The sequence below is a fragment of the Chiloscyllium plagiosum genome, unplaced genomic scaffold, assembly GCF_037043375.1.
Source record: "Chiloscyllium plagiosum isolate Xiang-an unplaced genomic scaffold, Cpla_swu_hap1 HiC_scaffold_2, whole genome shotgun sequence".
In the NCBI taxonomy this organism is placed as follows: Eukaryota; Metazoa; Chordata; class Chondrichthyes; order Orectolobiformes; family Hemiscylliidae; genus Chiloscyllium; species Chiloscyllium plagiosum.
The window spans coordinates 130859969-130932057 of NW_028270140.1; the positions used below are offsets into that span (position 1 = coordinate 130859969).

Sequence of the window (72089 nt, forward strand, 5' to 3'; positions counted from 1 at the left end):
GTCTATTCTTCATGTCAAAAAGCATAACCTCACATTATTGTCCATCTTTCAAGCTCTTTTGCCCTTGCAACCATTTGACTTTCCACCTATTTTTATGTCATTCACAAATTTGGCTACAATAGGAATAATGTGATCAAGGATAGTCAGCATGGTTTTGTGAAGGGCAAGTCGTGCCTCACAAACCTTATTGAATTCTTTGAAAAGGTGACGAAGGAGGTTGATGAGGGGAAAGCGGTAGATGTGGTATATATGGATTTTAGTAAGGCGTTTGATAAGGTTCCCCATGGTAGGCTACTGCAGAAAATACGGAGATATGGCATTGAGGGTGAGTTGGAGGTTTGGATTAGGAATTGGCTGGATGGAAGAAGACAGAGGGTAGTAGTTGATGGCAAAGTTTCTTCATGGAGTGCCGTCACTAGCGGTGTTCCGCAAGGATCTGTTTTGGGACCATTGTTGTTTGTCATTTTTATAAATGACCTGGAAGAGGGGTTAGAAGGTTGGGTGAGCAAGTTTGCGGATGATACGAAAGTCGGAGGAGTTGTTGACAGTGAGGAAGCATGTAGCAGGTTACAGCAGGATATAGAGAAGCTGCAGAGCTGGGCAGAAAGGTGGCAGATGGAATTCAATGTAGCTAAGTGCGAGGTGATTCACTTTGGGAAGAATAACAAAAAGATGGGGTACTGGGCTAATGGTCGGATACTTGGTAGTGTGGATGAGCAGAGGGATCTTGGTGTCCATGTACACAGATCTCTGAAAGTTGCCACCCAGGTAAATAGTGCGGTGAGGAAGGCATATGGCGTACTGGCTTTTATTGGTAGAGGAATTGAGTTCCGGAGTCCTGAGGTCATGATGCAGTTGTATAAGACTCTGGTGCGGCCGCATCTGGAATATTGTGTGCAGTTTTGGTCGCCATACTATAGGAAGGATGTGGAGGCATTGGAACGGGTGCAGAGGAGGTTTACCAGGATGTTGCCTGGTATGGAAGGAAAATCGTATGAGGAAAGACTGAGGCACTTGGGGCTGTTTTCACTAGAGAAAAGAAGGTTTAGGGGTGACTTGATTGAGGTGTACAAGATGATTAGGGGGTTAGATAGGGTCGACAGTATGAACCTTTTCCCGCGTATTGAGTCGGGTATTACAAGGGGGCATAGCTTTAAATTAAGGGGGGGTAGATATAGGACTGATGTTAGGGGTAGGTTCTTCACTCAGCGAGTCGTTAGTTCATGGAATGCCCTGCCAGTAACAGTGGTGGACTCTCCCTCTTTATGGGCATTTAAGAGGGCATTGGATAGGTATATGGAGGATAGTGGGTTAGTGTAGTTTAGGTGGGCTTGGATCGGCGCAACATCGAGGGCCCAAGGGCCTGTACTGCGCTGTATTCTTCTATGTTCTAATATGTTCACTTTTCACTTCAAAATCATTAATATATATTGTGAATAATTGTGGCCCCAGCACTGATCCCTGTGGCACACCATTAGTTAAACATTACTATCCTAAATATGTCCCCTTTATCCCAACTCAGTTAGCTAATCCCCTACCCATACTGGCATGAGTCCCAAAACCACATGCTCTTATCTCATTGAGTAGTCTTATTTGATTTTTATTGTCATGTGTGTTTTACAGTAAGAATACAATAAAATACAGAGAAATGCTTTCATTTGTCTCCACAAAACAGTGCCATTTTGAATAATTTATTAATAAGGAAGGAAAAGATGTGGCTTAAAGAGAGTCCATCAGTCAGTCCTAAGCCTGCTCATCACCATCAACAACAACTGTGCCGCCATCTTTACCAAACCCAACCGATATCGAAGTTGCCAATCCTCAGGCGCCATCTTTGCCACTGGGCCGATATTCCTCGCCACCACTTGCACTGGACCAAACAAGGTCAGAGTCACAACTTTTGTGGCTGGGCCCATGTCATCAAAGTTGCCAATGACCCAACCAATAACGAGTTGCTGATCCTCAGCCACCATCTTTTGCCGCTGGGCCTATCTCACCGGCTTCGCCTCAACCGATGTAACAGCTGCTGATTCCAGGCCTTTTGCTTACTCTGGAAAAGTGATTAGGGCCTCACTCTTCCCTGCACTGGGACCACTCGAGGTCTACGCCCTGGGCTCTCACTGCCACTGGTCAGAGCAAGGTCAGGGGAAAAAAAAACAGAAAAAGAAAAGCAATCAGCGTGAACAGTCCTCAGCACTGGAGCATGACTGGGGGATCAGGAGGGTTAGCTTTTCACACAAGTCTGTCAGTCTCCTGGTCACTGGGAATCTGAAGCCCTGCCCACTTGTATAACTTCACCAAAATGATCACGCTCGTGCTCTGCTCACCCTGAACGTGCTTCCCTGAAAATGTAGCATCTTACTGAATGTCTTTAAGAAATCCAAATTTATTACATCTGCTGGTTCCCTTTATCTATCTTGCTTGTTACCTCCTTGAAGACTTGTCATAAATTTGTGACGCGAGGTTTTCCTTTCATGAAGCCAAACTGACTGTCTTACTTGACTACGCATTTCTAAACAGTCTGTTGTCATGTCCTGTATAATGAACTGTAATATCTTCCCAATGAGGGCTGTTAAGCTAACTGGCTGATTTGAGCTGACTGACTTGTTTTATGTCTCCCTCACTTTTTGAATAAAATTCTTACATTGGCAGTTTTCCAAACATCTGGGACTTTGAGATTCTCAGGAACCTTGGAAGATTACTGCAACGCATCCACTATCTCTGTAACTACCTCCATTAAAAGTCTGAGATGCATCCAGGTCCAGGTGGAGTAAAAGTACACACTGAGTAAAGATGGTGGAAGGGTTCTGAATACTAATACAGTAACAAAATACTGCAGACAAAAACCTGAAACAAAAACCAGAGAAAATGCTAGAATAACTCAGCTAATGTGGCAGCATCTCTGGAGAGAGATACAGGGGTATTTCAAGTTGATTACCATTCATCATAACTCACTTATACTAAAATTCCTCAATCTTTTGCATTGATTCAGCCATCCGCACTGATGGAAACCAGTCTCAGTTATATGCAGGCAAAAGTGGGTACTGCAGATGCTGGAGATTAGAGTGAAAATTAGAGTAGTGCTGGAAAAACACAGCAGGGTCAGGCAGCATCCAAGGAGCAGGAAAATTGATGTTTCGGGCAAAAGCCCTGCATCAGGAATGAGCCCTTCAAATGTTGATTTTCATGCTCCCCTGGATGCTTGACTCAGTTATATGCAACATAGCAACGAATTGGGATTGATATACACAAAACGTGTTACATGCTGACATCTAGTGGTCAGCGTCTGCAACTACGTATTGACAAAAATTAAACTGAAATTGTATTATGAAATGTGGTACAAATGCAGGTTTTGTTAAACAGTTGTGTTTTTACAAATATCTAATTTGAGGTGAAACAAAGCTCCCTTGACTGAGATGGGCAGAGGAGGGAGAGAAATATCCACCAGAGTTTAGAAACATTTTTTGGAGTTTAGAAGAATGAGAGGAGATCTCATTGAGGTATTGAAAGTGCTAAAAGCGATTAACAAAGTAGACGTAGAGCAGATGTTTCTCCTTGAGGAGCACTCTAGAACGAGAGTTCATAGTTTTTAGGCTCTGGGGAATCAGTGGAATTTACTACCCCAGAGTGTGAAGAACATGGGATACTGAATAAATTTAAGAAGGAAACAGATGGACTTTTAATTAGTCATGGGTGAAAGGGGTATGGGAGGCAGAAGAGAAAGCGATGATGAGGTCAGCCATGACACAATCATAGTAAATGGTGGAACAGGGGCTAAATTGCATAATCCTGCTCCTAGTCCTTATGTTTTTACGTCAGATCACTCATACATTCTGTGGTGCCCCATTCTCGGTGCAAGAATCCAAATCCTGGTGGATAATTCCATGAGTGGAGGTTCTTCCACTTGTAGTCTCAGTCGTCACACCAATCTTACTTGTCGCCACACCCTCCTGTCCCTAACCTAAATTGGAATAGGATGTGACTGACTTTTTGTGCTAAGTATTCCAGTGTCTTCCCTCTCAGAGGTATTGCAGTGTCTGTAGTTCAGTCTCCAGCTCACCAACTGAGCCAAAGTTCTGCAGCTGTGGATGTCTTTGATCACACTGGCATCGCTCAGCTCCCAGAAAACTGTAGCCACAACACACCACCTGCCCTGTCATCTTTATTATGCATTCAGAAAACAAGTAATAAACTTTGTTAATAAGGGTTCCATTTAATAATACTGTTCATAAAACCTTACATTTAATATGTTACCAAGGTTTCAAATGATACAAGAAAAATACTCAACCAATTTCTCACCCGCTTTCGTGAGACATCACACCGATTCTGTCCAGAATATGACTTGTCCTCACTGGATAGCTGTAAAACTGTCCTGCACAAGTTTAGCAACTTCCTTCCTATATCAGGGAGACCAAAATTGAACACAGTATTCCAAAAGTGGCCTAATCAATGTCCTGTACGGCCACAATATGACATCCCAACTCCTATACTCAATGCACTGACCAATAAAGGCAAGTATTCTGAACATCATCTTCACTAACCCTTCTACCTGTTTTGCAAAATTGGGCGGCACGGTGGCACAGTGGTTAGCACTGCTGCCTCACAGCGCCAGAGACCCGGGTTCAATTCCCGACTCAGGCGACTGACTGTGTGGAGTTTGCACATTCTCCCCGTGTCTGCGTGGGTTTCCTCCGGGTGCTCCGGTTTCCTCCCACAGTCACAAAGATGTGCGGGTCAGGTGAATTGGCCATGCTAAATTGCCCGTAGTGTTAGGTTAAAAGGGGTAAATGTAGGGGTATGGGTGGGTTACGCTTCGGCGGGTCAGTGTGGACTTGTTGGGCCGAAGGGCCTGTTTCCACACTGTAAGTAATCTAATCTACCTGTAACTCCACTTTCAAGGAACTATAAACCTGCACCCCAAAGCCTCTCTGTTCAGCACCAACTCCTTTTGCCCTACCATTAAGTATTTAAGTCCTGCCCAGATTTGCCTCAACAAAATGCAGCATCTCACATTTATTGAAATTAAACTCCATCTTCCATTCCTCATCCCATCTGGATGAGTTGGAGGGCCTGTGGAAGTTAAAGATGAGGCAATTCTAAAATTTGATACCAGTCTTATAATCAAGCCAAGTTATTTAGGAAGTGTTGGTCCTGGCTTTCTCAATAAGTTCCATAAAACTGTAAACCTCATTCCAACAGCAATAAAAGCAGAATTTGAGATCTACTCTCCTGAAGACCAGTGCAAAACGCCACAAAAGATTTAGTTGTATGACTTTGGTTGCAAGTTCAAAGAAGCTAGAGTTACTGAACTCTATGATTAAAATCCTTCCATTTTATTGACATTTATTCCGAGCAAGAAATCCAAATTTTACAAAATCAAAAGTCAGATTCCACTTGGCAGTTCAAGGTTTGCTCGTTTTCAGCATTTTTATCCTTTTCTGCTTCTGTGACATCATCTTCCCTTGATGCCGTACAACTGAAAAAAAGAAAACAACACAATGAACACCTTCCCTCTTAACATCAAAAACCAGGGACTCACTCCACAATTTGGTTTATTACTGTCTCGTGTACTGAGGTATGCTGAAAACTATTGAGAATGTGCTTTACAGGCCAAGATCACTTCAGTACCAGATTTCGATACAAAACCATAGTAAACCATAGAATCCCTACAGTGGGGAACCAAGCCATTCAGCCTACTAAGATCACACCAAGGGGTAATAAGTTTGAGGAATTGTAGGCAGCGGGTGTCATTCCTTCGGCATTGACATTCCATCAAATAAAAACAGAAATTAAAGTTAATTTATTGATAAATCAGACGATGCACAAGGAGCCTTGTATTAGCAGGGGTACTTGAACTCAAGCCTCTTGGGAACGACTTGCAGGAGATGTAATGGAAAGGGGTGGTTAGGAGGTGCCTTGTCCACTGGCAGGTCAGCTGTTAAGAACCCTGTGTCACCTTCATTGAGGAGTCTAGTGGAATTAAGTAGCACTTCACTGGACAAAATCTGGTTTGTAACAGTCAAAGACCCTCATGAGACAACATCCTGCCCAAGAGATGCCAGCACAGGTGGGAGCAGAGCCTACTGTTTACCATGTACCAACCCAAGGCCATATACCAAACTAAGGTTTATGGTCACAGTGGGACCCAGGCTAAAGGTTAATTGCGGTGGGGGGGGTTGTTCTGTCAGCAAAGAGAGTCACTTCTCATTGGGATCCCTCTTCTCGATGTTAGGTCCCTCAATCATGCACTGGGCGGCACTGAAAGAGGGATCCCCACCAAAAACATCCCAAGGATGATAGGGTTTGCTTTGTCAGTGTCCCAGCTGCTGTTGGTAGAAGGATCAGTTCCTCAAGTGGTCATCAGGTGCTCATCTCTGGCCTTAGTTGGGAGCAGGCCATGAAACTAAGTCCAGCCCTAGACCTAGAGCCATCAGGAAGGCAGTGAGATCCTTATCCTCCCACCCGGTTAAATGTATCCCCCACCTCTGTAAAAGGAGGCAGAATGGGTGAAGCTCCAGTTATTGAAATGGATTTCCAGGAGCTTTTCAAAATGAAATTCCATGACAAAGACTCTGTTCTGCAGGATACAAATGTTGGTGAAATGCCAAATGATCAGAAATACCTCCTTCTTACTTAAACAGAGATAAAGCATTAACATTGGAGCACAAACTTCAGGAACATATGCAGAGATATCATAGGCAATTCACCATATAGTCATTTGAGTACTACAATTAATTCAGACCACAAGAAAGCAACACATGGCCACAGCAACAGCAATTGGAATGAGCTTAACTCCACAACCATAGTGTCCAGGGATGTGCAGGCTAAATGAATGAGCCATAGGAAATGCAGGATTAGAGGGATAGGATAGGGCGCTGGTCTGGATGGAATATTCTTCAGAGGGTTGGTGTGGACTGGATAGGCCAAATGGCCAACTCCCACACTTGAAGAGATTCTATTATCCTAGAGAGAAGGTTGTAAGTGAAAGGTACTTTAGTTGATTGGTTATGCTACTCGAGTAGTAACCACAGAGGATGTGGTTTCAAATCCCAGAGCAAGCTATGGCAATAATAAATCTGCACTGAGATTTTCCGATTTGTGTTTTTATTACAGCTACAGGGAGATGGTGGTTAAGGCCACAGTCAGATAAGCCATCACCTCATTGAATTGTAAAGTAGGTTCTAGGGGGTAAGCGACCCGGTCATGCTCCCTTGTGAAAAGGAGACAAGGAGACCAGAAAGGGATATGGATAGGCGAAATATGTAGGATCTTAATAGAATGTACAATCCCTACAGTGTGGAAACAGGTCCTTTGGCCCAACAAGTCTACACTGCTCCTCCGAAGAGTGACCCATCCAGACCCACTCCTCATTACCTACCATGGCAGATGGTGGAATTTGAATTCTATAAAGATCTGGAATTAAGTGTCTAATTGTCTCATCTGGTTCACTAATGTTCTTAAGGGAAGGACACTGCCTCCTTACCGAGTCTGGCTACATGTGACTCCAGACCCACTGCAGTGTGGTTGACTTTAACTGTCCTCTGGGAGGGATAATAAACGTTGGTCTAGCCAGTGACACCCTCATCCCATGAATGAATTTTTAAAAAAAACTAATCATTTGCATATCCTTTTAAAAGTTCACATTAAGCTTTGAAACAAAATTTTGGCTTCAGCAGCTCTACGCTAATTTTCAATTCGTAACACTTATTTTTGTGTGCCAATTAATTTTGTCCCAGATTAATGTTTCAAAGTTTCCACATCACAAACATTAAAATAACAGGCCCACAGACAGTTACTGGGATAATTGCTTTTCTCACTTTTTTGGACAGGAATATAAAAATCACAACCCTCTAGCGAAAGATTGTCCTACTTTTTCCAAGTATTCATGAGCAAACTTTACTAGGAGTCTGAATTTCAACTTTACCAGGATTCCAGAAGTCATACAAATCTTGTCCCAATCAAGTGTCTCCTGCACCCCTCCAAGGGTTAGCAGATGAGAACGAAAAGGTATTGGAAACGTTATACATGGACAGTATGGTGAAAAGGAATGAGATAAAGAAACAAAAAGAGTCACATTAGGACAGGTAAATGCCTACAGTACAGCAGACATACCAGATAACTGGTTGCACTTGATCAATAGCCTGTGGAAAAGGTTGGCCATATGTTTCAGGCAGCACCAAGCAGAACATTCCAGCCATTATCGATAAACTTCCCATTAAGATGAATGGCAAGACTTTATTATGCATCCCTGAGAAACAAAGAAATAATGTTACAACCAATGGAGGCTCCTCAGATGATTTGTTCAATGGATTAAGTTGCTAGAAATGTTAAACTAATAAAGCCAAAATGAAGAGGTAACAAACAACAAAAACCTAATCCCTCAGATGCATTCTAAATATTGAAAATACAACCACACATTGTACTGCATAAATGCATCACCCCAGTTTTGCCCAATACCTTCTGTAGGAAAAGTAGAACCTTATACCATTATACCATAATGTTATGCCATTAATAAAAGTTTTTGTTTTGGAACAAACTAAAAAAACCTTCTATTTACAACTGTAAAATCCTTATTTCCAAATTCCTGAAGAGTCTCTCGCTGTCTCTCTCCGTGTGACTGACACACACACACACAAACAAACAGTCTCTCTCTCTCTCACTTCCTCCAGCTTTACACCCTCAGAGATCTCTGTGCTTTTTCTGTTCTGGCCAACTGCACATCCCATTCTAATCCGTCCACGTTGGCAGCTGTGGTTTCTTAAGTTGTGGAATTCCCTCCCTAAACGTCTCTTTCCTCCTTTAAACCGGGTTGGAGGGTTTGAGCTATCGGGAGGCTGAATAGGCTGGGGCTGTTTTCCCTCAAGTGTCAGAGTACACAAATAGGACGGGTTTAGAGGGATGTCGTCCAAATGCTGGCAAATGGGACTAGATTGGGTTGGGTTATCTGGTCAGAATGGATGAGTTGGACTGAAGGGTCCATTTCCATGCTGCACATCTCTATGACTCTCTGACTCTAAGAACTGTCTCTCTGACTAAACTTTCAGTTACCAACTCCATATCTCCTTACATGGCTCAGAGTCAGACATTCTTTAAACAATCCTGTAGGTCATGTTACCACCTCAAGTTGGTGTATAACAAGCAACTGCAAGTTGCTGTTAAGGATCAGTGGTAGTTGTTCTGATAATGTCATTGGACTAGTAACCCGGAACCCCAGACTGGTCGGGAAGGTAAGTGATTGATATTTAAGAACTTACCTCGATGCCAATGGTCTTTCCACAGCAGAGAGCGGCGCGAGCTGGGCGGAAGTGAAGTTGGAGCGCAGAGCTGTTCGGGAAGGTAAGTGATTGATATTTCAGTGGGTGTGTTCTAGACCCCAGGCCCTACAAAGTGGCCTCCCTCCCATCCTCCTCCTCTAACCTAACTTTAAAGTCCACAGGTAAGCTACTCAGTGTTCTTGTTTCGGAGACTAAGTGTAGAGTAATGGCAGCGCAGGCAGTGGAATGTTCCTCCTGCAGAATGTTTGAGGTAGGGGTGACCACCGATGCTCCTGCTGACTTCATCTGCAGGAAATGCAGTCAGCTCCTGCTCCTCACAGAATGTGTTAGGGAACTGGAGCTGGAGTTGGATGAACTGAGGATTATTCGAGAGGCTGAGAGGGTGACAGATAGAAGCTACAAGGACATAGTTACGCCAGAGAACAGAGGTAGCTGGGTAACAGTTAGAGGTGGGAAGGGGAGGAAGCAGCCAGTGTAGGGATCCCCTGTGGTCGTTCCCCTCAACAATAAGTATACCGCTTTGGATCCTGTTGGGGGGGGAGGCCTAGCAGGGGTAAGCTGCAGTGACCGGGTCTCTGGCACGAGATCCGGCTCTGAGGCCCAGAAGGGAAAGGGGGAGAGGAGGAGAGCGCTAGTTATAGGAGACTCTATAGTTAGAGGGACGGACAGGCGGTTCTGTGGACATGGGCGAGACTCTCGGATGGTTTGTTGCCTCCCGGGTGCCAGGGTCCGAGACGTCTCGGACCGTGTCTTCAGAATCCGTAAGGGGGAGGGTGTGCAGCCAGAAGTCGTGGTGCACATTGCACCAACGACATAGGTAGGAAGAGGGGTGGGGAGGTCATTCAGGAGCTCAGGGAGTTAGGCTGGAAGCTAAAAGCTAGGACGGACAGAGTCATCAACTCTGGGTTGTTGCCGGTGCCACGTGACAGTGAGGCAAGGAATAGGGAGAGAGTGCAGTTGAACCCGTGGCTGCAAGGATGGTGTAGGAGGGAGGGCTTCAGGTATTTGGACAATTGGACTGCATTTTGGGGAAGGTGGGACCTGTACAAGCAGGACGGGTTGCACCTGAACCAGAAGGGCACCAATATCCTGGGAGGTAGGTTTGCTAGCACTCTTCGGTGAGGGTTTAAACTAATTTGGCAGGCTAGCTGTTTGTCAGGATGTCCAAGAATGTAGGGAGACTGTGGAGAAGGTAGCACTGACAGGGAATACTTGCGGACACAGAGATGGGTTCAAGTGTGTTTACTTCAACGCAAGGAGTATCAGAAATAAGGTGGGTGAACTTAAGGCGTGGATTGGTACCTGGGACTACGATGTTGTGGCCATCACGGAAACGTGGATAGAAGAGGGACAGGAATGGTTGTTGGAGGTTCCTGGTTACAGATATTTCAGTAAGATTAGGGAGGGTGGTAAAAAAGGAGGGGGGGTGGCGTTGCTAATTAGAAATGGTATAACGGCTGCAGAAAGGCAGTTCGAGGGGGATCTGCCTTTGGAGGTAGTATGGGCTGAAGTCAGAAATAGGAAAGGAGCAGTTACCTTGTTGGGTGTTTACTATAGGCCCCCCAATAGCAGCAGAGATGTGGAGAAACAGATTGGGAAACAGATTTTGGAAAGGTGCAGAAGCCACAGGGTAGTAGTCATGGGTGATTTCAACTTCCCAAATATTGATTGGAAGCTCTTTACATCAAGTAGATTGGACGGGGCGGTGTTTGTGCAGTGTGTCCAGGAAGCTTTTCTAACTCAGTATGTAGATTGTCCAACTAGGTGGGAGGCCATATTGGATTTGGTACTTGGTAACGAACCGGGACAAGTGATGGGCTTGTTAGTGGGTGAACATTTTGGTGATGGTGACCACAATTCTGTGACTTTCACCTTGGTTATGGAGAGAGGTAGGTGCGTGCAACAGGATAGGTTTTACAATTGGGGGAAAGATAAATACTGCAAGACAGGATCTGAGGAGCATAATTTGGGAGCATAGGCTATCAGGGAAGGATGTCGTGGAAATGTGGAACTTTTTCAAGGAACAGATACGACGTGTCCTTGATATGTATGTACCTGTCAGGCAGGAAAGAGATGGTCGTGTGAGGGAACCTTAGTTGATGAGGGACATTGAATGTCTTGTAAAGAGGAAGAAGGAGGCTTACATAAGGTTGAGGAAACAGGATTCAGACAGAGCGTTGGAGGGATACAGGATTGCCAGGAGGGAGCTGAAGAAAGGGATTAGGAGAGCTAAGAGAGGGCAAGAAAAATCTTTGGCAGGTAGGATCAAGGATAACCCCAAGGCATTTTATGCGTATGTGAGAAACACGAGAATGACGAGAACGAGGGTAGGTCCGATCAAGGACAGTAGTGGGAGACTGTGTATTGAGTCGGAAGAGATAGGAGAGGTCTTGAATGAGTACTTTTCTTCAGTATTTACAAACAAGAGGGACTGTATTGTTGAAGAGGAGAGTGTGAAACGGACTGGTAAGCTAGAAGAGATACTTGTTAGGAAGGAAGATATGTTGGGCATTTTGAACAACTTGAGGATAGAGAAGTCCCCCGGGCCTGACGGGATATATCCTAGGATTATGTGGGAAGCAAGAGAGGAAATTGCAGTACCGTTGGCAATGATCTTTTCGTCTTCACTGTCAACGGGGGTGGTACCAGGGACTGGAGAGTGGCGAATGTTGTACCCCTGTTCAAAAAAGGGAATAGGGATAACCCCGGGAATTACAGGCCAGTTAGTCTTACTTCGGTGGTAGGCAAAGTAATGGAAAGGGTACTGAGGGATAGGATTTATGAGTATCTGGAAAGACACTGCTTGATTAGGGACAGCCAGCAGGGATTTGTGAAGGGTTGGTTTTGCCTTACAAGTCTTATTGAATTCTTTGAGGAGGTGACCAAACATGTGGATGAGGGTAGAGCAGTGGATGTAGTGTACATGGATTTTAGTAAGGCATTTGATAAGGTTCCCCATGGTAGGCTTATGCGGAAAGTCAGGAGGCATGGGATAGAGGGAAATTTGGCCAGTTGAATAGAAAACTGGCTAATCGGTCGAAGTCAGAGAGTGGTGGTAGATGGTAAATATTCAGCCTGGAGCCCAGTTACAAGTGGAGTTCCGCAGGGATCAGTTCTGGGTCCTCTGCTGTTTGTAATTTTTATTAATGACTTGGAAGAGGAAATCGAAGGATGGGTCAGTAAATTTGCAGATGATACGAAGATTGGTGGAGTTGTGAATAGTGAGGAGGGCTGTTGTCAGCTGCAAAGAGACTTAGATATGATGCAGAGCTGGGCTGAGGAGTGGCAGATGGAGTTCAACCCTGCCAAGTGTGAGGTTGTCTACTTTGGAAGGACAAATAAGAATGCGGAATACAGGGTTAACGGTAGGGTTCTTAGTAAGGTGGAGGAACAGAGGGATCTTGGGGTCTATGTTCATAGATCTTTGAAAGTTGCCACTCAGGTGGATAGAGCTTGTAAGAAGGCCTATGGTGTATTAGCGTTCATTAGCGGAGGGATTGAACTCAAGAGTCGTGAGGTGATGTTGAAGCTGTACAGGACCTTGGTTAGGGCACATTTGGAGTACTGTGTGCAGTTCTGGTCGCCTCACTTTAGGAAAGATGTGGAGGCTTTGGAGAGGGTGCAGAGAAGATTTACCAGGATGTTGCCTGGAATGGAGAATAGGTCGTACGAGGATAGGTTGAGAGTGCTAGGCCTTTTCTCATTGGAACGGCGAAGGATGAGGGGTGACTTGATAGAGGTTTAGAAGATGATCAGAGGAATGGATAGACAGTCAGAAACCTTTCCCCCGGGTACAACAGAGTGTTACAAGGGGACATAAATTTAAGGTGAAGGGTGGAAGGTATAGGGGGGATGTCAGGGGTTGGTTCTTTACCCAGAGAGTGGTGGGGGCATGGAATGCGCTGCCTGTGGGAGTGGCAGAGTCAGAATCATTGGCAACCTTTAAGCGGCAATTGGATAGGTACGTGGATGGGTGCTTAAGCTAGGACAAATGTTCGGCACAACATTGTGGGCCGAAGGGCCTGTTCTGTGCTGTATTGTTCTATGTTCTACTAACACTCTGGGAATATGGGTTCAAATCAGAACATAACAGATATTTATTTCAGTTTTTATTGGATTCAAAGAACTTGTCTAAAGGCAACCAAATGTCACTTACAGAAGGAAATCTGCCCTCCTTACCTCGTCTGGTGTTCACGTGCATCCAAATCCACAGCAATGTGGTTAATCTTAACTACCCTCTGGGCAATTATGGATGATTGGTCTAGCCAGTGACATCCATATATCACATGAGCAATTTATTTTTTGAAAAGCAGAGGGATAAATAAAATTCTTTTCAGTTTTATTTATCAAAAAAATTAATATGGATGAAACATACAATTCCTACTGTGTGATGCAGGCCATCAGCCCATCGAGTCCACACCGATCTCTCACACCCCCCCCTACCCTATCCCTGTAACTCTGCATTTGCCATGGATAATCCATCTAACCTGCACATCACTGAACACTATGGGCAATTTAGCATGGCCAATCCATCCCAACCTGCAAATATTTGGACTAGGGGAAGAAACTGGAGCACCCAAAGGAAATCCACACAGTCACAGGGAGAATGTGCAAACTCCACACAGACAGTAGCCTGAGGGTGGAATTGAACCCAAGTTCCTAGTGTTGTGAAGTAACAATGCTGACCACTTAGGAACCATGCCCCCCTCCCAGTTAGGAAAAACTGCAAACATGCAGTGACTCTCTGTTCTGATAATAAAAGAGAGAATGCGTCAGAGTCCTGAAATGGTTCCACATATAAATAAACATCAGGCCAGTGTAAAGGTGCAGCCTTCTCCCTCTTACCCTTTACAATGGGTTGGTAATATTCTCATCTCATCGAGTTTGGAGAAGATTTGTAGCTCAGTTTGAGGTTCTGGATGTAAGTTTGCTCACTGAGCTGGAAAGTTCATTTTCAGATCCAGATTCTCATCTCAATCAGAAGGGCAGTGTTTCAAGCTCCATTCAAGAGTCATAGAAATGTTCAGCATGGAAACAGACCCTTCGGTCCAACCTGTCCATGCCGACCAGATATCCCAACCCAATCTAGTCCCACCTGCCAGCACCCAGCCCATATCCCACCAAAACCTTCCTATTCATATACCCATCCAAATGCCCTTCAAATGTTGCAATTGTACCAGCCTCCATCACTTCCTCTGGCAGCTCATTCCATACATGCACCACCCTCTGCATGAAAACGTTGCCCCTTAGGTCCCTTTAAAATCTTTCCTCTTTCACCATAAACCTATGCCCTCTAGTTTTGGACTGTGCTACCCTGGGGAAGGGACATTGTATATTTACCCTATCTAAGTCCCTCATGATCTTAGAAGCTTCTAGAAGATCACCCCTCAGCCTCTTATAGCTCAAATCCTCCAACCCTGGCAACATGCTTATAAATCTTTTCTGAACTCTTTCATGTTTCACATCTTTCCGATAGGAAGGAGACCAGAACTGCATGTAATATTCCAACAGTGGCCTAACCAATGCCCTGTACAGCCGCAACATGACCTCCCAACTCCTGTACTCAATACTCTGACCAATAAAGGAAAGCATACCAAACGCTTTCTTCACTATCCTATACCTGCAACTCCACTTTCAAGGAGCTATGAACCTGCACTCCAAGGTCTCTTTGTTCAGCAACACTCCCTAGGACCTTACCATTAAGTGTATAAGTCCTGCTAAGATTTGCTTTCCCAAAATGCAGCACCTCGCATTTATCTGAATTAAACTCCATCTGCCACTTCTCAACCCATTGGCCCGTCTGGTCAAGATCCTGTTGTAATCTGAGGTAACCGTCTTCGCTGTCCACTACACCTCCAATTTTGGTGTCATCTGCAAACTTAATAATTGTATCCCCTATGCTCGAATCTAAATCATTTGTGTAAATGACAAAAAGTAGAGGGCCCAGCACCGATCCTTGTGGCACTCCACTGGTCACAGGCCTCCAGTGTGAAAAACAACCCTCCACCACCACCCTCTGTCTTCTGCCTTTGAGCCAGTTCTGGATCCAAATGGCTAGTTCTCCCTGTATTCCGTGAGATCTAACCTTGCTAACCATGCTAACCAGTCTCCCATGGGGAACCTTGTCGTACACCTTACTGAAGTCCACATAGATGACATCTACTGCTCTGCCCTCATCAATCCTCTTTGTTACTTCTTCAAAAAAACTCAATCAAGTTTGTGAGACATGATTTCCCACACACAAAGCCATGTTGACTATCCCTAATCAGTCCTTGCCTTTCCAAATACATGTACATCCTGTCCCTCAGGATTCCCTCCAACAACTTGCCCACCACTGACGTCAGGCTCACTGGTCTATTGTTCCTTGGCTTGTCTTTATCACCCTTCTTAAAGAGTGGCACCACGTTAGCCAACCTCCAGTCTTCCGGCATTTCACCTGTGACTATCGATGATACTAATATCTCAGCAAGAGGCCCAGCAATCACTTCTCTAGCTTCCCACAGAGTTCTTGGGTATACCTGATCAGGTCAGGGGGATTTATCCACCTTTATGCCTTTCAAAACATCCAGCACTTCCTCCTCTGTAATATGGACATTTTTCAAAATGTCACCATCTATTTCCTTACAGTCTATATCTTCCATATCCTTTTCCACAGTAAATACTGATGCAAAATATTTGTTTAGTATCTCCCCCATTTTCTGCGGCTCCACACAAAGGCTGCCTTGCTGATCTTTGAGGGGTCCTATTCTCTCCCTAGTTATCCTTTTGTCCTTAATGCATTTGTAAAAACCCTTTGGATTTGCCTTAATTCTATTTGCCAAAGCTATCTCATGTCCCCTTTTTGTCCTCCTGATTTCCCTCTTAAGTATACTCCTACAGCCTTTATACTCTTCTAAGGATTCACTCGATCTATCCTGTCTGTACCTGACATATGCTTCCTTCTTTTTTTTAACCAAACCCTCAATTTTTTTAGTCATTCAGCATTCCCTATACCTATCAGCCTTTCCTTTCACCCTATCAGGAATATACTTTCTCTGGATTCTTGTTATCTCATTTCTGAAGGCTTCCCATTTTCCAACCATCTCTTTCCCTGCGAACATCTGCCCCCAATCAGCTTTCGAATGTTCTTGCCTAATACCATCAAAATTGGCCTTTCTCCAATTTAGAACTTCAACTTTTAGATCTGGTCTATCCTTTTCCATCACTATTTTAAATCTAATAGAATTTTGGTCGCTGGCCCCAAAATGCTCCCCCATTGACACCTCAGTCACCTGTCCTGCCTTATTTCCCAAGAGTAGGTCAAGTTTTGCACCTTCTCTAGTAGGTACATCCACATACTGAATCAGAAAATTTTCTTGTACACACTTAACAAATTCCTCTCCATCTAAACCCTTAACACTATGGCAGTCCCAGTCTATGTTTGGAAAGTTAAAATGCCCTACCTGTTATTCTTAAAGATAGCTGAGATCTCCTTACAGGTTTGTTTCTCAATTTCCCTCTGACTATTAGGTCTATAATACAATCCCAATAAGGTGATCATCCCTTTCTTATTTCTCAGTTCCACTCAAATAACTTCCCTGGATGTATTTCCAGGATTATCCTCCCTCAGCACAGCTGCAATCTATCCCTTACCAAAAACGCCATTCCCCCTCCTCTCTTGCCTCCCTTACAGTCCTTCCTGTAGCATTTGTATCCTGGAACATTAAGCTGCCAGTCCTGCCCATCCCTGAGCCATGTTTCTGTAATTGCTATAATATCCCAATCCCATGTTCCTAACCATGCCCTGAATTCATCTGCCTTCCCTGTTAGGCCCCTTGCATTGAAAAAATGCAGTTTTATTTATTAGTCATACCTTGTCCCTGCCTGCCCTGACTGTTTGACTCACTTCTGTTCTCAACTGTACCAGTTTCAGATTGATCTCCTTCCTCACTATCTCCTCCTCCCACCCTTCCCTTCCTCCTCCCCGCCCCCGCCTTACAAGTTTAAATCCTCCCGAGCAGTTCTAGCAAATTTCCCTGCCAGTATATTAGTCCCCTTCCAATTTAGGTGCAATCTGTCCTTCTTGTATAGGTCACTTCTACCCCAAAAGAGATTCCAATGATGCAAAAATGTGAATCCTGCTCCCATACACCAGCTCCTCAGCCTTGCATTCATCTGCTCTATCCTCCTATTCCTGCCCTCACTAGCTCGCAGCACCGGGAGTAATCCAGATATTACTACTCTCAAGGAGTCACCAATTTTAAATTATCACTAAGACAGCAGTTCTCAGAAACATGAAACATATTTCCCTACTACTTTTCCGGACTTATGTTCCTGCTGAATGCTCCCAATTAGATTTTTAATGCGGAGATGACTGCATTTGCCCCAAGGGAAATTTAAGGAAATATTTGAAGCAAGGTGTAACGGGCTAAACCCGAAACATTAACTCTGTTTCTCTTTCTGCCAGACATGCCAAGTTTCTCCAGCAACTTCTGGTTTTGTATCGGATTTCCAACATCCGCAGTTTTTTGTTTTTCTCTTAATCAACAGTTTAAGTTCTTCAAGTAGGATACCACTTTCACTAACCTCACTGGTACCAATTTTTAAAAATACTTTGAATAATTAAACATATAGTTGCCTAAAGTTTTTACTTCTTACCCAGATAAGCAAAATATGGGGATATTATGGTGGAAATCATAGCTGCCATGGAACAAGCTGCAACACCCATATTCCTCACTACAGTTGGGTACAGTTCAGTTGAGAAAACGTAGATCATAGAGAACGCTGCTGCATATCCGAATTTACCAACCATTGCCATTGTCATAATAAGCACATAGTAACCTGTGAAATCCAAGCACAGACAGGTTAGTATATACACAAAAGTTTTCAAATAGTTTAATTCAATTTATTAAATCTTTTCAACCACATGAAAATCCATGATCAACGTGAACAGTATTGAACTTCTGCCCATCACACAAGCCTATAATGCAGTGACTGTGGGCAACTCCATAAAGTCACCAGCCAATCACCTACGCAAAAGTTGATTGGGATTTGTTCGCCTGAATAGCGTTTGAGAAATGCAATTGAATAAAATCAGAATGTTAAATGTAGCCACTAACATGCTTCAACAGAACAGAGGGTTCCCAAATTAACTGGTTTGAACTCTTACTCGAAGGTACAATCTGGATCAACAGCAGCATAATTCCACTACACACCACAATGCAAGCAAGGGAGATCCGACGAGGTGACACACGCAGCAATATCCATGCTATTACATAGGATGGTATTTCAATCACTGCAGAGATAAAGCAGTTGATATACAGGTCTCCATGCATATTGGACATGTTGAAGGATAAGCCAAAGTAACCCACTGAAGAAATCATCCTGCAAAAAATGTGAAAAACAAAGTATTATTGGAAAGAAAAATACTGAAGATGCTAGAAATCTGAAACAAAGGGAAAATTGAGGAAACACTGAGTTTATTATAATTATTAGAAAATTTCCTTCCACTCTCCCAACAAGGAATTGTATTCAGAATCTTGTACAGCCCCAGACAGAGAAATTAAAAGCCACCGACATAGATTCTCTAGATGTGACTGGTCTGTTAAGAGTGGAAATAGACAAGGGCAGTCCTCAGCAGGCCAATGAACATTGATGGAGGAAGACGGTATGGTCAACGCTGTCTACAGATTGTTGGAAAGACTGTCCACCACATAATTACAATATCACAAGCTCTCATTTTGGTCAGAGTTGTATCAATGCTGTAGCAAGGAACAAAACCGATCAAAGACTTCAGCGTGTATTTGGTAGGCCCCGCCGCCACGCCTGCCAGACTTGAGAAAACAAGATGAAGACAGGACAGGAACATCAAACGCTTTTCTTCCTTTTTGTTGTGGGCAGATTTGAAAGCAAGATGACAGCACCCAAATTCAGGAAGACCCTTATGTATCTATCGGTACTTCCCTGGGGACTAGAAATAGGAATTGAGCAATCAGCAGTTTGGTGGATGTGTGTGCATGTGTGGGAGGGGGAGGAAGAAGATCGGCAGTCATGCCAACTAGATGTCAGAGGGTAACATAGGAAACAAACTCGAAAACTATTGAGAACTTTAGGATATTGCTAGGGGAGCATGAGTGGGGGGGGTGGGGTGAAGATGGAGCTAAAATGGAGGGATTCAAATTTAGTGGTAAGGAAGCGCATCACTTTCTCACGTATGTCCTCAGAGAGGTTAGGGATAGGGGTCTAAAGGAAACACTTATTGAGAACACATAGAAGGACTCACCATACAAAGACTGCAAATATCGTGATGTTTCTGATATTGGAAGTCCGAACCAAATCCAAGTAAGTGACTGCATGTGTATTTTCATTTGGCAGCTAAAGAGTACAAGAAAATAAAAATTAACATTGTGAAACAAATAACTAACAGACAGGGAAGAGCCAGTAAAAGTTATTTGAACAATATAAACCACCCCCCCATGACCCTGCCTATAACTTAATAAACTAAATCATAGGCCATTCATTTGGCTGATTAGACAAAACGCATCCTCATGGAATGACCAAATTAAATGGAGCAGAATGTTCCCAGTTCAGTGGATTATCAGAGAATAACTCTTGTATTGATAGAAAAGAGAATGGACAGTGGTTTAAAAAAAAGCAATTCTAACTGATGGTGAACAATCTTGCTCCAACACATCCTCTTCCAGGTTTAACAGCAGTATATTTAGATGCAGGTGAGAAATATGCTGAAGTGAGTGGTTTTGTTAATGGGATGTAACAGGGACAGTCGTGGTAGGTATTGTCAACGCAGACTCGATGGGCTGAAAGGCCTTTACTACACTGTATGATTCTATGATTTTGATTTAAATACCTATCAAAAAGAAGACATTTGGTTCTTTTCTCACCACATTAATTGGGTATTCTTAAAACTGTTTCTAAACTTTGTCCCAAAGTTTACACCAGGAGGGTGATAGGTTGCCCAGAAAATCAAGAAAACGGATGAGAGAAACAAGAGGGGAACAATAATTTACGTAGTTAAATTAGAAGGATCACTGGGACCTGAAGCACCTATCATCATGGTCTTCCATGGCAAATGAGTTGCAGATAGTGATGAAGCTTTTTCAACATAAGATCGGGGTAAGAAATGCAATGGATAAGGGCAACACATAGATGTGAAAGACGATCATCATCCAGGAGAGTGACAACAACAAGCCAGGATGGGGTGAGCCCATGCAAGATGGAGGTTTTCATATGCAAGAGGACAAAAAGGAGCTCATCACTTATCTTCAGACAAATAGAAACTTGGAAGGAAATGGAGGGTTGGATGACTGTGGGGCACCCCTTGGTACCACTGTCACCCAGAGATCACATACTTATTGCCAGTGCCAAGCCCTCAGTCCTCTTCCATTTCCACTGTACTAAATGACTCCTTAACCACTTACCTACCCATTGTACATCCAGGCCTCAGACTGTCATCACAAAACCAGTGAATACAAGTTAGTCCTTAGGGTCTAAGATGTGAAACAGAGGAAATCTTTATTTTTATTAATTAAACAAAAGCAACTATGTAGGGTATGGGATCAGTAAAGTACACATTTCTTCACCTTACTGCTTTCATTGATGGAGGCCAAAATCCTGCAACTCCTTTCCGACAGTACAGTGTAGCACTATAGGCCAACTACTGCAGTGGTCTAAGGAGGTGGCTCACCAGTACCTTGTGGAGAGCAACTAGGGGTGGACAGGAAATTCTGGCCTTACCAATATCACTCACAACCTATGAATGAATGAATGAATTTTTAAAATCTGCAAAGAGGTAAGCAAACACACAAAGTGAAGGCTGCAAATTGAATGGGTGCAAGCAGTGATATGATGAGGACCAGTTAGAAAAAGACAAAAAGGAAAGATGAGTGAGTGAAAACAGAATGGTCCATTGAAAACACAAGTGTGTTTTTGATTTGGTAAATAGTACTGGTCTTTTCCTGATGTTGTTAAGTCATTTAAATGTTTCTAATTTTTATCCATGAAACCACCAGTGAGCACAGCAGGCTTGTTTTAAGCCCCCTCCCTCCCAACACACACACATACACAACAAAAAACATTGGAAAGAGAGATATCAGAGGTCTAAGAAGGCAGACTGCTGCCATTTTCTCCAGGGCAATTAAACACGGGGAATAAATGTGTGGCCTAGCAGATATCCCAGGAACAAGTTTAAAAATAATCAAATTTCACGAGGTTTTCTAAGTAAGAGCAGTCACGGATTTAAATAATGCACAAAATACCACAACTAGTTTTGTAGGTTTAGACAGTAAGACCATTATAGGAACAGGATTGGGTCATTCGACTCATCAAGCCTGCTCATAGCTGATCCAATGTTCTTCACATTCACTTTCCTGCCTTTCCCTGTAACCCTCGATTCCCCTATTGATCAAGGATCTATCTCAGCCTCAAATATAAACAAGGACTCTGCTCCCACAGCTCTCTGTACTAAGGATTTCCAAAGACTCACAGCCCTCAGAAGAAATTCCTCCTCATCTCAGTCTTAAATTGGTACTCCTTTATTCTGAGACTATGCCCTCTTGTCCTAGATTCTCCTATAAGGGAGAACAACCTCTTAGCATTTACCCTGTTAAGCCTCTTAAGAATCCTAAATGTTTCAATGAGGTCACCTCTCATTCTTCTAACAAGTAGGTAGCAATAAGATAGACATTGCGTCAGTGATCAGGACTACATCACTTGCTCTAAATCTGAATACAATAATAGAACTGCCAAACGCTTCTGGGAGTGCAAACAAGGCAACACAAAAATTGACCCCATACATTGTTGAAAATGTAGTGTATTATCATGGTTTTTTTATTCTAACATCAATGAAATTAAAAGATGAAATTAATAAAATGTGCAATGGTTTATTACAATTGATTCTCGATATCCTATATTCTCAAACGTCCCTGCAGTCGTCGTAATGCCATTTCTTTTAGCAGCGGCTTTTAAGATCACTATTGCTTCTTCCACTCGACCCTGAGACAGCAGCCATCTTGGAGATTCTGGTATAAACCTGTAAAATACAGCAGGGAAATACTGTAGCAGGTAGAATAGTAAAGACTGCACAAATTGGGTTCAGGGAATGCAAGAACTTGCTCAGGTGGTTTATCGAAAAGGAAAGCAAACTTGCAGAGAAAACTTCCCTTCTCTCACTGCTCAAACACAGCCAAATGTACATGGCAAGCTGGAACTGAGAGTTATGTGCAATAGTTAAAAAAGGCTACAATGCTGAAAAAAACTAAATTGGAGAGTATAGGTGATGCCAAAGAGAACCACCAAAGCTGCCATTTGTGTTGCTCAGCAGCCAATGGAGATGAGAAGATCAGGGTCATTGGGTTTTGACCCAGAGATGGGTTGACATACCAAATTAAAAGGCATCGCGAATTACATTGGTATACGTCCATCCCCTTTGAAATTTATTTCACGTTGAAATGTAGTGAATATATTTATCACAATCTGGGGAACTCTGTGTGATTTGACGTTACAAAACAAATGAAAAGTTAATTGAAGGTTAACTCACCACCAGAGAGGAACATAAAGGATTTGAGGAAGCGACAAGGCCACCAATAACATCCGCCAGTCCCGAATAAAATATGCAAAAATCGGTAGAACCACATAACCCACTGCATAAAATAGGCAGACTCCAATGGTTCCAAAAGCAATTCTTTCAGCTTTACCAAGAAGTTCACTTCCTATTGAAGAAAGTTTTGAAAAAAAGCCAACTTACAAACCTCAGTGTGATAAACTGATAACTTGATCAGCAGATGAGAGCACTTCAAAAGTAAAGAAGAAACAAAAGAGAAAAAAAAATAAATGTGGCAGGTCCAGAGATTAGCAAGACATAACTTACTAATGTAACTAGTCACATTTTGCGTGATAATTTTAAGAGAAGAATAGACTAGAAAGATCTCCTTTTCAGTTTTGGTTTTTCAGGTTCATTCTCAACATTTGACCTCGAGATATTTTTCACCACTCAACTGATTGCCCATCTCCAAGTGCATCTGATACATGGCAGGGAGATAGTGAGCTCGCCTGAAACAGCATTCAATTCTGCTCACTACTACCCTCTGAGGCCCAGAGATTCATCATCCTGTCAGACCTCCAGGTCCCCTGATCTCCATCCTCCTAAGGCAAAAGAGAGTACTGCAGATGCTGGAAACCAGAGTCTAGATTAGAGTGGTGCTGGAAAAGCACAGCAGGTCAGGCAGTATCAGAGGAGCAGGAAAATCGATGTTTCAGGCAAAAGCTCTTTATCAGGAAGATAAAAGGCTTTTGCCTGAAATGTCGATTTTCCTGCTCCTCGGATGCTGCCTGACCTGCTGTGCTTTTCCAGCACCACTCTAATCTAGACTCCAGACTTCTAACTCCCACGTCTCAAGTCTGAGAATCTGGAGATTTCCCCACTCCCACGCCCAACCCAAATCAGCACCCTCTAGGTAGGTTAGACCAGGGAAACCCAGTGGATGTGGTCTATCTAGACTTTCAAAAGGCCTTTGATAAGGTGCCACACGGGAGGCTGCTGAGCAAGGTGAGGGCCCATGGTGTTCGAGGTGAGCTGCTGGGATGGATTGAGGATTGGCTGTCTAACAGAAGGCAGAGAGTTGGGATAAAAGGTTCTTTTTCAGAATGGCAGCCGGTGACGAGCGGTGTCCCGCAGGGTTCGGTGCTGGGGCCACAGCTGTTCGCATTATATATTAATGATTTGGATGAGGGAACCGGGGGCATTCTAGCGAAGTTTGCCGATGATACGAAGTTAGGTGGACAGGCAGGTAGTACTGAGGAAGTGGGGAGGCTACAGAAGGATCTAGACAGGTTGGGAGTGTGGTCCAGGAAATGGCTGATGGAATTTAACGTGAGCAACTGCGAGGTCTTGCACTTTGGCAAAAAGAATAAAAGCATAGACTACTTTCTAAATGGTGAGAAAATTAATAAAGCCAAAGCACAAAGGGATCTGGGAGTGCTAGTCGAGGATTCTCTAAAGGTAAACATGCAGGTTGAGTCCGTGATTAAGAAAGCGAATGCAATGTTGTCTCTTATCTCAAGAGGGTTGGAATATAAAAGCAGAGACTAAAGCTCTGGTTAGGCCCCATTTGGAGTACTGTGTCCAGTTTTGGTCCCCACACCTCAGGAAGGACATACTGGCACTGGAACGTGTCCATCGGAGATTCACACGGATGATCCCTGGAATGACAGGTCTAACATATGAGGAACGGCTGAGGATACTGGGATTGTATTCGTTGGAGTTTAGAAGATTAAGGAGTGACTTAATAGAGACGTACAAAATAATACATGGCTTGGAATAGGTGGATGCTAGGAAATTGTTTCCGTTAAACGAGGAGACTAGGACCCGTGGACACAGCCTTAGAATTAGAGGGGGTCATTTCAGAACAGAAATGCGGAGACATTTCTTCAGCCAGAGAGTGGTGGGCCTGTGGAATTTATTGCCACGGAGTGCAGTGGAAACCGGAACGCTAAATGTCTTCAAGGCTGAGATTGATAGATTCTTGTTGTCTAGAGGAATTAAGGGCTACGGGGAGAACGCTGGTAAGTGGAGCTGAAATGCGCATCAGCCATGATTGAATGGCGGAGTGGACTCGATGGGCCGAATGGCCTTACTTCCACTCCTATGTCTTATGGTCTTATGCTCTCACATCCCTACCTCAGACCTCCATGCCCTAGCCTCTCATTCCACAGTCTAGTGGTTGACTCTTAACTGCCTTCCAGAAAATTAGGGATGGGTAAATAAATGTGGCTTAGCTAGTGATACCCATATCCCACGACTGAATTAAATATCGTTTCTCCCCAACAAAAGAAAAATTCAACATCCTCAGGCTTTTTGGAATGAATATCAAATTTCCCCAATTCAATTCGCATTAAAGTCTAATGAAATGCCAAGCTGATATACTTTCTCAGAGGTCAGGACACTACCACTGTGTCACATATGGCCAAGAAATAATTAACAACCTACCAACAAGGATGGCATTCAAATTTCTGTAAGCAGAGCACAACAGATTAGCAGATCACCTTAATCACATGAACATTTTATCATTCACAAAAGCAGGCATCTTGTTTTAAATCAATTTGTTCAGATGTATCATTACACATATTTTGAGGTGACATTTGAACTCCAACCTTCTGGGCCAGAGAGGGAGACACTACCACTGTGCCACAAAATGTTTGGTAAGGTCATTATATCCTTCCTCAGGTGGAGTGCTTAGAAGACCTTTGTTTATGGTCTAACCAGGGCTCTGAGTGGCTGAAGCAAGACTTGAATAGACAATTAAAAAGTAGAAGAGACGCACAGAGCCAGAGATTTAGGAAGCAACAACTCCCAACACATAAGGCTATTGACTGAAATTAAGAGCAGGAACGAAGTGATACAAACGAAAGCAAAATTCAAATTGGTAAAATAGAGTACAGACCTGCTAAAGCTAGTTTTTGCATCACTCTGCCTGTCTGACTGAGGATAGGGAGTCAATAAAAAGACTGTGGTGGTCTGAGTCTTGGAATTGGGTGTGAGCATCTGGATTTGGGACAAGGTAGCAGTGTTCAATAACAAATAAAAACAGAAATTGTTGGAAAAGCTCAGCAGGTCTGGCAGCATAAAAACCAGAGTTAAGGAGTTGGAAGGTCATGTTGCAGCTGTACAGGACATTGGTTAGGCCACTTTTGGAATACCACATGCAATTCTGGTCTCCTTCCTATGTTGTGAAACTTGAAAGGGTTCATAAAGGTTTACAAGGATTTTGCCAGAGTTGGAGGATTTGAGCTATAGGACAGCTTGAATAGGCTGGGGCTGTTTTCCCTGGAGCGTCACAGGCTGAGGGGTGACCTTATAGACGTTTATAAAATCATGAGGGGCATGAATAGGATAAATAGACAAAATCTCTTCCCTGGGGCAGGGGAGTCCAGAACTAGAGGACATAGGTTTAGGGTGAGAGGGGAAAGATACAAAAGAGACCTAAAGGGCAACTTTTTCATGCAGAGGGTGGTACGTGTATGGAATGAGCTGTCAGAGGAAGTGGTGGAGGCTGGTGCAATTACAACATTTAAAAGGCATTTGGATGGGTATATGAATAGGAAGGGTTTGGAGGGATATGAGCCGGGTGCTGGCAGGTGGGCGGAGATTGGGTTGGGATATCTGGTTGGCATGGATGGGTTGGACCGAAGGGTCTGTTTCTGTGCTGTACATCTCTATGACTCTAGGTCCAGTGACCCTTCCTCAGAATTTTTTTTTTAAGCAGCTTGCAGAGGTGAGGTTACATTTAAAGACCAGGATACGAGGTGGTGATATCATTAATGTGGAAGATGGATGCTCTGGCAATAGATAGGACCAGCGTTTTAAAAATTATCCGACACATTTTTGGTTTCATTTTCAAAGTGATCAACTAGAGGAAGCCAGAAATCCCAATTAGCAGGAAGGAATTACTTCTGACTGACATCCAAACCAGAAACATTTTTTTCCCATCATCTGTTTTGCCTGCACAAAAAGAGAGAAGAGGTGAACATTGAAGACAGCGAGAATGGAATAGAACAAGGAAACAGATTTAGAACAATGCAGCAACTTAAAAAGAACTTACCTAAAATGAACATCACTATATACCGTGCAATTTGGGCCAGGCCAACAATGAAGAATAAGGTAGCAAACATCTCCCAGCTCTGAGAGGTCACGAGGAGAAGGACAGAGCCAGTGTGCACAGTCATGGATACAAACAGAATGAGTTTTCGCCCGTACCTTAATAAAGCAAGAAAACATATCCATTTAAATAGGCTTTCTTCGTCAAATACTGTAGCCGGCTTTGCTGCTTCTTAAATCCTTTTGACACAATACATAGGTCAGGAATCCTTTGTACAAATACCACAGGACCAACTCTTTTTGGATACACTTACCCTTCAAGATCTTTCACTAATCATCTCACAACCAAAAACATTCCTTTAACCCTAGCCTATCGGGGCAAGGGTTCACGTGATCTTTATCCAAAATCTGTTGGCATCTGCAAGCTTATGTTTTTTTCATTATCGCTGCACTTGTCATTCTTTGTTTCCATTTGTTGCTACACATACCACTTAAGTCAGTTCAGGCCTTTGGAAGAAAGCTTCTCCTGAATGGACCTAAAAGTGAAGTTAATTCCCAAAAGGGCCCGAACAGATCTGCAGAAGCTTAGAAATAGCTTCACTTTTACATCTATTCAAGTCCATTCAGGCTAAGCAAAGATGTCTTCCTCAAAAAGGCCCAAACACAGCATGTCTACAGGAGTGTTCAGATCCACTTTCAAAGACCTTCGGTTTTTGGATGTACTGATAAATAATACCTAATCTGAATACAGATTTATCCTTTGGTATAATATATCAGGTGCAGGGATATAATGGTCATATTTCCAAACTGACATATTGGAATATTAGCTCTCACTTGTGCTCTTAAATAACAAAATAAAAGACTCCAAATTTCTATGAAATACACAGAAACACAAGAGATGCTGACAATGCTTCATTTATTGCTCTTGCCTTGTTAAAGTGGTTGTGATGAACATTGCTGGTGTGAGTTTTATCTCTAACAAGATATTCTACCTGGTGTGGCAATACTCATGTTAAATCTCTCGTAACATAATCGATGTGGATATCATGGCACTGAAGAATCCAACAGACTGCTATTACAGCTCAGTAAATATTAAAAATACTTACATTCATAGCCACACCAGTGTTTGTGCTAACAATAAACTATTAAGCTATATAAAGCAGCATTTTTCTTGCAGCATGTCACATTTTAAGGGAAAGATGGAATAGGTGATCATTCTACCCTCGGGTCACATGCTATGAAACAGTGATGTTACCATAAGCATGTCTCTTAAAGGTATACTGACCGTGAGACATAATACAATTGCCACTGAACTTGTCCAGTCGTTGTGTTGGTGCCCCTCCATCAAAGGCATATATAGAATTTCATTGGGTCAAACCCTGAAAATGAAAGAACAGTGGTATATTCCCAAGTGAGCTCGAAAGTTGCACACAACTGTTCAGAGATTGAGTCCTGTTCTTCTAGGCAAAACCAGCATTCAAACACATGCTAGTTTGGGGAAAACAAAAACCTGTAGCACTTAAACAGCCATGTTGAGCATGAGGTCACAGAAAAACCCTTGCTGAAAGATGAAAGTATCTGTAAATCTGTGAAGGCTCTCCAACATCAGAAGGTAAGGGGCTTTGCTTATAATTGGGAAGGACCTAGGACATCTATACCAAAATATTAAATTGAAAAATGCAATTGAAAGATAACACAGCTAAAACAGCCATCTCATTCAGCAATCAATATTTCCATTTTAATTAAAGTGAAAAAAAACCATTGATGGAAAAGTGAAATTGAAGATTAATGACTGGGAAGGATTAAAAACCATGATTAAAATTAGTGCATACTTCAACATCAGTAAGCACCATAGCCAATGCCTAGGTCCACAGATGTGCCAGAAGTAAGAGACCACAATAATCTCACAGCTGGATGTGCTATCAGGATGACTGAACAGCTGTGCTACTCAGGGCTTCACTGTCACCACAAAAGGCACAATCTCAAAGCCTCCACAAAGCTCTGTCAACCAACACATGTGAAACAGATGCCCAATTACAACCAGCAAAAACAATCCATCATTAAAAAGATTGTCCCACTGGAAAAAAAGAGTGAAGAGTCAGAGTTGGGAAGAGAACTGCAGCTGCTGAAGACTGCCATCATCTCTATTACAAGATGACCAAAGTCCTCACTGTGAGACACCCTGCAAGGCTAAAATCCAAAGTCTCAACTCAGAGCCAACAGTGACATCTCCCAAGAACTTACTATCTGTAAAGAATCATCTGTAAAGAAGACCGTGTCTTCAGAATCCTTCAGGGGGAGGGTGTGCAGCCAGAAGTCGTGGTACACATTGGCACCAACGACATAGGTAGGAAGAGGGGTGGGGAGGTCATTCAAGAGCTCAAGGAGTTAGGCTGGAAGCTAAAAGCTAGGACAGACAGAGTCGTCATCTCTGGGTTGTTGCCGGTGCCACGTGACAGTGAGGCAAAGAATAGGGAGAGAGTGCAGTTGAACACGTGGCTGCAAGGCTGGTGTAGGAGGGAGGGCTTCAGATATTTGGACAATTGGACTGCATTCTGAGGAAGGTGGGACCTGTACAAACAGGACGGGTTGCACCTGAACCAGAAGGGCACCAATATCCTGGGGGGTAGGTTTGCTAGCACTCTTCGGGGGGGGTTTAAACTAATTTGGCAGGGGGATGGGATCCGGACTTGTAGTCCAGCAAGTAAGCTAGCTGTGTGTCAGGATGCCCAAGACTATAGGGAGGCTATGGAGAAGGTAGCACTGACAGGGACTACTTGCAGACACAGAGATGGGCTCAAGTGCGTATACTTTAACGCAAGGAGTATCAGAAATAAGGTGGGTGAACTTAAGGCGTGGATCGGTACCTGGGACTACGATGTTGTGGCCATCACGGAAACGTGGATAGATGAGGGGCAGGAATGGCTGTTGGAGGTTCCTGGTTACAGGTGTTTCAGTAAGATTAGGGAGGGTGGGAAAAAAGGAGGGGGGGGGGGGTTGGCATTGCTAATTAGAAATGGTATAACGGCTGCAGAAAGGAAGTTTGAGGGGGATCTGCTTCTGGAGGTAGTATGGGCTGAAGTCAGAAATAGGAAAGGTGCAGTCACCTTGTTGGGTGTTTACTATAGGCCCCCCAATAGCAGCAGAGATGTGGAGAAACAGGTTGGGAAACAGATTTTGGAAAGGTGCAGAAGCCACAGGGTCGTAGTCATGGGCGACTTCAACTTCCCAAATATTGATTGGAAGCTCTTTACATCAAGTAGATTGGATGGGGCGGTGTTTGTGCAGTGTGTCCAGGAAGCTTTTCTAACGCAGTATGTAGATTGTCCAACCAGAGGGGAGGCCATATTGGATTTGGTACTCGGTAATGAACCGGGACAAGTGGTGGGCTTGTTAGTGGGTGAACATTTTGGTGATGGTGACCACAATTCTGTGACTTTCACCTTGGTTATGGAGAGAGATAGGTGCGCACAACAAGGTAGATTTTATAATTGGGGGAAGGGAAATTACGATGCTGTAAGGCAGGATTTGAGGAGCATACGTTGGGAGCATAGGCTGTCAGGGAAGGATGTGGTGGAAAGGTGGAACTTTTTCAAAGAGCAGATACGACGTGTCCATGATATGTATGTACCTATCAGGCAGGAAAGAAATGGTCGTGTGAGGGAGCCTTGGTTGACGAGAGAGGTTGAATGTCTGGTAAAGAGGAAGAAGGAGGCTTACATAAGGTTGAGGAAACAGGATTCAGACAGAGCAGTGGAGGGATACAGGATAGCCAGACGGGACCTGAAGAAAGGGATTAGGAGAGCTAAGAGAGGGCATGAAAAATCGTTGGCGGATAGGATCAAGGATAACCCCAAGGCATTCTATGCGTATGTGAGAAACACGAGAATGACGAGAACGAGGGTAGGTCCGATCAAGGACAGTAGTGGGAGACTGTGTATTGAGTCGGAAGAGATAGGAGAGGTCTTGAACAAGTACTTCTCTTCTCTTCAGTATTTACGAACGAGAGGGACCGTATTGTAGAAGAGGAGAGTGTGAAATGGACTGGTAAGCTAGAAGAGATACCTGTTAGGAAGGAAGATGTGTTGGACATTTTGAACAACTTGAGGATAGACAAGTCCCCCGGGCCTGACGGGATATATCCTAGGATTATGTGGGAAGCAAGAGAGGAAATTGCAGAGAGGATCTTCTCGTCTTCACTGGCAACGGGGGTGGTACCAGGGGACTGGAGAGTAGCGAATGTTGTGCCCCTGTTCAAAAAAGGGAATAGGGATAACCCCGGGAATTACAGGCCTGTTAGTCTTACTTCTGTGGTAGGCAAAGTAATGGAAAGGTTAGTGAGGGATATGATTTATGAGTATCTGGAAAGACACTGCTTGATTAGGGACAGCCAGCACGGATTTGTGAAGAGTAGGTCTTGCCTTACAAGTCTTATTGAATTCTTCGAGGAGGTGACCAAGCATGTGGATGAGGGTAGAGCAGTGGATGTAGTGTACAAGGATTTTAGTAAGGCATTTGATAAGGTTCCCCATGGTAGGCTTATGCGGAAAGTCAGGAGGCATGGGATAGAGGGAAATTTGGCCAATTGGATAGAAAACTGGCTAACCGGTCGAAGGCAGAGAGTGGTGGTAGATGGTAAATATTCAGCCTGGAGCCCAGTTACAAGTGGAGTTCCGCAGGGATCAGTTCTGGGTCCTCTGCTGTTTGTAATTTTTGTTAATGACTTAGATGAGGGAGTTGAAGGGTGGGTCAGTAAATTTGCAGATGATACGAAGATTGGTGGAGTTGTGAATAGTGAGGAGGGCTGTTGTCGGCTGCAAAGAGACTTAGATATGATGCAGAGCTGGGCTGAGGAGTGGCAGATGGAGTTCAACCCTGCCAAGTGTGAGGTTGTCCATTTTGGAAGAACAAATAAGAATGCGGAATACAGGGTTAATGGTAGGGTTCTTAGTCAGGTGGAGGAACAGAGGGATCTTGGGGTCTATGTACATAGATCTTTGAAGGTTGCCACTCAGGTGGATAGAGTTTGTAAGAAGGCCTATGGAGTATTATCGTTCATTAGCAGAGGGATTGAATTCAAGAGTCGTGAAGTGATGTTGCAGCTGTACAGGACTTTGGTTAGGCCACAGTTGGAGTACTGTGTGCAGTTCTGGTCGCCTCACTTTAGGAAAGATGTGGAAGCTTTGGAGAGGGTGCAGAGAAGATTTACCAGGATGTTGCCTGGAATGGAGAGGAAGTCGTACGAGGATAGGTTGAGAGTTCTCGGCCTTTTCTCGTTGGAACGGCGAAGGATGAGGGGTGACTTGATAGAGGTTTATAAGATGATCAGAGGAATAGATAGAGTAGACAGTCAGAAACTTTTTCCCCGGGTACAACAGAGTGTTACAAGGGGACATAAATTTAAGGTGAAGGGTGGAAGGTATAGGGGAGATGTCAGGGGTGGGTTCTTTACCCAGAGAGTGGTGGGGGCATGGAATGCGCTGCCCGTGGGAGTGGTAGAGTCGGAATCATTGGCGACCTTTAAGCGGCATTTGGATATGTACATGGATGGGTACTTAATCTAGGTTAGAAGTTCGGCACAACATCGTGGGCCGAAGGGCCTGTTCTGTGCTGTATTGTTCTATGTTCTATGTTCTATCCCCACCAAGAGGGACTGCCAATATTGTACAGCAAATAGATGGGAGTGGGAACATAACGATCACATATTCGAAGTGTACAGATAGATAACTGGTAAGTCCTGGTTACACTAAACTTCTTAACAAAGTGATATTAGGAATCCTTTCTTGACACTGTGTTGTCGCCCCTTTCACTTGGAGCCTAGTTGGTAGCGCACATGTCCCTGATTCAGAAGGTTGATAATTTGATGCTTACCCCAGAGATCATAGCACACAAAACCAGGCTAATTTTCCAGTGTAACAATGTGAGCCTTCTATGTGAAGGTGCTTTACAGACAAGATGGGAAATTGAGGATGCTTCTGCCCTCTCAAGTGAACACAAAAAGTCTCTCCTCGAAGAGAAGGCAAGCTCTCCCTGGTGCGCTGGTCAGGTTTACAACCAATGAAAGCCCTCTGTTGGTGAAAACACACCAAGGAAGTTTCACCTTTCATTGATAGGGCAGGCAATATAAGACATCATAGCCAATGACACCCACATCCTGGGATCAATTTTTTTTCAAATCCCACGTCATCCCAGTACTCTCCAGTTTAACTGTCCACTTTACAACTGGAAACAAATTTATGGCACATCAAATTACAGGGAATACCATTTCCAACAAGCAAGAATCCATTCATTCCACCCTGACTTTCACAGGCATTAAAATACGCTCCCCATCCCTAAAATCAACACCTGAGGGATGAGAATTGACCAGTACCTTAACTGGACCAGCCCTCTAAAAACAATAGCTACAACAGCAGTCAGAGGGCAGGAAATCTGCAACAATTAAGTCACCATCTGCCCCTCCCAAAATCTGTTCACCATCTAATGCACAAATCACGATCAGCAGAATGATGGAAAACATCACTCGGCTGGGTCAAGAATCTCGACAATATTTGGCACAAAATGCCTACCTTTCCAGAATAAATCTGAAACGAATACAGAGAATGCTGGAGGATCACAGCAGGTCTGACAGCATTTGTGGAGAGAGAAAAACAGTTATTGTTTCAAGTCTAATACGATTCTTCTTCAGAAGCTGTCAGACCTTTCCCAAATCACATCCACCAACTCAAACACATGCCATCCACCCACTGGCACCTTCTGTCAAATGTACTGCAGCAACACGCCAAGTCTCCACCATTGGCACCTTTCGAACCTGTGACCTCTATCACCTGGAAAGGACAATATTTGACAGATGCGTGGGAACAGAACCACTTACAAATTACCCTCCAAGGGAAAATAGCATCCTGACTTGCCATTTCAACTCTGTCGCCAGGTGAAATCCAGGGACTCCTTCTCCAACAACACTGCAGAATACCTACATCGCAGCTGATGACGGTGGCTCACCACCACCTTAAAGGTAAACTGGGTATGGTGCACAAATCCTAACCTTTCCAGTGGGTCCAACATCCCAAGAACCAAGGTATGAAAAACATCTTTTTACTAGCCGCTAAAGGAAATTACCATAGCCAGTTAATTATTTAGTTACTAAAATTAAGAATTGTACCTGTCTGAAATTTGTCCAGAGATGAATGATCCGCACAGCATGCCCAAGAAAAATACTGATGCTGTAAATGGTCTTTTCCATTTATTATCACAAACAAGATTCCACTGAAAAAACAAGGCAAAGTCATTAAAAACACCAAACAAAAAATAAACAAAAGAATCACAGATGCTGGAAACCAGAAACAAAAACAGAAATTGCTGTTAAATGCATTCTGAAGAAGGGTCAATGAACTGAAAGATTAACTCTGCTTTCTCTCCACAAATGCTATCAGACCTGCTGAGCTTTTTCAGCAATTTCTGTTTTTGTTTTCATTAAAAGCACAATTAACTTGCATTTCTGGTGCACTACTGGTTTGTTAAAAGCCTGGGGCTGGAAAGAATATAATGGCATTGCCATATGAACCAACTTGAATGATATCAGTTTGCTTCCATTGCAAGGGAGGCATTAATTCGTTTTCTTTTGGTATTTAAGCCCCGACAGGTCACAGGTCTGTTGTGAAAAGTACAATTGTCCCTTTGCTTGATTGTGCTTTATAGGTTTCTTTAAAAAGTGAGAGTTAGCCAGGTGCAGAATGGACCCAGTGTTCTTTTCTTGTATTACAACATTGAAAACATTTCAAAAACCAAAACAAAAATTGTCCCAATCATCAGCCATGTAAAATCAGGAGGTCATGAAAAGCCCTATGGACAGCTAAATTTTATTGGAAATTAAATTACTACACTTGTGACTCTGTGATCTGATTGATAAGACATGGATATGACAGAATGCACAAAAGAAAAGGTGTTCATTTGGGGGAAGCCAGTTTTAGCCCAGTATTTGGTATGATGAAAACTGCAGTTACTGACAAATCAATTGTACGTCATGGAAACCATTCATTCATATTATAATTGTGGTGTTGAGTTAATTGCAACTTACAAATCCAATTGTAAATATTACTGTAAAATTGGGCGGGTTCAGGGTGAGTGAGGGCTCAACTTTTTGTTATGATGGCTTGTCCTGTAGGGACTCACTCCTCTTTCATTAAAAAATTAAGAGTGTTTAAGGACAGACATTTCTCCATTTGGGTCTGTTATTTCTCCGTCCGACTATAGAGTATACTATAGTGCAGGTTCCCATCCTCAGCTACCTTCTTTAAAATACAGGAACCCTCGGTATCCAATACACCGGCGTTCTGACTAGCATGCTCTTAGTGCTTTGCAAGTGATTCAGCTGTTGCAGAGAGATCAGAGAGGTGTTTTGCTTTTAGTTGCTTTGTGCAATGCCAATAGGTTGTCCGTGGTCAAAGTGAAAATGTACACAAATCACCGTCTGGTAAACTTTGGGTTATTCTGACACAAATATTGGTGCACTTTCCAGCATCTGTGGCTGAACCTGGGGAACACAGCTTGTTTCCACCAGTCAACGCCAACATCCAACATGTACTGTTGGAGACTATACTCCAACAGAAAGCAGCATTTTGAAATGCAATATTATCATGTGGGGATCTGGTTAACTCCGTTGGTTGGACTGTTAGTTTGGAATGCAGCATAAAGCAAACGGTATGGGTTCAATTCTCACTGCTCCAGCTACAGTTACTATTATAGACCACACGACCATAGGAAACATAAATAGGAGAAGGCCCTTTAGCATCTCCCTTCAATATGATCACAGCTGATTCACCATTTCTCATGTCCACATTCCTACTTTTTTCCCCATAACCCTGAATTCCCTGACGATCGAGAATTTATCTCAGACTTAAATATACATGAGGACTCTGCCCACACAGATCTCCATGGCAAAAACTTCCAAAGACTCACTGTTCTGAGAGAAGTTCCTCATCATTTCAGGTTTAAGTTAGCACCCCTTTATTCTGAGACTATGCGCTCTGGTCCTAACTCTCCCATGAGGGAAAGCATTCTCTCAGCATTTACTCTGTCAAGTCCCTTAACAATCCCATATGCTTCAATGAGCTCACCTCTCAATGTTCTAAACTCTCTTCCTCAAGAGCAGCAAAGACTGGGTCATGGAATACTCTCAAGGCTGAGTCAGGTTTTTGATCAACAAGGTAGTCGATGGTTATGGGAAGACAGGCAGGACTGTGACGTTAAGGCCATGATCACATCAGCCACGATCTTATCTAATGGTAGATCTACTCCGAGTAGAGTCCCAACCTGTTCGCTTTTGCTCATAAGACTCTCCTCAATCTCTCCTAGGAAAGTGGACTGGGAAAATTGGCTAAGCAAGGTAGACAGAAGAGAAGCAGTGGGAAACATTTTTTTAAAAGGAAAATGCTGCATAACTCTCAAAGATGTATTCGTTTGAGAAGAAAATGATGCTGTGGCTACCCAGGGACATTAAGAATGATGTCAATTTGACAAGAAAAGTCAGAAAATGTTGAAAAGTTTAGTGGTAGGCCAGAAGATTGGGGAACATTTAGCAACCAGAAAAAGGGGGCCCTTTTTTTTGAAGCAAGCTGCAATTAGTGCCATTTAGCTAGAAACAAGGCACAACAGTGCCAGATTGCTGTCAAGTGACAGGAAGGTAGCTGCCTGTCACAAAGATGGCAGTGCCCATTCACACTATAGAAACAAACTGTACAGGGAACATAAGAATGGTGTCACAGCTGACTATCCGTACATGCACAGTTCTGGCTGCCATCTTCAGTGTTGGCAGCACATTGTCCGAGAAAAAAAGTGGCAGAAAACAAGCGTACAAGGCAAAACTAATAAGAAATATATTGTATATTTCTACAAGTAAATCTTTTCTGAACCCTTTCAAGGTTAACAACATCTTTCCTATAGCAAGAAGACCAGAATTGAATGCAGTATTCCAAAAGTGGCCTAACCGATGTACTGTACAGCTACAACATGACCTCCCAAATCCTCTACTCAATGGACTGACCGATAAAGGCAATCAAACCAAATGCCTTCATCACTACCTTGTTGACCTGTGATTCCACTTTCAAGGAACTTTGAACCTGCACTTCAAGGTGTCTTTGTTTGGTAACATTGCTGAGGACCTTACCATTAAGTGTATAAGTTCTGCCCTGATTTGGCCCATCAAAACATAGCATCTCACAGTTACCTAGAACAAACTCCATCTGCCACTCCTCGGCCCATTGGCCATTTTATCAAGGTCCCATTGTACTCTGAGGTAGCCTTCTCTGCTGTCCACTACACCACCAATTTTGGTGTCATCCTCAAAATTTACTAACCATACCTAGTATATTCACAACGAGAGGTTGAGATTGAGGAATTAAATAATGGCAGGTGAAGCTGAAGGTTACTGTCTGATCAGCCACACCATTTAAAATGGCAGAGTAGAATTAAGAAGCCAAACAGCCTATTTCCATACATGGGAAGGCACCAGGAAGAGTAATGGACTACTAAACTTGAAATCTTTTGGAACTAATGGTCTGCATCCTATGGTCTTAAAAGAAGTAGCTGCAGAGATAGCAGATGTGCCCTTTTTTAAATCTCCCAGATTAATGCACTAGATTCTGGATTGACAAACTGGAATGTAAGACTTTTATTCAAAAAAGAAAGGAGACAGCAAGCAGCAAACTAGACACCAAATAACTTGGCATCGGTCATCAGGAAAAGTACTAGTAGCCATTAATGGAGGAGGAATAAGACATTTAGTACACAATTATATATTCAGACAGATTCAACAGTGTTGTAAAAGGAAAATTGTGTTTCAAGCAAGGATTAGGAACAGGGCAGGCAATTCACCCCCTTGATTCTGTTCCACCATTAGAGAAGATCGTGGTTGATGTGATCGTGGCCTTAACGTCTCAGTCCTGCCTGTCTTCCCACAACCATTGACTACCTTGTTGATCAAAAACCTGACTCAGCCTTGAGAGTATTCCATGACCCAGTCTTTGCTGCTCTTGAAGAAGAGAATTCCATAGCCTAAACAACCCTCAAAAAATTGTCCTCTTCTGTCTTAAATGGGATACTCTCCTTTTTTATGGAGCATAGCCTCTTGGCTCTGCACTTATCCTGCAAGAAGCAGCGTCCTCTCAGCATTTACCCTGTCAAATCTGCTCAGGATCTTGTGTTTTAGTAAGATCATCCCTCATATTTCTCAATTCCAATGGGTGTAGGCTTGGCCTGCTCAACCCTTCCTCTTAAGCCAACCCTTTCAACCCAGGATCTCTCAACTTCTCTGAACTACTAATGTGATTACATCTGTTAAGAACAAAACTAACACTGTACTCTGGATGTGGGCTCACTAAGGCTATGTACAGCTACAGCACCATTTTTCTACTTGTATATTCCAGTTTCCTTGCGATAAATGACAATGTGTTGATCACTTGTTCTATTTACATACAAATCTGGTTATTCATGGCGTAAGAGACCCCTAGATCCTCTTGCGCTATTGATTTCTGCAATCTTTCCCTAACTAAATAGCATTCTGTTCTTTTTTATTAAATTCTCCTTCCTAAAGCAGACACATTCACATTTCATAAATGTTCGCCTGCTTAATCCGATCTAAATCACTGTGCAACGTAGTTACAGCTCACTTTCCCACAAAGATCTTTCCTATCTACCTTTGTGCCATCAGGAAATGTTTCTACCACTCAAAATACTGATAGACAAATGCACGAGAGATCTTGGAGGATAGATTAGATTAGATTACTTAGTGTGGAAACAGGCCCTTCGGCCCAACAAGTCCACACTGACCCTCCGAAGAGCAACACACCCAGACCCATTCCCCTACATTTACCTCTTCACCTAACACTACAGGCAATTTAGCATAGCCAGTTCACCTAACCTGCACATCTTTGGACTGTGGGAGGAAACTGGAGCACCCAGAGGAAACCCACACAGACAGGGAAAGAATGTGCAAACTCCACACAGACAGTTGCCCGAGGTGGGAATTGAACCCGGGTCTCTGGCGCTGTGGGCAGCAGTGCTAACCACTGTGCCACCCCTAAAAATTTAAATGGTGCTGCTATTATGCGATTTTTTTTATAACACGGGGTTGTACAACAGAACTACTGTGTTATAGCAGAATTGAATTGTATTACAGAACATTGAGACAGTGATGGACACAACAATATTCACATTATGTCAACATTGATCGACCCAGGGTGGATAAAGGGAACCAGATGTAGCGTATCCAGATTTCCAACTGGCAGTCGATAAAGTGCCACATAAAAAGACTACCACTTTCGAGAAGAGCTTACGGGAGTTGCTGAGGTGGTGTTGATATGTAATGTGGAAGAGGGTGGGCAAACAGATAGGAAGGAAAGTTGGGAGCAATGAGTCTTTTACAGTTTGACAGTCCGAAATTAGTAGAGCTTCAGGAATCAGTAACCTAATGATGCTCAGAGTTATGAGCACTCCCTGAGCATGGTTCCCAGTTGGTTATGATTCCTGATGGCATACCCTAAATTATTAACCTACCCTGGTCAGGAGGGATGAACTGGCTCCACTTCTTAATTCCCCCACCCACTGGGTTGGTCATGACAAGGTTAATTTGTAACGATCCCTCCACATGTGGATAACTTTCTCCCAGACCAAATTAAATCTGTCATAAAAGGGAATCTTTTAAGGGAACCAGGCTTTCTAGAGTTATCATAAAGTGAGAGTTTAGTAGCTGCTAAAATTGAGTAGTAACAACATAACACAACACACAAACACAAATTATTAGCAAGGAGAGTCCAAAAAAATGCACAAACAGTTCAGAGTCTGATCATTAAGAAACAGCAAAAATCAGCAAGTTGTGGCCATTAAATGGGATGGTACTGGTAGCATTGACATTGGGAGTGGAATAGTAGGTTAAAATCCTTGCTTTTTTTTGAGGGTTGACTGAAATTCTTTTGTCTTGATTGAGTGCTCTGACGTTCTGTCAAAAACAGAGCACAAGTGTCCCTATCCCCCTTCCTACCCACAGTGCGGGAGCATTTGATGGCTATTCTCAAACTGTGACCTTCACTGCATAACTAGTACACTAGACCGCTGACAGACAAGGGGAGCAGCGAAAGGTGGCCAAGCAGAGGCTGATAGCTAAGTTCCATACCCATAGGGAGGGCCTCAACCGGGACCTTGGGTTCCTATCACACTACAGGTGACCACCATTGCAATATACACACACACACACACCTATACACAGACACACACACACAGACACTCACACACTGCTACAGACACGCTCAATCCCACATTCACACATATACCCTCTCACAGACTTAGATCACTTTACATACACACACACACACACATATGTACACACACATATATACACTCTCTCTCACAGAGTGAGAGATTAGCTTAGATTAGATTTCAAATTAGAATCAATCTAAACATTATGGCACAGACAACAGAACACAGAGGGCTAACACCTTCTACATCTTAACATCTGATCTGGCTAACACCAATTGTTACACTTAACCTGAGAATGTAACTTTTAAAAAAAGTTTTATGATTTACATATGAAAGAAGTGAAACTATCATGGTCGTTCTAAGAGATGAGAGACTCAACAAACAATCAAGGTATTTTTCAATGTATAATTTCAGTTACATCACACTGTAAACTTTTGCTATAAATTCTGTGTCTTACAATTGTGTACTCCACAACTAGGAGGAGAAAGTGAGGTCTGCAGATGCTGGAGATCAGAGCTGAAAATGTGTTGCTGGTAAAGCACAGCAGGTCAGGCAGCATCCAAGGAACAGGAGAATCGGCGTTTCGGGCATAAGCCCTTCATTCTGATGAAGGGCTTATGCCCGAAACGCCGATTCTCCTGTTCCTTGGATGCTGCCTGACCTGCTGTGCTTTGCCAGCAACACGTTTTCAGCTCTACTCCACAACTACCTGATGAAGGAGCAGCGCTCCGAAAGCTAGTGCTCCAATTAAACCTGTTGGACTATAACCTGGTATTGTGTGATTTTTAACTTTGTGCTAAATGGGACAGACTTGAACAGATCTAGCGACTCAAGACACGGCCTTTACAGGTCAATAAGCAGCAGCACTGGCACATTCCAACATAATCTACAACATCATGGCCTGGCAGATCCCCCACTCTACCATTACCAGGTTATCAAACCTGATTCAATGAAGCGTGTACAAGGACATTCCAGCAGCACCTGCTCCATTGCCACCAATGCAGGAAAAATGAAAATTTACCTGAATATTTGAAGGACTCAGATTGCATTTGATTCATGGTTAAAAAAATGTAATCCTTTCATCATAATTAGAAATTAGTTAAATCTTCAACTAATCTGCTGAATGCTGATCATTCACCATAGTCTGAAATGGATAAATTATCTTTTCTCTGATTCTTTTCTTTTACCATTGACTTGGTTGTAATTAAGTGGCTATTTCAAGACAAACACATTTAGTCCTCATCCAGCCAGGGCAAAATGAAAGCTCTAGTCAGATTAAATAACTAATCTCTGGAATTTATTTCTAGTCTTCGTGTGACAACTCATGAAAATAAATAAAACCCATTCAATGGATCTGCTGTATCCCAAGCAACTGTAATAGCTTTGTCCAATTTATCTGTTAATGCCTGTTCTTTGACCTTCCGACAAGGAGAATTATTGACTTATTTATATACAAACCAACTTCAGTTTATCCAGTCAATGAACACAGAGTCTACCATGTCTCTTTTCATTCCACCTCCTAATCACATTTTGCAATGAACTTAACCAAGTTTCTCTTGAAAGAAAGAGCCTTAAATTAATTCCCAGCTTTAGTTTGCTTCTCCTTATGTAGTACATCAAAGACTGCAGATTAATCAGAGTTATACGGTTTTAAAACCTTTGAATTCAGAGGAGATTTGGGCTTTGTTGCCCAAACCAACATTTGTTGCCCATCCCTGATTGGATTTGAGTAGGTGATGTGTCTGTCTTCTTGACTAGCTGCAGTCCATGTGCTGTTTGATCCAGCAACATTGAAGACACAGCAAATATATTGGTGTGTGGTGTGTTGCTTGGAGGAGAACTTGCAGATATCTGTCGATACCTATCAAAATTAAACCTCTGGCACTTTCTCAAACCCGTTGACACTGGGATCAACTTAACACAACATCAATGATTGAAATATGTCTCCTTAGGTCACTGGGCAGTGAAAAGTTCAACCAACATTTTCCGACTGGCACTTAGTTCATTTAGCACGTACAAAATAATCATTTATTGCTAACCCAGTAACTTGCACATGTTTATTTTGCATCAAACCCAGATGCCTTCCTGCTTCACTTACATCATCCAATTGTAACATTCATTTTCAGAGCAAATATTACACTTACCAACATTTCAACTACATGTGACACTTAACTCCTAATTTTACTTATTGTACTTAGAACACAAAATAATTTAGGAGCATATCAGAATGTAACTAACACTTGAGCTGATAAAAATTAGAGATTAACCTTTCCCTTAGCATCATGCAAACAACTTAAAACATGGGCAAGCAACTGTAAGAATCCTAACCAGAGATTACATACTAACCCTGGAATTCCCAGTGACAGATTTTGCAAGACCTGGGACATCCTCTGAGCTGTTTGGCAAGAATTTCATTCATTACTCATTTTAACAGTCCAAGCCAAAATCATTGTCCAGGTCTTTTTCCTTTCAGGCACAGATTTCAATAACTGCTCAGGACCATTCACACCACCTCTCTGTGCTAACAGCAGCATAAAAAAGAAATACCTGCATTTCAGGTCTTATTTGAGAAGAGGAGGTCAGTGTTAAAACATAGCCTTCTTAAATACGTGCCCCCAGGAGAGGCATAGTCTGTCCTTCTTGAGATACACAAAAGAAAAGTGAAAGATGATAATCAGTAAACATAAGCCGAAATGCCAATCATGTGCAATTAAAATGGACACAGCAAAGTATTGAGAAAACAAAAGTACCAGAAGACTGCTTTCTCCTGATGCTGGTCTACTAGAGTTCTTTGCAAATGGATCTTCCTGATCAATGATGTCTTTAACAGGCGTTGAGAGTAGAGTGGTGCTGGAAAACCACAACAGGTCAGGCAGCATCCGAGGAGTAGGAAAATCAACATTTCGGGCAAAAGCCCTTTATCGGGAATGAAGCAGGGAGCCTCCAGGGTGGAGGGGTAAATAGGAGGGGCGGGGGGGGGTTGCTGGGGAGAAGGTAGCAAAGTGTACAATAGGTGGAGGGGATAGGTGGGAAAGGAGATTGGCAGGTAGGACAGGTCATGACGATGGTGCTGAGCTGGAAGGTTGGAACTGGGGTAAAGTGGGGTGGGAGGGAAAATGATGAAACTGGTGAAATCCACATTGATGCCGTGGGGTTGAAGTGTTGCAAGGCGGAAGATGAGGCGTTCTTCCACCAGGCATCAGGTGGTGAGGGTGTGGCAATGGAGGAGGCCCAGAACCTGCATGTCCTCGGCAGAGTGGGAGGGGGAGTTGAAATGTTGGGCCATAGGGCGGTATGGTTGATTGGTGCAGGTGTCTCAGAGATATTCCCTAAAGCGCTCTGTGAGAAGGCGTCCAGTCTCCCCAATGTAGAGGAGACCGCATCAGGAGCAATGGATACAATAAATGACATTGGTGGATGTGCAAGTAAAACTTTGATGGATGTGGAAGGCTCCTTTGGGGCCTTGAATGGAGGTTTTGCAATTTCTGTGGTGGAAGGGGAAGGTGCCAGGAGAGGAGGGTGGGTTGTTGGGGGGCGTGGACCCGACCAGGTAGTCCCAGAAGGAGCGGTCTTTACGGAAAGCGGAAAGGGGTGGGGAGGGAAATATATCCCTGATGATGGGGTCCGTTTGGAGGTGGTAAAAATGTCGGTGGATGATGTGGTTTATACAAAGGTTGGTAGGGTGGAAGGTGAGGACCAGGGGGTTCTGTCCTTGTTATGGTTGGAGGGGTGGGGTTTGAGGGCGGAGGTGCGGGATGTGGATGAGATGTGGAGGGCATCTTCAACCACGTGGGAAGGGAAATTGCGGTCTTTAAAGAAAGAGGCCATCTGGTGTGTTCTGTGGTGGAACTGGTCCTCCTGGGAGCAGATATGGCTGAGGCGGAGGAATTGGGAATACGGGATAGCATTTTTGCAGCAGGTAGGGTGCAAAGAGGTGTAATCCAGGTAGCTGTGGAAGTCGATGAGTTTGTAAAAAATGTCAGTGTCAAGTCGGTCGCCATTGATGGAGCTGGCGTTGGTCAGCCTACCCAGTGTAGAATTGTACAGCACAGGAACGGGTCCATTGGCCCACAATGTTATGCCAAACACACCACCAAATGAAACTAATCCCTTCTGCATGCTCTTAGTCCATATCCTTCCATTCTTCGCATATTCATGTCCCTTAAACGCCCCTATCGTATCTGCCTTCACCACCATCCCTAGCAGCATGTTCCACATTCCTACTACCCTCCACGTAAAAAAACACTTGCCCTCACCTCTCCTTTGAACTTGGCCCTCTCACCTTAAATGCATGCCCTCCAGTACAGACATTTTAACTCTGGGAAAAGGTTCTGACCATCAACCCCATCCATGCATCTCATAATTTTATAGACTTCTATCAAGTCTCCCCTCAGCCTCCGCCACTCCTCAGAAAATAACTCGAGATTTTCACACCTCTGCTTATAGCTCAAATCTTCTGATCCAGGCAGCAACCTAGTAAGCCTCTTCTGCACCCTTTCCAAAGCTTCCACATCCTTCCTTAATGTAGCAACCAGAACTAAACGCAATACTCTAAGTGTGGCCTAACCAAAGTCTGTTAAAGTTGCACACTGTCAACTGCATAGGGACCTCTTTGAAAAGTAACAAATGACAGCCACAGGAGCCAATGGAGAATCACTGAAGATTGTGAACTTGCGAAATGGTTTTAGTGGCAAGTATTTTTGAACAGCAATTCTAACTTGAATTTTTAGTAAAAGTGTATTTTAACTCTGTGGTGGTGGCTGGCATGTTGCTTTGTTGTGTGACTGGAATCCATTTCTTCCATCAATGAGCATCAATCCATCACTCCCCTCTGCCTTGTCAGTTTTACTGTCTGCTCCAGAGTGCTTCAGAGGCAGGAACAGATGTTTCGCCATCATATTCGATTTCTGAATTTGCACTGACTACCAAATTTTGCACTACTGTATCTTGATTCCTCCTGACCTTGGGTCCATAATAAGCACCTTTGAGAACCCACCAGTTAAAAGCCTCCAGTAAAGCCAGTAGTGATGGAGAAACAGAAAAATTCTGCTGGGAATGCATTACCCTGTCCCACCCACAAAGAACTGCCCTTAGTCTTACTTCGTTGTGATCTTAAACAGTGTCTGCAGTCTGTGTGGCTAATCCAAAAAGGCAAAAGAAATCCCTTGTCATTTTTACATCGCTGATGTTTAACAATCATGACAATTTCAGCAGCAAAATGGAGAGGATTCAACAAGGTGGTGCACAGGCTCTCTCCTGATGTGCCTTGGGCTACTTTATGATATTAAAAAGCCATTGCTTAAACATGAGACTTTCTTTTCATTGGATGTGGGCCAGCATTTATCACCTATCCTTAATTGCCAAGACAGCAATTAGGAGTCAACCATATTGCTATGGCTTGGAGTCACATATAGGCCAAGTCAGGTAAGGTTGGCAGATTTCCTCCCCTAAAGGAACCAGATGGGTTTTTGCAACAATGGTAATGTGATTCGGCCAGCATTTTTTAATTGAATTCAAATGTCACCATCTTTCACGCATGTCCCTGGAACATTAGTCTAGGGTCCTCATTACTCATCCAGTGACATTACCACCATGCCATGGCCTCCCCTTTATTGTTGTCACTGCAGGCAGCAGGGAGCCTACTTACAGACAATGTTAAGGGAACATCCCAGCCAGCGACAGCTGTGCTCCAACTCTGCCCTTTTCAGCAACCCCCACTTTTTATCTATTGCTCCAGCATTCCATTCCCTAATCCAGAAACTCTGGAGAAGTTTCGAAAGGAAATTCATGTCCCCTCTCCCCAAAGCCTTCTGGAAGATTTGTCTCTCTGACCAGGCTGGAGGTCAGGTGCCACACTTTAATCTTTTGTTCAGTGAAATCACATCTTGTAACTCACACCGAGTGTTTCAATATGTTTAATTAGGTTTAGGACACTAAACAAATCAAAATTACTTTGCTGTTGCTGGAAAATATGGGTTTGGAATTCAGTTGTATTGCTACAGATGGGAAACTTTTTTTTTGACACTATGGATTGTATCAGTGCCTCAATATAGTATAGTCATTCAGTAACAGTGAAGCCGCAGGGAACTTGTTTCCAACTCATGATCGCCAAGACCCCTAGATTGCCCCTTTGAGGCTTGCTGCACCTTATACCATTTGGGCAATTGGCAGGCTTTCCTTGGAAATTACAGACCTCTCCCAATGGCAGGAGTCCCCCATGATATCAAAGGCAGTGCTGTTGCCAGTTCTATACCCACCTGAAGTTTCTGGTTGGTCCAGTGATGGTTTGAAGGGGTTGTGGGTGCAAGGGGTATTAAAAAAAACACCTGGCCAATCATCCTTTTCCAATGGCAGATACAATGATCAGGGACTGAATAACTTTCAACAAAGAACCCAGACCCAAGAGCCCAGATGGTATTGAAGGATTCAACAGGCATCTATTACAGCTATTACAAAACATTATACACGCAGTTATACATACAACTGCTTCGTCACTAACCCCACTATCCCTGCCATCTTTCTCCAGAGCTGCTAAACGACAGATTATTTTCCTCGAAAAGCTCATTTGATCGCATTCCCACTTCTGAGTGAGTGTCAGGGACTAGAGTTCTGACTTCTCAAATGAATGGATGTTTTTCTCCAATTTGCTTCATCACTGAGTCGTGCTCTTTGAGAGGGAGGGGAGAGTTTAAGGCGCCTCAGCACCACATTCAAAGATAACTAGCAATCAAAAATGCTGCCTTTGGGAGCAATGCCCTCATCCCAAAAATTAGTTTTAAAACAGGCTTTTGTTTTAAAAACAGCATACCTGAACTTGAATTAAACCCTCAAAGTGTAGATGTTTCAACCCATTTTCTCACAGTTTAAAATTTAAAACAGTGGAAAAGAAACTTGTCACAAATGAGAGAGAGTATGCCTGCCCCAAGCTGTAATAATGTACTCTAAATCTGTTGTTTCAGATCTATTACTTCTGACCTTCCCTTCATCAGGAGATCAGAAGTGGGGATGTTCACTGAATATTGCATAATGTTCAGCACCACTCACAACCCCTCAGATACTGAAAGAGTCCATGTTCAAATTCAACAAGAACCTGAACAATGTGAAGAATGTGAATAAATTAGGGCAAGCGAGCTAGTGTTATGGACCAGACCGAACCCCCTCACTACATATTAAGGAGATAGCCTCGACCCTAACTTTTTCTTATTTTAAAGGCAAGTGCCAAGCGTTGCATTCAGGTACAATTTGATTGATCAAAGGACCAGCTTTGAAGCAAAACACACTTTATTCATATACTATAGTTAAAATACAACAAAAGAAAAAAGAAATTCAAATAACACTACTGGAAGACTTTACAGAATAATAGATTATTAACCACTACAAACTAATAGTTCCAGTATAGTAACATCCTATAAACAAACCCTTGGCAAAAGGCAAATTCAGAAAAATAGATTGTCTCACATGCAATTCTCCAGTTAAGGAGGAAAACATCAAGAGCAAACTCAGAGACAGAGAGAGATGTTCTGCGGTTTCTAACCCCAGCTCCAAGACACCAGCAGCTGCTACTGAAAAACTAAAACTAAAACTAAATATTCTGGTTATGTGGGAACTTGACCATTCAGGCTGTTTTTATTATTCCAACCTTTTAGAAGAAGGCCAAGGCCTCACAAATTGGTTTCTTTATGGGCTTTCAATAGACAGCTCTGCACCTCAGTCTTAAGATCTCTCTTCAAAAAAAATCCAAGACAAAATACATTTCTTAAATCCATAGTATTGTCACACTGGCAACATAAAAGAAGAATGGAAGAGTTTTTTTTAAGATAGATAAAAGATAAGAGATAGGCAAGAATGGAAATTGGATGACTGGAAAATGAGGCTGGAGAAATAATAATGGGGAACATAGCAATGGCAGAGGAACCGAACTGGGACTTTGTTTCAGCAGCATGCCAGAACTTCGAGAGAGTCAGGACAGAGGTGAATGTAGTAGCCATCAGTAAGGAAGGGTTTCAGATGCTGAAAGCAGATAAATCATTCCTGATGAAGGGCTTACGCCCGAAACTTCAATCCTCCTGCTCCTCGGATGCTGTCTGACCCTGCTGTGTTTTTCCAGCACCATCCTAATCCTGACTCTGATCTCCAGCATCTGCAGTCACTTTCACCAAGGATAGGAGAGTAGGCAAAGACATGGCAGATGGAATATAATGTGTGAAAGGCTTAGGCTATGCACTTTGATATGAAGAACAGACGTGTAGACTATTATCTAATTGACAAAAGGACTCAAACCAGATGCACAAAGGGACTTAGCAGTCTGCATTCAGGATTCTCTTAAGGTTAACATACAGATGCAATTGGCAGTCAGGAAGACAAATTCAATGTTAGTATTCATAGAATCAAAGAATCCCTACAGGTGGAAACAGGCCATTTGGCCCAACAAGTCCACACTGACCCTCTGAAGAGTAACTTACCCAGATCCATTCCTCTACCCTATTACTCTACATTTCCCCTGACTAATGCACCTAATCTATATATCCCTGAACACTATGCGTAATTAACCACAGCCAATTCACCTAACCTGCACATCTTTGGAATGTGAGAGGAAACACACGCAGGCATGAAGAGAAGACTCCACACAGATAGTCACCTGAGACTGGAATCGAACCTGGGTCCCTGGCACTGTGAAGCAGCATTGCTAACCACTGAGCCACCGTGCCACCCTGTATTTAAGAGGGCTAGAATACAACAGCAGGTATATACTGCTAAATGCTCCATAACACACTGGTCAGACCCCATTTTGAACATTGTGAACTATTTTGGGCTCCATATCGATGGAAGGACTTGCTGGCATTGGAGGGGATCCAGAGTAGGTTTACATGAATGGGCCCAGGGATGAAGGGCTTGTCATTTGAGAAGCAGTTGACGACTCTGGATCTGTACTCAATGTAGTTTAGAAGGATGACGTGGGGGTGAGAAGTGGGGAGAATCTCATTGAAACTTACAAAATTCTGAAAGGCCAGGTTAGAGTGGACGTAGAGAAGATGTTTCAATATGGAGGAGAGACTAGGACCCAACGGCACAGCCTTAGAGTGAACGGAGATGAGAAATGTCTTCAGTCAGAGGGTGGTTAATCGTGGAACTCATGGCCTCCATTTCTTTCTGTGGCAAAATCATTGACTGTGTTTAAGATAGAGATTGATAGGTTCTTGATTACTAAGGGGATCAAGAGTTACAGGGAGAAACATATACGCTATGATCGAATCGCGCAGCCGACTCAATGGGCCAAATGGCCTGATTCTGCTCTTAAATCTTATGTCTTGTGTTGGCAAGTAATATTCATGCCAGACAAAGACCATTTCTAACTACGCAGAATTCAACCATTGCCCCTTGACATTACCATCACTGAAATTCCCTGTACCAACATCCTAGGGATTAGCATTGACCAGCAACTGAACTCCACCAGCTATAAAAAATATTGTGGCAATAGGCGAAGGACTAAAGGTAAGAATTTTATGCAAGTATCTCACTTCCTGTCTGCCGTCATTAGGAGTCTGAAGGGGGTCAGTTAGTTGGACAGCTGGTTTGCAAGACAGAATGATGCCAACAGCATGGGTTCAATCCCTACACTGACTGTGGAAACCACAAAGGTCCCTCCTTCTCAAACCTGAAGGCTTTTGCGGTACAGTGTCTGCATCTCTAGGCAAGGAGGTCCAGGTTCAAGTCCCATCTGCTTCAAAGGTGTGTATTGATATTTCTGAACAGGTTGATTAGAATTTTATTTTGACAAAGGTCGTGTGAAGAAATACTCTTGACTGAATGAATGTAGCTGCAACAACACAGGAAGCTTGACACCAACCAAAAGAAAGCAGCCTGCTTGACTAAAAGTTCTTTCATCACTGATGCATGACAACAGCAGTGGGCACCATCTACAAGGTACACTGCTGTAACTCACCCAGGCTCTTTCAACAGCAACTTCCAAACCTGTTACTTCTAACACTTTGAAGGTGCAGAGCAGTAAAACACAGGGAACAATACCACCTGCACATTTCTCTTTAAGCCACTCACCTCCCTGACTTAGCACTACATCACCATTCCTTCACTGGCACTGGGTTAAAATCCTGAAACTTTGTAACAGCACTCTGTGTCCTGACACCCCAATGACTGCAGCAATGCAAAAGGCAGCTTATCACCACCTTATCAAGGATAATTCGGAATGGGAAATAAATGCTGAGTTAGCCAAGACATCTGGATCTGAAGAAAGAATATTTTAAGTGATTGTCACAATGGCTTCTCAGAAAAACAGAGGAAGACTGTAATAATGGTGACATCTGCCATGTGGATTACTGTTAGCTGGATTATTTAAAACAGTCAGTGTAAATCATTTTTAACGATTCTCACCTAAATTGTTTGAGGTTTAAATTATTTGCTATAAACTACAAATTAAACGTTTCATGCCATGATTATTGGTGGACAAGTGTGCAAAACTGGTTGAGTCAAGCACATTATTTGCGCCAGCAAGTACACATTATTAGCCATCCTCTGCTCTTAAAATCTTTCACTTACTTTAATTGATTATAATTACATCTTAAAAACTTCAGAATGGACTGGGAACAAGCAAATAGAGATCAGAAACAGACTTTCTCTCTATCCCAAAACCATCCTAACCTTCAAATATAGTTGTATCACATCATGCGTTCCCTAGAAATTCCCTCACTAATGGCATTGTGGGTCAACTCACAGAAGGTGGACTGCAGCGGTTCAAAAAGGCAGATCACCACCACTTTCTCAAGGGACAGGCAATAAACACAGGCCAGTCAGTGATGCACACATCCCACAAATGAATAAAAACAATGCAGCTCGATCCTTACATTTTCATCCCTGCCCCCACCCAAAGAATAATATACAAATCACTGTAAATGCTCACAAGACTCTCCTGATAATGTTGTGGCATCTTTGGTTTCTTGTCCAGTATCCAAAATCTATGCTGCTGGACCCTAGGAAGCCTTACCTGCAGCTCCAGGGAACTAAGTCTCTCAAAATATAGCTTGAAACCTAGAGACCCTAGATTTGTGAATCAAGACCCCAGTTTGAGAAGGAGGGACTTTCACGGTTTTTCATAGTCAGCGTGGGAATTGAATCCATGCTGTTGGCATCGTTCTGCCTTGCAAACCAGTCGTCCAACTAACTGCATTTTCAAATCCAACAGGAGCTGAAAAAGTCCATTCCCTGGTAACCCCAATCTGCACAACACCACAGCTCGTTTCTTTTTAAAAAGACTCTCATTTAACATGAAGATCACTTAATAGTCTTAAAAAGACATTTAAAATCTCTTACCTCACTGACAATTGTCGAGATGTATCTATCTGTGCTGTACACCCAGCCGTCAACACATGGCTCTATTTCACGGGCTGTCTCACTGGAGCGGTCTCCTTCAAGAGATTTGAACTTGCTACACCTACTGTACACTTGCTCACCGTCCCTTTCTTCAATAGGGATCCGTAGACTCAGGTTCAGTGACGAGTTATTTCCTTCGATGGTGGTATTTGGAGAGTCGGGCAGGCGGCAATGGTGCTGCGGGGTGTCTCCCACAAACACCATAGAGAGACCAGTGTAGCCGTTCGGGATGTTGATGACACTCAGCAAAAAGAATATCGTTTTCTGGAAGGGACCCCATGCTCCCAGGAAGGCAGTTAACTCATCATAATCTTGCACGTTCATCCTCACAAAAAGAGGACCCTCCTGGACGACCGCAACTCACAAGTCATGCAAGTACAAGCTCTTCGAGTCTACAGAAGCAAAAGACAACATTAATAAATAAAGTTTCTCATCAAAATCTGTCAACCACAGCAACTTCTCCAATGCAAATACAAAAGCCTTGCACAAGTAGTCGCCTGGTTGTTTGGATGCGCATGCGCGCAGGGGATGAAATTGTAACATGGAATTTTGATACTTTTGCTGACCACGTGCTTCAAGTTGCTTTAAAGACAACTTTCCCCTCTTTCTCAAAACGCCGTTCAGCTTGTGTTGCATAACTTTTGATGAGTCCGAATACCAGTTATTCACTGGCGCAATCGCAGCCACAATGCTTTGTGGAAGAGAGAATTTTTACTACACCAGAGTCAAGCAAAACGAACACTTTTTTTATTCATTTTTGGGATGTGGGCATCGTTTCTTGGCCAGTATTTATTGTCCGTCCCTAGTCGCCCCTGAAATCGTGGTAATGGACTGCCTTCTTCAACTGCTGCAGTCCACCTGCTGTGGGTTGGCATACAATGCCATTAAGGAGAGAAATCATAGGCAATGTTTCCAAAGCAAGATGGTGAGTGGCTTGGAGAGGAACTATTGGAGGCGATGGTATTCCCATTTATCTGCTGCCCATGTCCTTCTCAATGGAAGTGCTCGTGGGTTTGAAAGGTGTTTTCAGAGAATCTTTGGTGAATTTCTGCAATGCATCTTGTAGATTGTACACAGTGCTGCTAGCAGTCAGCGGTGGAGGGATTGGATGCTTGTGGCCAATAACGAGGAATGCTTTCTCCTGGGTGGCATCAAGCTTCTTGAGTGTTGTTGAAGCTGCACCTATCCAAGCAAGTGGGAGTATTCTATCACACTCCTGACTTCTGCCTTGTAGATAGTGGCTTTGAGGAGTTAGGAGGTGAGTTGCTCAGCCGAACATTCTTAGCCTTTGCCTTGCTGTTGTAGCCACTACATTTATGTGGTGCGTCCAGTTGAGTTTCTGAACAATGATAACCGCCAGGATGTTGATAGTGGGGGATTCAGTGATGGCAACACCATAGAATGACATGGGGCACTGGTTAATTTTGTTTTTATTTATTCACTGGATAAGGGTGTTACTGGTTAGGCCAGCATTTGTTACCCATTCCTAATTGTCCAGAGGGCAGTTAAAGGTCAACCACGTTATTGTGGGTCCAGAGTCACATGTGGACCAGACCAGGTAAGGATAGACCGGAAGGAGGCTGGAAGAACACAACAAGCCAGGCAGCATCAGGTGGTGGAGAAGTCGACGTTTCGGGTGTAACCCTTCTTCAGGACTGGGGAGTGGGTGTAGGAGGAGCTGCAGATAAATGGGGTAGCGGGGCAGAGTGGTGAAGCGGGGATAGGTGAGGACGGGCAGAGGGTTAGAGCTGGCTGTTAATGAGATGAGTGAATTTGGTTAGTGGGAGGGAGGAGGGCTAGGAGGGCAGATTATTTGAAATTGGAGAACTCAATGTTAAGTCCTCCAGGCTGTTGGCTGCCCAGATGGAAGATGAGGTGTTGTTCCTCCAATTTGCACTGTGGTTAGTTTTGAATATAGAGGAAGCCAAGTATGGTCATGTCAGAAAGGGAGTGGTTGGGGGAATTGAAATGTGTGGGGACCGAACGTAAATTCAGGGATTGGTTCACTGAGCATCGCAGCTGGGTCCACATCCACCAGTCTCTGCATCCAACGCATCATCCTTAAATGCTTCTGCCAACTCCAACTAGACTCCACCATCAAGAACATCTTCCCCCTCCTCTCCCTTCTCTGCCTTCCACAAGGACCGTTCCCTTCAACAGTCCTTTGTCTGTGGGGAGAGCGGCACAAACTATCACAATCCTGCTGGTACCTTCCCCTGCAACCGGAAAAGATGCGAAACCTGCCAGTATACCACCCCCCCTCAACTCCATCCAGGGCCATAACCAGTCCTTCCACATGAGACAGAAGTTCACCTGCCTCTTCTCCAACCTAGTTTACTGCATCTTGTGTCCCCAATGTGGCCTTCTCTACATGGGGGAGACCGAATGTAAACTTAGGGAATGGTTCACTAAGCATTGCAGCTGGGCTGCAGGGGCTGACTGGACCTCCCAGTCACTGCCCAGTTCAATACCTCCAACCTGGAATTTTGAATTCCGGCATCTGCAGTTTTTTTTGTTTCAGACCAGGTAAGGATGTCTGTTTCCTTCCCTGAAGGACATTAGTGAGCCAGATGGGTTTTTCTGATAATTGACAGTGGATTCATGGTCATTGTCTTTTCTTGGTGATGGTCATAGCCTGGAAATTGTGTGGCGCAAATGTTACTTGTCAGCCTAAGCGTGGAGATTGACCAGACCTTATTGCATTTGAAAATGGACTGCTTTAGTCGCAAATGGTGCAGAACATTGTTCAATCATCGGTGAACATCCTCACTTCTGAATTTATGATGGAGGGAAGGTCATTGATGAAGCAGCTGAAAATGGTTGGCCTTAGTTCTTCCTCTTTCCCTCACCCACTACCCTGAGAAACTCCCACAGAGATGTCCTGGAGCTGAGATGACTGATCTCCAACAACCAAGACCGCCTTTGACAAAGGAGAAAGTGGGGACTGCAGAGGCTGGAGATCAGAACTGAAAATGTGTGCTGGAAAAGTGCAGCAGGTCAGGCAGCATCCAAGGAACAGGAGAATCGACATTTCGGGTCCTGAAGAAGGGCTTATGCCCGAAACGTCGATTCTCCTGTTCCTTGGATGCTGCCTGACCTGCTGCACTTTTACAGCAACACATTTTCAGCTCGTCTTTGACAAAGGGTGTTAGACTCGAAATGTCAGCTCTTTTCTCTCCTTACAGATGCTGCCAGACCTGCTGAGATTTTCCAGCATTTTATCTTTTGGTTTCAGATTCTAGCATCCGCAGTAATTTGCTTTTATTTAATTTGTTTTTACCAAGACCATTTTCCCTGGTGTTAGGTATGTCTCCAACCACCAGAGATTGTGACCCCTGGTTCCAGGTTTGCTCGGGCTCCTTGATGCCATATTTATTCAAATGCAGGCTTGATTAAAAGTGCAGTCACTCTCCCCTCACCTCTAAAATTCAGCTTTATTTGACCATGTTTGTAAAAAAGCTATAATGTGGTCAAGAGCGGAGTGGACCTGGCAGAACCCAAACTAGGTTATTGCTGAACTAGTGCTGCTTGATAGTACTGTTGATGACAATTTCCATCATAGTGATGGCTTTGATTTATCCTGCTGTTTATGTACAGGACATACTTGGGCAATTTTCCACCTTGTTGGATAGATGGGATCGTTGTAACTGTACTGTAACAAGTTGGTTTGGGGAGCAACTTGATCTGGAGCACAATTCTTCAGTACCATTGCTGTAATGTTATCAGGGCCTTTAGATTTTGCAGTATTCAGCATCTCCAACTATTTTGTGATATCAGATGGTGTGAATAAAATTAGCTAAAGACAGGTATCAGTAATGCTAGGAACCACTGGAGGAAGCCAAGATGGATCATCCACTCAGCACTTCTGGCTGAAGATTGCTGTGAATGCTTATCTCTTGCACTGATGTGTTGGGCTTTTGCATCATTGAGGCTGGAAATATTTGTGCAGCCTTCTCCTCCAGTTAGTTGCTTAATTATCCATTTACTATTCATGACTGGATGTGGCAGGATTGAAGAACTTAGATCTGATCTGTTGGTTGTGAGATCACTTAGCTCTATCTACCATTTGCTGCTTATGTTGTTTGGCATGCAAGCAGTCCTGTTTAGTGACTTCACCAGGTTGACATCTCTTCTTCAGGCGTGCCTGGTACTGTTCTCCTGCACTGTCCATGGAACCAGGGTTGGTCCCCTGGCTTGATGGTAATAGTTGAATGAGGGATATGCCAGGCCTTGAGGTTCCAGATTGTGCGGGACTACAATTCTGCTGCTATTGACGGCCTACATCACCTCTCAGATGCCCAGTTTTGAGTTACTAGATCTGCTTGAAGTCTGCACATTTAGCAGTTTTGTCCATAGGTGTTAGTGAGTTTTGAGAAGATTTGTAGCTCTTTTTCAGATGTTTAGCGGTCATAGAAAGCACTTTCTATCTGCAGTCTTTGAGTGAGTGAAAGCTAGGGTGATGGATGAACAGGGATTTGATGTGAGTTAGCCTATGGATCATGGATAGTTGGAAGATTATCAGCCAGCAGAGCTTTGGAATATACTGGTGCGATGTAACAACAGTATCCATTAGGATTAGCCATTCCCTCAAGTCAGTTCTCTGCTTACCTATTCCACTGCTCCAGCAACAGTTTGTGTCCTCTTCCTTTACTCTCAGGAAAATTTGGATTGCCTCCATCAAATCTACCTTTTCTCCTCAAAGGGAGGATAATCCCAACTTATTTGGGGCCTCCATTTATCTGGAACCTACCTGGTTCCAGTGTATCTTTTCTGCACTAAGTAGGAATGGAAGAGTCTTCCAGCTGTGTTCTAACCAGTGTATTAGAAGTCTTGGCATAGTTTCTTCGCTATTGTATGTTAGGTCTCCCTTAATAGAACCAAGGATCCTATATGTTTTCTTAAAAAAACCCATCTCAACTTGTCTTGGTAACTTGTTTCTGACCAGATATTAGCAATATGAATAAAATTGAGTACTATCTTGGAGAAACATCCATACACAATCATGAATTTCTATACCTGTGCAACCAATAAAAATCTTGGAAAACTATGTAAAAAAAAAATGAAAACATCAAAATACCTTGGATTATGGAAATCTGAAATAAAACCAACAAGTACTCAGAACATTCCATGTCTTCAGAGAGAGCAGCAAGTTGCAAGTTGGCACACAGCATAATGGACATTATTCTCAATGTGAAGGCAGGACTGTGTCTCCACAAGGTCTGTCTGGTGGTCACACTTATCAATATTGCCATGGACAGATGCAACTAAGATATAATTAAGACAAATCTTACCAATTGGCTCGACGGTCCACTTATAAAACTATAAGATGTGGGAAAAGAAGTTGGCCATCCCTTTACATCTGTTTCACCATTGAATGAGATCATGGCTGACTGGATAATCCTTCATAATGGAAAAGGAGAACACGGATGTATATATCAAAGTGGAGGACTGAAACAATAGGGGGGGGGGGGGGGCGAGAGAGAGAGAGAGAGAGGGAGAGAGAGAGAGAGAGGGAGGGAGAGAGGGAGGGAGAAAGAAAGAGAGAAAAAAGGTTTAGCAGTCCAAAGAGTGGATAAATCTGCAGGTTCTGATGAAATATATCCCAAGCTGCTGAGGCAAGGGAGGAGATATCAGAAGCCCTGGCAGTAATTCTCAAATCCTCTCTGGGCCCAAGTTGCCCTACTTTTAAAGGAGGACGAAAGAATAGATCAAGAATCATAGGTCAGCCACGCCACCCTCTTTTTTTTTTGGAGGGGGGGGGTGGGAGTTTTAGAAATTAATCTGAGGTTAGAGAGTGTATTTGCACTTGGAGTGATGCAGATTAATCAGGAAGAATCAGCATAGATTTATGTTACAGCTTGTGGTTAACAAATTTTGTGGGCGGCACGGTGGCACAGTGGTTAGCACTGCTGCCTCACAGCGCCTGAGACCTGGGTTCAATTCCTGCCTCAGGCGACTGACTGTGTGGAGTTTGCACGTTCTTCCCGTGTCTGCGTGGGTTTCCTCCGGGTGCTCCGGTTTCCTCCCACAGTCCAAAGATGTGCAGGGTCAGGTGAATTGGCCATACTAAATTGCCCGTAGTGCTAGGTAAGGGGTAAATGTAGGGGTATGGATGGGTTTCGCTTCGGCGGGTCGGTGTGGACTTGTTGGGCCGAAGGGCCTGTTTCCACACTGTAATCTAATCTAAAAAAAAAATAGACTTTTTTTTGAGGAAGTAACCAGAAGTGCAGATAATGGTAAAGAATTTGATGTGGACTACATGGACTTTAGCAAGGCTTTTGGTGAGGCTGCAGACTAGTCAAGACAGTAAGAGCCCATGGATCAAACAAAGTGGCACATTGGATCCAAAACTGTCTGAGGGGCAGGGAGAGGAGGGTAAATGGTAGAGGGGTAATAGTGTTACTGGAAGTCTGTTTCCAATGGCACTCCACAAGGTTCGATGCTGAATGCATTGTGCGTGGTGTTCGATAATGATTTGAATCGAGATGTGGGGGTACAATCAAGAGATTTACGATGATATGAAACTTGGTGGAATCAGAAACAATAAAGAGAATAGCCATAAACTGGAGGAGGATATGGACAGACTGTGATTGGAGAGAGAATGGCAAAATGGCAAATGGAATTCAACTCAGAAGAGTGTAAGATATTGCTCTTAGGGAGGGATAACAAGGCAAAGTATTACATAATGCATGGTAGGACCCTGAAAAGTACTGAAGATCAAAGGGACCTTAATGTGCATTTGCATAGATATCCAAAGGTAGCAGGACAAGTTGATAAGGTGATTAAAGTATATGTGATACTTACCTACCTGACGAAGGAGGAGCACTCCAAAAGCTTGCATTTTCAAACAAACCTGTCTGACTATAACCTGGTGTCATGTGATTTTCAGCTTTATTATCTGAGGCACAGAATGCAAGAGCAGCAAGGCTATGCAGAAAGTGTATGAAATGGTGGTTAAGCTGTGACTAGAGTATGGAGAAGTTCTGGTCACCACATTACAGGAAAGATGTGATTGCATCGGAGGGGGTGAAGAGGAGATTTACTAGGAAGCTGTCTGGGCTGGAATGTCTGACCAATAGGAAAGAGGACGTCATCTGAAAAAGGAGCATCATGCTGAAAGCTTGTGATTTCAAATAAGCCTGTTGGACTACAACCCGGTGTTGTCTGACTTCATGTTTTCCAATGATGTCACTAAGAAACACCATGCAAATGGAGAAGTGGAGCAAAAATGGACCCTCAGGAAACTCAACAACATGGCCAGCATGGGTGAGATGGTTTAGAGCTAATGTAGCATGGACATTGAATCCAACTGACAGAAAAAAACAAACACGACGTACAGGAGAGCTGTGCATTGATGAGGCAAGCAACACATGAGGCAAGCAAAGGTCACCAACTTGCTGCTCTCTCTGAAGACATGGAATAGATTGGATTACATTACAGTGTGGAAACAGGCCCTTCGGCCCAACAAGTCCACACTGACCCGCCAAAGCGCAACCCATCCATACCCCTACATTTACCCCTTAACTAACACCACGAGCAATTTAGCATGGCCAGTTCACCTGACCTGCACATCTTTGGACTGTGGGAGGAAACCGGAGCACCCGGAGGAAACCCACGCAGAGCCGGGGAGAACGTGCAAACTCCACACAGTCAGTCGCCTGAGGCAGGAATTGAACCCGGGTCTCTGGCGCTGTGAGGCAGCAGTGCTAATCACTGTGCCACCGTGCCGCCCAGAATGTTCTGAGTACTTGTTGGTTTTATTGCAGACTTCCATAATCCAAGGTATTTTTATGTTTTCATTTCTTTTTTACATAGTTTTCCAAGATTTTTATTGGCGGCACAGAAATTCATGACTGTGTATGGATGTTTCTCCAAGATAGTACTCAATTTTATTCGTATTGCTAATATCTGGTCAGAAACAAGTTACCAAGACAAGTTGAGATGGGTTTTTTTAAGAAAACATATAGGATCCTTGGTTCTATTAAGGGAGACCTAACATACAATAGTGAAGAAACTATGCCAAGAGTTCTAATACACTGGTTACAACACAGCTGGACAACTCTTCCATTCCTACTTAGTGCAGAAAAGATACACTGGAACCAGGTAGGTTCCAGATAAATGGAGGCCCCAAATAAACTGGGATTATTGTCCCTTTGAGGAGAAAAGGTAGATTTGATGTGGGCAATCCAAATTTTCCTAAGAGTAAAGGAAGAGGACACAAACTGTTGCTGGAGCAGTGGAATAGGTAAGCAGAGCACTGACTTGAGGGAATGGATTAATCCTAATGGATACTGTTGTTACATCGCACCAGTATATTCCAAAGCTCTGCTGGCTGATAATCTCCCAACTTTCAGGTTCCATAAACTAATCCAATCCTCAACTATCCATGATCCATAGGCTAACTCACATCAAATCCCGTTCATCCATCACCCTAGTTTTCACTCACTCAAAGACTGCAGATAGAAAGTGCTTTCTATGACCGCTAAACATCTGAAAAAGGGCTTCACAGCCAACTATAACTAGTCACAACTGTAAATCAGAAAAATTGGCTTGGATTTTGTGAAGAAACCCCTACCAAAAAACAAGACAATACTGACCAGATGAATCTGCTCTGGATGAATGTTTGCTCGCTCAGCTGGAAGGTTCATTTTCAGACATTTCGTCACCATACTCAGTGACATCTTCAGTGAACCTCTGGCCTAAGCACTGCTGAGGATTCCTGCTTTCTATTTATATGTTTGGGTTTCTTTGGGTTGGTGATGTCATTTCCTGTGGTGATATAATTTCCTGTTCTTTTTTTCAGGGGGTGGTAAATGGGGTCCAAGTCGGTATGTTTGTTGATAGAACCTCAACCTGAGCTACAAATCTTCTCAAAACTCACTAACGCTTATGGACAAAACTTACAGACAAACCATCAGAACACCCATGGGATCTCTGATATCAGGGTTCTTAGCAGAGGCAGTAATGCAGAGACATGAACAAACAGCTCTCCAACCATCCAACCCAAACTTTGGGTCCATTATGAGGATGACACATTTGTCATCACTAAACGAAACAAAGTAGAGGAAACCTTCAAGACTATTAGTAATACACTTACTAGTATAAAATTCACTAAGAAGGAAAACAACAACAAACTGCCATTCCTAGATGTCACAGTCGAGCGATCAGCCAATGGACAACGTCAAACCAGTGTCTACAGGAAACAACACATACGGACCAAATATTGAACTACAGAAGCAATCACCCCAACATCCACAAATGAAGCTGCATCAGAATATTATTTCAATGAGACAACACACTCTGCAGCATAGAGGAACTACACAGAGCAGAGGAAAATCACCTATACAGCGTATTCAAAAAGAATGGGTCCGCAATGAACACAGTCCACGGATTTCTCAGCAACAAACCCAAACGAGCAGACAAAACATGTCCAGAAACCCTAGTCACTCTCCCCTACAAAGACATCTCAGGAATGCCTGCCAGACTACTCAGACCCCTTGGCATCATGGTAGCCCACAAAGCCACCACACTAAAACAGCAGCTAATGAACTTTAAAGACCCTGTACAGACAAGCAAAACTAATATAATTTACAAAATACTGTGCAAGAATTGTAACAAACACTAAATTGGACAAACAGGCAGAAAACTAGCCACCAGGATTACATGTACATCAACTAGCTACAAACGATATGACCCTCTCTCTCACTAGTATCCTTCCATACAGATAAGGAAGGACACCACTCTGACTGGGACAACACATCCATCCTAGGACAAGCCAAACAGAGACACACGAGAATTCCTAGAAGCATGGCATTCCAACCAGAACTCTATCAACAAACACTGACTTGGACCCATTTACAACCGCCTGAGAGAAAGAGCAGGAAATGACATCACCACAGGAAATGACATCACCAACCCAAAGAAACCCAAACATATATATAAAGCAGAAATCATCAGCAGGGCTTCATCCAGGAACTCACTGAAGACGTTAGCTAGTATGGTGACAAAATGTTTGAAAATGAACCTTCCAGCTCAGCGAGCAAACCTACATCCCAGAACCTCAACCTGAGCTACAAACCTTCACAAAACCCGCGAAAATCAATCTGCTTTTTAGTTATGAGAGATAAATATCGATCAGAGCACCAAGGACAACTAAACTGTTCTTCTTGGAAAAAGCATCATGTAACCTTTACTTCCATTTGAAGGGGCAGATGCAACATTGGTTCAAATTTAAAGTTTGTGAGAAGATTTGTAGCTCAGGTGCTCGTTGCTGTGGTTCTGTTCGCCGAGCTGGGAATTTGTATTGCAGAAGTTTCATCCACTGTCTAGGTGACACCCTCAGTGCTTGGGAGCCTCCTGTGTTGCTTCCTCCAGCATTTATAGTGGTTTGTCTCTGCCGCTTCCGGTCGTCAGTTCCAGCTGTCCGCTGCAGTGGCCGGTATATGTTGGGTCCGGGTCGGTGTGTTGGTTGATAGAATCTGTGGATGAATGCCATGCCTGTAGGAATTCCCTGACTGTTCTCTGTTTGGCTTGTCCTATAATAGGAGAAAGTGAGGTCTGCAGATGCTGGAGATCAGAGCTGGAAATGTGTTGCTGGAAAAGCGCAGCAGGTCAGGCAGCATCCAGGGAACAGGAGAATCGACGTTTCGGGCATAAGCCCTTCTTCAGGAATGGGGAAAGTTTGTCCAGCAGGCTAAGATAAAAGGTAGGGAGGAGGGACTTGGGAGAGGGGCGTCGGAAATGTGATAGGTGGAAAGAGGTCAAGGTGAGGGTGATAGGTCAGACTGGGGCGGGGGCGGAGAGGTCGGGAAGATGATCTCAGGTTAGGAAGGCGGTGCTGAATTTGATGGATTTGACTGAGACAGGGTGGGGGGGGGGGAGGGGAAATGAGGAAACTGGTGAAATCCGAGTTCATCCCTTGTGGTTGGAGGGTTCCTAGCCGGAAGATGAGGCGTTCTTCCTCCAACCGTCGTTTTGTTGTGGTCTGACGATGGAGGAGTCCAAAGACCTGCATATCCTTGGTGGAGTGGGAGGGGGAATTGAAATGTTGAGCTACAGGGTGGTTGGGTTGGTTGGTCCGGGTGTCCCAGAGGTGTTCTCTGAAACGCTCCGCAAATAGCCGGCCTGTCTCCCCAATATAGAGGAGGCCACATCGGGTGCAGAGGATGCAATAGATGATATGTGTGGAGGTGCAGGTGAATCTGTGGCGGATATGGAAGTTTCCTTTGGGGCCGTGGAGGGAGGTGAGGGGGGAGGTGTGGGCGCAAGTCTTGCACCTCCTGCGGTTGCAGGGGAAGGTGCCGGGAGTGGAGGTTGGGTTGGTGGGGGGTGTGGATCTGACGAGGGAGTCACGGAGGGAGTGGTCTTTACGGAATGCTGATAGGGGAGGGGAGGGAAATATATCCTTGGTGGTGGGGTCCGTTTGGAGGTAGCGGAAATGACGGCGGATGATGCGCTGTACATGGAGATTGGTGGGGTGGTAGGTGAGGACCGGGGGGGGTCTGTCCTGGTGGCGGTTGGAGGGGCGGGGTTCAAGGGCGGAGGAGCGGGAAGTGGAAGAGATGCGGTGGAGGGCATCGTCGACCACGTCGGGGGGGAAATTGCGGTCCTTGAAGAAGGAGGCCATCTGGGATGTGCGTTTTTGGAACTGGTCCTCCTGGGAGCAGATGCGGCGGAGTCGAAGGAATTGGGAGAATGGGATGGCGTTTTTACAGGGGGCAGGATGGGAGGAGGTGTAGTCCAGGTAGCTGTGGGAGTCGGTCGGTTTGTAGTAGATGTCTGTGTTGATTCGGTCGCCTGAGATGGAAATAGAAAGGTCGAGGAAGGGGAGGGAGGAATCTGAGACTGTCCAGGTGAATTTGAGGTCGGGGTGGAAGGTGTTGTCCTATAATAGTAGTGTTGTCCCAGTCAAACTCATGTTGCTTGTCATCTGTGTGTGTGGCTACTAAGGATAGCTGGTCGTGTCGTTTCGTGGCTAGTTGGTGTTCATGGATACGGATTGTTAGCTGTCTCCCTGTTTGTCCTATGTAGTGTTTTGTGCAGTCCTGGATTTTGTACACTACGTTGGTTTTGCTCACAAACTGGCTAAAGAACTACAACAGAAACTGAAACACCTGATCAGCGGATCCAGAAAATCTATACAGTCAACATAGGAATTCATGGACATCAGAAATATACACCGACAAGGAAGAAACTATGGTCTCATTCATCCACTGTTCACCTATATCGACAAAACCCTAGCCAGAAAAACAATAACCAACCTGCTGGACATACAGAACAGACAACAAGATGGGGAACCTATCAACAAAGACTGCATACTCAAACTACTGGACCTGGGCCTCACAACACATTTCACATTCAACAACCAAATATATGAACAAGTCAACGGCACACCCATGGGCTCACCCATCTCTGGACTCTCAGCAGAAGCTCTAATGCAAAGATTAGAACAAAGTCTTACCACAAATTCAACCCAAACTCTGGGTCAGATATGTGGATGACACCTTTGTAATAATTAAAAACACAGAAATAGAAAACACACACCGGATGATCAACGCCACACTCGCAGGAATCCGATTCACTAGAGGAAGAAAAAGACAACTAACTCCCATTCTTAGACGTGATGGTACAGAGAACACCGAACGGAGAATTCACCACAAAGGTATACAGGAAAGCCACACACACTGACCAAATCCTGAACTACGAAAGCAACCACCCAAACACACACACAAAAGAAGTTGCATCAAGACACTGTTCAAAAGGGCCACAACACCCTGCAGCTCAGCTGAACTGCAAAAAGAGGAAGAACACCTCTACAATGTATTTGCCAAAAATGGATACCCCCGCAATTTCATCAACAGATGCCTAAGGGAAAGACACTGCACAGAATGTCAGCTTTGATGTTTCTGTGCATGTCCTAGAACCCTGTGATAGAGAGACAAGAGAGCAACCAAGTGGGGGACAGTTGTCAACACACTGATACACTGTCCCTGAACATCATTCCCCAGCCACTCCTGACTTCCCAAGGTCCTTATCCAATCTTGATTTGGTCCAAATCTGGCCCTCATTTATGTCACTGGTGGCTGAGATGTTTCACATATGGAATTAAGTTTAATTCTTGAAGTTCCATAATTAAATTTTAAAGGCACATCATAGTTTCTGAATCAGACATTCTAGATACTTTGTGCAACTTCTCATCAGGTGAGCAGTTACATGCAAATTTTGCCTCATTCACAATCTAGATTTAGTTAACAGTGCTGAAAATGTGTTGCTGGAAAAGCGCAGCAGGTCAGGCAGCATCCAAGGAACAGGAGAATTGACATTTCGGGCATAAGCCCTTCTTCCTGAAACGTCCCGAAACGTCGATTCTCCTGTTCCTTGGATGCTGCCTGACCTGCTGCTCTTTTCCAGCAACACATTTTCAGCTCTGATCTCCAGCATCTGCAGTCCTCACTTTCTCCTCTTAGTTAACAGTGCAACAATCAAATAACCTGCGCACATAGATTGCACTTGTAGATGATTTACTGAAATATTTTCCAGCAGTACTTCTCAAACACCATAAAAGCTGCATATTACAGTTGAAAATTTACAGTAGCAAATATTCCAAACACAAAGATCATATCACTTTGGACTTTAACAAATCAAAGTTCATAATGAAATCATGTAACAACGTTTGCAAATAATTCTTAGTGCATTATCAATCTATTCTTGTTTACAAAACACTAATTTCAACAACTAGAAATGTTAAGCTTTTATGCCTCCCTGGAGACTTGCAAGCAAACATATGTCCAAGCAGTTTGTAAAATATTTGACTGTTGTAAATGCTGCAGCTTCAGTCCAAATAGCCAGGTCATTTTATACATCCGTGAATAAGTGTCCATTTGTTTCCGAGTTTTGACCACTTGATTTTTATTTCACACGAGCGCTTCTCCGTCAAGCAGCTACAACAATTACTTCATTTGCTTGCCGACCCTGTGGCTAAAATGAAATCAAAACCGAAAAGTTATATCAACAGCTTTTGGGTAAAACTAGAATAAACTTTCCTTGTACTCATGGAACACATGTGAATAAACCTTCATGTGACTGAAGTGAAACAAAATTCAAGTGTTTAGTCAGTGTACCTTTACAAAAATGTGTGTGGGAAGAAATCTGCGCAATAGATCATTGGAGATAGCAGGAAACCGTGATAAGCTTATGCTAAGACCTGGCAGTCGCTGGTAACCAGCCATGAGTGGATAGAAGTTGTACAATAACTCTTGTTCAGTGTCAGGCAGAATTCGTAATCGAACCTTGGAAAGAATGCAAAAATAATTAAATTTTAAAAATGCAACTTCTGGAGGGCTGAGACAAAAAACAATTACTTTTCTGGAACAACAAATACCTTTATTGTTGCTCAATTCTTCCACCCTTAAAAATCTTTAGACTTATCTACCCACTTAAAATATATTGACAGATTCAAAAACAGTACCTGCTTAAGACCAGAAAACATAAATGCATCATTGGGCTCCACAAAAATCTCCACATCCTGCACTAATTTGGTTCTGTTTTGCAACCAATATTTGACTGGTAGTGATTCGCGAACTCTACCAAACGATGGGAGCTCTTTCAAAGAAAGAAAAGCAAGCTAGTGACATAGTTGCAAATTTAGTTCAACTGCTGCATCACCTCCATTAAAGTAGGACAACTGCATATTTATATACACAAAATTTAATGCAGACAGCTATAGACACATGCACATATTAATTGGATGAGATCTATGTAACAATCTTAATTAGTAACTGAACTATCAAGTGACAGGTTTTTAAATATCCCCTCCCTGACCATTAGAAAATTTCTACACTTAAAATACTGTAATTGTTACGATCTTTGTCATGCCAAGCATTTTGTTTGAATGAATTAAGAATCAGAATTACTCAATGGCTATGATTTAGGCACTGAGTAAGGGTATATTTTAGATATAAATAGTGCTTCCTTACTTTTTCCTTTAGATATTATACAAGACTTAAAATGTATTGTTGATTAGGAACTCCCGCAGGTTGTCATTGGTGTTGCATTCTACACTCAGTTCTCAAAATTTTTAAATGAGAGGTTGTGTGCATATAATGAATAGTTGTATAAATTAGTTCACCTGCATGAACAAAGACCGGAATTGTGTCCACAATCACATGGGGTAACGTTATCACTGTGTTGACAACAGGTATGCTTTTAGCAGCAGACGTCCTATCAACAGAACATACCACAAGTAAATGCTGAAAAACACTGGTTTTCTGTTTTCATTTGCAACGAGAACAAAAACTTAGAAAAAGGTTAGATTTCTGCTCCAAGGCCATGCCTATCTAGAAGCTGAGTGGCATTTTAAATTTGCATTATCACTAAAGCAAAACAGTCTTCCGTTGATAGAGCCAAACTCTCCATTTTTATATGGCAAAAAAAAGATACTATGCCTTTTCCAGGAGATTATATAACGACCCGAGGCAACTCCACTGTGGTTTGTAGGTGCTGGTGGACACTGCAAGCAGAAGCACTCACTGGCACACTCTCCTGTCTGTAAAACCACTGAGAAAAAATAGATTTCAAAAGCTGAGCAATTACAGGAAGACAAATCACAATTGAATTTGTGGTATTTTACATATATCATTGATTGAGATTGAAATATTGAGTATTAGCCAATCATTTTATAGCAAGCAAAAATAAAGCTTTAGCTTGAACACTTTTTTTTAGGAAAAGCCCCATTTTCAGTGCGTCATCTCTTTTTCTCACTTTCCCCCAACCCTCACCTCTCCCCATCTGTTTTTCTTCTGCAGGCATGCATGTAACATAACCTCCCTCAAGGGAAGTGATAGCCTAGTGGTATTATTGCTGCACTGTTAATCCAGAGACCCAGGTAATGTTCTGGGGACCTGGGTTTGAATCCTGCCATGGCGGATGGTGGAATTTGAATTCCATTTTTTTTTTTAAATCTGGAATTAAAGGTCCAATGATGACCATGAAACTGTTGTCAATTGTCAGAAAAACCATCTGGTTCACTAAAGTCCTTTAGGGAAGGATACTAGGAGAAAGTGAGGACTGCAGATGCTGGAGATCAGAGCTTAAAAATGCGTTGCTGGAAAAGCGCAGCAGGTCAGGCAGCATCAAAGGAGCAGGAGAATCGACGTTTCAGGCATAAGCCCTTCTTCAGGAATTCCACAGAGGAGGATACTGCCATTCTCACCTGGTCTGGTTACATGTGACTCCAGACCCACAGCAATGTGGTTGACTTAACTGCCCTCTGGGCAATTAGAATGGGCAGTAAATGATAGCTTAGACAGTGATGCCCTCATCCCATGAATGAATTTAAAACAAAAACAACAATTCTTTGCTTTACAGAGAAAAATGTGACATAGTATAATCATAGTTGAATTGCTGCTGACCAGCTACACTTTAAACGTTGACATAGACCACTGAGGCAATGAATAGACTTCTAAAAATGTTGCTCCAAAGGACCTTCAATAAACAGAAGAGATGCCAAGCAGTGAATGTCATCCATTTTGAATGACAAAGATTGCTCAAAGATTTTGTTGCAAGTATTTGGAGATTTACAAGCATGCATAGAAAATTATTTTCCCCGGGTCTGCGTGGATTTCCTTCGGGTGCTCCGGTTTCCTCCCACAGTTCAAAAATGTGCAGGTTAGGTGAATTGGCCATGCTAAATTACTCAGTGTTAGGTGAAGGGGTAAATGTAGGGGAATGGGTCTGGGTGGGTTGCGCTTCGGCTTGTCGGTGTGGACTTGTTGGGCCGAAGGGCCTGTTTCCACACTAAGTAATTGCACATTAACCTATAGTGAACTAGCTAGCATCCTTGTGGAACCCACAAGTGAAGCCTCAAGTGAACAATTACTCTTCGAAAACCACAACAGTGTTAGAGGACATCATTGTCATGCTCAAACAGAGCATATGGCTGTGGTATACAGTGTTAAAATGAAGAATGCATTACATCCATAAATAAATAACATTAAACGAAAAAACCTTTACCCATTAAGACAGTTATACCTTGAGCCAGCTGCGACTCCATCTGATCAACAGCAGTCATGGAAGGTGCAAGTTCCAGTTTGCTGGTTACTATAGTGAGTGACCATGGAGAAGCACTCAGGATGTCCATCATTAAAAGAAATGGAATATCCGCAAACACCCAGTCCATGTGTTCAAACTGGAAAAACATGTTTTATTTAAAAAAAGTCAGCATACTGCCAGACAACAATATTAAAATGTATCAAGAAACTAATTGAAAACTCTTGTTGAATAACAATCATTCAACCACCCACAATTTAAAAAATGCATAAAGCTTAAGATTGAAGAGGTGGAATGGTCTTTTAACAAGCATAGAACAAATAATTTTGTTATTCTATTTAGAATTTGAATGATGATCTCCAGTAATACTTTATCTCGAACAATTTTTACAAAACCATTATTGATAAAATTAAATATTTTGTATCCAGAAAGTTGTCAATGATATGTTTTCGAGGCCAAGATTTTGATTTGGCACATTTCAGTAACCTACTTTAAATCAGTGTTTACCAGTTACAGATTATTAATTTATGCAGTTAATTCAATACTGATATGCAGGCTGAATTTCAAACTAACAATTAGACTATTTCCATCTCTCACAGTTTAACCTAATATTTGTGGTGTTCAGATCCAATCCTAAGGGAAGATAAATGTGCAACAGAAAACTGCCATCAACTCACAAAACGTTGTGAAGCAGCTTTGAGCATTCATTCGATATAACCCAGCTCAAATTCAGAGCGAATAACGGTCGCAATGGGTCCAAAATTCAATCACTATGATACATTATGAAAATAAATTACTGTAAATGCTGGAAATCTGAAACAAAATACTTGTGAAAAAGATAAACAGGTCAAAGAGCTGCGGCAAAGAGAAAAAAAAAAGGAGCTAAGATTTGAGTTGATAACCAATCATTTCAGCTCCAGCTTGACCAGAAATGTTACTTAAGTTACTCTCTCAATAACTGCTGTCTGACCAACTGGTTTTCCAATTTTTTTCTGCTTGTGTTCAATTTATAAATTATAAAAAGACAAGGTAGGCCTGTAGTACAGTAACCAGGAACGATTTGTTCTATGTTTTTACAGCTACTAAAATGACCCAAAGCTTCTGCTCAGAGTCACCTGACCTGCTCTCAAAGGGAACAGCATGCAACACCAACTACGTACATCACACTTTCCACCACGGTATTCAATTGCATTGTGTAACACTTGGATCCTGGAGGCAACAACAATCATTAATATTAAAAATCTTTTTTTGTTGATAAAGTGCCATTTGATGGAACTGATCCAAGGAATAAAGGTCAACAAGTGACGAGGATTATTCCACTAATACTGCGAGACCTGAAATTCTCCAGCATTTTTTTTTTATTTCAGATTTCAACCGTCTTTGCAGTACTTTGCTTTTAATTGGATGAAGGTATTCCTCTTTTATCTGAAAGAGTTACTGATGCGGTTTGTGATAGTATCCTTAAAATATATGGGGTACCTCACCTAACAGGGCAAAAGTTAATAGTCCCAAGAAACTTTGATAAGTCAGTTGGTTTATCTTGTGAACAGCAGATTCACACAAAATCCAGATCGAGGACTGATCTACACTCTGTGCCAAGTTAGCTCATCTCAGCCTGAGTTTCAGCGATCCTGGGTTAGGGAGGGAATATTGGCAGAGCTCTCATTTCTGTTCATCAAAAACGGCGACTAGACATTTAACTGTAGATACCAAGCAGGAAGAGCATCAGTTGTGATGAGCCCAGTTGTGAAGCTTATGGACACTTCCCAACATGATTCACAAAAATAGAACCAATTGGGTTTGGTACTGGATGAAGCTTAGAACGTGCAGAATGAACAAATGCTTTGAAGAGTGGAGGGTGGGGGAAAAAAGTCTCTGTTCTCACACTGCTTTTCCCAGCATGGCTATTTTTGTTTTGATAACTGGGAAAACGGAGGCCTCTAGCGCAGCCACTGAACACATGAGATCATCAGAATTGGTTCTAGATGCCAAAATGTGAAGCAACTGGAAAATATATCACTATCTATTTTACAAAATGGCTTTCTTCAATGAAAACTAAGCAACCAGCAACAATAGAAAATGGCAACATAGATACCAGAGATATAAATACAGTCATAGAGATGTACAGCATGGAAACAGACCCTTCGGTCCAACCCGTCCATGCCGACCAGATATCCCAACCCAACTTAGTCCCACCTGCCAGCACACAGACCATACCCTCCAAAACCCTTCCTATTCATATACCCATCCAAATACCTCTTAAATGTTGCAATTGTACCAGCCTCCACCACTTCCTCAGCTCATTCCATACACGTACCACCCTCTGTGAAAGATTTGCCCCTTGGGTCTCTTTTATATCTTTCCTCTGTCACCCTAAACCTATGTCCTCTAGTTCTGGACTCCCCGACCCCAGGGAAAAGACTTTGCCTATTTACCCCATACATGCCCCTCAATTTTGTAAACCTCCATAAGGTCACCCCTCAGCCTCCGACGCTCCAGGAAAAACAGCCCCAGCCTAATCAACCTCTCCCTATAGCTCAAATCCTCCAACCCTGGCAACATCCTTGTAAACCTTTTCTGAACTCTTTCAAGTTTCACAACATCTTTCTGATAGGAAGGAGACCAGAAGTGCACGTAATATTGCAACAGTGGCCTAACTAATTACCTGTACAACTGAAAAATGACCTCCCAACTCCTGTACTCAATACTCTGACCAATAAAAGAAAGCATACCAAACGCCTTCTTCACAATCCTATCTACCTGCGACTCCACTTTCAAGGAGCTATGAACTTGCACTCCAAGGTCTCTTTGTTCAGCAACACCTTCTAGGACCTTACCCAGCTACTAATGTTCACCTAGTATAGTTTCAATAGAACTGCCTTTGGAAATCTTCAGATTAAAGTAAAACCATAGAAATCAAACAATAAAATTTGCTCTTGTACTTACCTTTGTGGAAACAAACTTCGCAGTAACATCAAATGGCACAACTGTTTCAATAGTGATGGTCTCATCCTAAAGGCAAAGGAAACTTCAATAACTTTGCAGTACTGGAGCCAAACATTTACAAAGCAAATCTAGAATCTTTCAAGTTTAGAAGGAGGCTACGTGGCCTATCAAACCTGCGCCAGCTTTTTGACTGGCACGTCCAATTTTCCCCTACTATTCTCTTCAAGAACACATCAAATTGCGTCATTCCATGAAATAAAATTTTTGCAGTTGGGCTAATTATGTAAACATGAAATAATTCATCCACATTTTTGACATGGAACATGTGTTATCATATGATCACATTCTTTACTTTGGTAGAGGATAGGCAGGAATATGGTGTTGAAGCCACAAACAGGTCAGTCAGCTCAAAAGACTAAATGGGGCTACTCCTGTTCAAATTTGTAATTTCTTATCTCTTTGGTTATTAGGTGCACTAAAATAAAAGTACCTTTTTCTTTAAAAATAAAAGAAAAATCTACTTAGAATACTTTTAACAAAAACGTATATCTAAACAGTTGGTTGTGACTTACAATGCTTATGAAATCCCCAGGCAGGCA

General features: G+C 43.1%; 2 protein-coding genes across 5 annotated transcripts in view; both read right to left on the reverse strand.

Annotated features, from left to right (window-relative positions):
* Positions 1-4184: 4184 nt before the first annotated feature.
* Positions 4185-52951, reverse strand: LOC122557614 (organic cation/carnitine transporter 2-like). 2 transcript variants are annotated; one of them, XR_015750942.1, is made up of 11 exons: positions 51439-52951; positions 34025-34128; positions 26870-27024; positions 22810-22981; positions 22161-22302; positions 19537-19628; positions 18424-18638; positions 17913-18095; positions 8113-8248; positions 4881-5476; positions 4186-4549 (listed from the first exon to the last, which is right to left on the reverse strand). XR_015750942.1 is itself a non-coding variant. In XM_043705357.2 (10 exons), the coding sequence occupies exons 1-10, from the start codon at positions 51820-51822 to the stop codon at positions 5377-5379; spliced, it is 1683 nt and encodes a 560-aa protein (XP_043561292.1). In that variant the 5' UTR covers positions 51823-52951; the 3' UTR covers positions 4185-5376. The 2 variants fall into 2 exon arrangements, 1 of the variants encoding a protein (XP_043561292.1); XM_043705357.2 differs by having other exon boundaries at positions 4185-5476.
* A 12050-nt stretch (positions 52952-65001) lies between these two features.
* The window catches only part of trappc11 (trafficking protein particle complex subunit 11), an 84718-nt gene continuing 77630 nt past the window's right edge, over positions 65002-72089 (reverse strand). For all 3 annotated transcript variants that reach the window (XM_043705315.2, XM_043705329.2, XM_043705319.2), the window contains exons 24-30: positions 71491-71556; positions 68527-68683; positions 66942-67053; positions 66626-66717; positions 65966-66099; positions 65619-65786; positions 65002-65475 (exon numbers count right to left, since the gene is read on the reverse strand). In XM_043705315.2, the coding sequence (XP_043561250.2) occupies positions 65431-65475; positions 65619-65786; positions 65966-66099; positions 66626-66717; positions 66942-67053; positions 68527-68683; positions 71491-71556 (774 nt within the window). In that variant the 3' untranslated portion in view covers positions 65002-65430. The remainder of the gene's footprint in view (positions 65476-65618; positions 65787-65965; positions 66100-66625; positions 66718-66941; positions 67054-68526; positions 68684-71490; positions 71557-72089) is intronic.

Bases quoted from the DNA above. Each gene is read 5' to 3' on its own strand.
- LOC122557614 (XM_043705357.2), bottom strand. From the start codon at position 51,822: ATGAACGTGCAAGATTATGATGAGTTAACTGCCTTCCTGGGAGCATGG. The intron at 27,025-34,024 runs GTACAATTCTTA...TGCTTTATTAAG, and splicing joins TCTGGACAAATTTCAGACAG to GTACGGGCGAAAACTCATTC. The intron at 22,982-26,869 runs GTAAGTTCTTTT...TTTCTTCAATAG, and splicing joins TATAGTGATGTTCATTTTAG to GAAGTGAACTTCTTGGTAAA.